At 45.0% G+C, this 71,578-nt stretch overlaps 2 protein-coding genes across 2 annotated transcripts in view; one reads left to right on the top strand and one right to left on the bottom strand.

The window, feature by feature from the left end:
* The window catches only part of GLRX3 (glutaredoxin 3), a 23,430-nt gene extending 2,202 nt beyond the window's left edge, over window positions 1-21,228 (bottom strand). The window contains exons 1-9 of the mRNA XM_074907976.1: window positions 21,107-21,228; window positions 15,627-15,735; window positions 12,645-12,719; window positions 11,813-12,014; window positions 5,960-6,132; window positions 5,805-5,866; window positions 3,137-3,194; window positions 1,204-1,256; window positions 31-70 (exon numbers count right to left, since the gene is read on the bottom strand). Coding sequence (XP_074764077.1) covers window positions 31-70; window positions 1,204-1,256; window positions 3,137-3,194; window positions 5,805-5,866; window positions 5,960-6,132; window positions 11,813-12,014; window positions 12,645-12,719; window positions 15,627-15,735; window positions 21,107-21,180 — 846 coding nt within the window. The 5' untranslated portion in view covers window positions 21,181-21,228. The remainder of the gene's footprint in view (window positions 1-30; window positions 71-1,203; window positions 1,257-3,136; window positions 3,195-5,804; window positions 5,867-5,959; window positions 6,133-11,812; window positions 12,015-12,644; window positions 12,720-15,626; window positions 15,736-21,106) is intronic.
* Window positions 21,229-30,268: 9,040 nt separating this feature from the next.
* C5H10orf143 (chromosome 5 C10orf143 homolog) lies at window positions 30,269-42,772 on the top strand. The gene is made up of 4 exons (XM_074907975.1): window positions 30,269-30,398; window positions 35,038-35,178; window positions 35,329-35,394; window positions 37,890-42,772. Exons 1-4 carry the CDS (start codon window positions 30,318-30,320, stop codon window positions 37,917-37,919), a joined length of 318 nt encoding a protein of 105 aa, XP_074764076.1. The 5' UTR covers window positions 30,269-30,317; the 3' UTR covers window positions 37,920-42,772.
* The last annotated feature ends 28,806 nt before the right edge of the window (window positions 42,773-71,578 follow it).

Raw genomic sequence — 71,578 nt, 5'->3', positions numbered from 1 at the left:
AAATCCTCAGTGATGGAGAAGCTCAATTACCTCTTCATCTTCCAGTATGTCAAACGTCTCATAATCAACACTAGGAAAGAAAAAAAAAAAAGAAATAAAATCATTTACTGTGGAGTTTTGCAATGTAAGACCCTCAAAAATTCAAAATGGGTATATTTACAAGCTAGCTTCCAAATCACTCAGAATTAACAGGAGGGAAAATGTCAGAGCTTTATGCATCAAGAACTGTAATGTAAAAAATGTCTAGTTTCATGGGAAACTATAAGGCACAGATGACAGCATAAGGCACTAAAACATTTAGCTGTGTAGCTTAGGCTCTAATTGGCCAAAATGTGTTCAAAAGTAATTCCATTCACTGTTAGCTTAAAAAAAAAAAAAAAAAGAAACCACACACACATCTTTGGAGGTTTTTATTAAGGAATCAGCCGCAGCTATTCCACCATCTTCATAGACCGCTTGCATAAAAACACAAAAAGAAAATGTCTGTATAAATTTGATTTCTGGTTGGTTCATAGATTGAATTCTGGTTCGCAATTCCGAGTATTTAAGAACTGGCACTCCCCAACAACCAGCAAGTGTGCAGGCTCCTGCGAGCGGACTAGGGCCAGTGACAAGGAACAGTGATTTGAGTAACTGCTACTTATTTCCGAGATGTGTATTGCTATCTAGTTATCTATTATCTAAATTCTAACCTCTAGTAATGAAGCCAACTGCTTAACCTCTAAACAGCAGCCCAACTGAAATGGGAGTTTGTTCAAAAGGAAGATGATACTAATCTCACTGCAGAACGAACTGCTTTGAAGAGGAAAACTGAGGCTAGATAACATGAGAGGCTCCGAGATTAAGGAAACAGATCAAGAGGGACCTCTCTGAGAGGAGTTGCTTACCAGAGTGGAAGCATTTCTTTCATGTCAACAATCACAGCAAAAAAAAGAAAAAAAATTCACTGTTGTAATAAACTCCTCAACCCGAGCAAGACAATCACTACGTAGCAGTGCCAGAGCCACGTAATATCTGACACACCACACGTGACTTGGTACCAAAATGTGTGTAGCAGTGATTTACACTACGGGCTTTCACATAAAGATGCTTCAAAATACTCTTGAAGAAGTCTCCCACTAATATTTGCCACTACTTATAAAACAAAGTTTTTAAAACAGAACAAGGTTCCCAAATTCAATTAAAAAACCCCCACCTACATACCCAGTATTATTTATGATTTCTATAATTTGCTTGCTGAATCCACATTTTGCAACCTAGAATGCAAACCACACATATGTTAAAACATATACCTGCTATATTTAATCCACACAATTCCTCAAGCTACACTAAAGCTATTAACCGATCCATTGCTAGCGATGACCTTGCTGGATAAGCAATACTGCTAATCCTTTTTTCATTCTTCTGTCTCCTCTTTGAGCTTTAAACAGAACTAAATGTCTCTTTCTTCCTAAACTCTGCTGAAATCAATTAAAATGTTGATAATATTAAACCACTTTCCTCAGCTGTGGTATGAAATGACACAAGGTGAATACGTTTTCCAGGTCTGGCAACACTGTCTCGAAAACTCGTTAGGCTTGATTACTTTCTGAACGTTCAAAAAGCCAAAGCTATAGATAGGTCTGATGGGCATAAATGCCTTACACACCCTTGTAAACCAGATGCGTTTTATTTTGAGACATACACTGCCCTTTACTTACCATTCAGGAGAGAGTAGCAACCGATGGTCAACTGATAAATAGGCTGCATGTACAGCGACTCCCCACTGAAATTAATAATTGGAAGTATCTACTGCAAACTCTTCGTGTTGACAGTGTGAGGACACAGAACGCCCAGCATTTTTTAAGACACTGAATATTTAATCCAGACTATCCCTTCTCACTGGTGATTTCACTTCATCAGTAGCTCAAGCAAAATCCAAACGTGTTAAGCAGTCTCCTGCTTTCTGTAGGCAAGACACAGGTTTTAAGGGAGACAAAAGTGCGTCTTGTTTTAAGACCTAAGCCCAGCTAGCTCATCACCACTGCTTCTGCGAGTCAGCACAACCCAGGGGGTTCCAGGGGCTATGAAACAGCTTAGTACAACAGCCTGTAACACTCGAAGAGTATCTGTGGTTAATACACAGAGAAGGTCAGGGAACACGTGAGGAACGGAAATGGAAAGACAAGTCACCTGAACGAGCTCACGCCCCTACCTCTGTAACCCTTCCAAAAAATACCACGTAAACAGCTCATAACATGCAGTCACTAACTCCAGTTAGACTTTTTGTTGGAGTGGTGTGCCCTGAAGTGTGAGTTAGGTGTTGTTCACATAATTCTGACAGGGAGAACTGCAGTGCCTTGCTGTTCAAAGGGGAGCCATTGCTCCCCTGGTTACTCTGGGTACGTAACACAAAGCAATACACTGACCTTTTGGTTTACAGTCAGTAGTTATTACTTTAATCCTAACTGTTAGCAGTTATCCATCTGCAGTCACCACCTTTATTTCAGTGAGCAAGATAATTAAGTGCAGCTTAAAGACACCAGGCATAGACCATTCCATGCCCATGAAAAGAAAAAGTGGATCATTTATAGTATGTGACATTATACTTCAGCCTTAGAAACATCTAGCAGCTTTTTTTAGATGCAGTTGTGAAAGCATAATAAAGTCAGAGAAATTAAAAAGGATAGGAGACCCAATCCAATTAGGTGCACGGAGAGAAATTTCAAGAAATGTGCATCCTGAGATAAAGTTTGGGGCAATACTCAGTGTGTAGCCCTTGCCTAGGACAGCCATCGGGGCAAGCACTCAGAACATCAGAAAAAATAACCCATTATTTGCAAAGGCAATCAATAACAGACCAAAAGAACACACACAGTTCTTCCACTCATTCCAGAATTGTAGAGCAATTGCCAGATATCACCGCAGGGCATCAAATTCCCTGATTTTACTGTAACACAGCTATCAGTATTTTAGCAATAAGATCCATCAGGTAAAACAGGGACTGCTCTTCTATGGCTTATAGAAGCACCAAATAAAAAGACAAATAACTAACTTCCCAGCACTATTAATTTTCATTAAGCAAGGGAAAAAAAAAAGTCATTGTCACTGTTTAAAAAACTGTGTAAAATATATTCAGCATTATACTCTATCTTACCTGTTTGCTTCCCTTCATAAAAAGCATCACAGGAGCTTTGTTTATCAAGGTTTTAAGCCTACAGAAGGCACAAAAAAAAGACATAGAATAGGTCAGTTGTTATCCCAAGCTTTGTTCTGACAGGAAAAGAGCAACTTGCAGCTTTACTAAATGCATTTAAAGCATTATTATAAGGAACTCTATTCATTTAAATTGCTTACAGTAACTCTAGTGAATGAATTTGCACCATCCTGTTACTTTTAGAGCACCGACTTACTTTTCTAGATTGACTGCTGAGTATCAAGCAGCAGTAAGTTTAAGGAGACACATCATTTTAGGATATTTTAAACACAATGTCTATATGATATATAGAGAATAATTATGGAATATAACACTTAAGATTTCTCGTTCTCCATGGGAGTGTCTCTTGCAAAGTAAGAGCCATTCCTGCTGTCCATCCACTGGCAGCTCTTACGGACTAACCGCTACTGAAATTCAGGAGTGGGTCTGGTCTGCCCCACTGTGCTACCCCCACAACCCTCAGACATTCCCCTGCTTTCTGTGACAATCAACAGAAAAAAGTTAGCAAAGACTCCCGTCCAACCGTTTCCTTCTACGGGCAAACCACCCTCTAATACATTGCATCAACATTTTCTGTAACAGGTTGCTTCGTGTGACTGGCAAAATGATTCCAGACTGGAGAATCCAGGACCTTTGCCAAATAAAAACTAAACCAAGTTTTGTTGGTGACCCACATACAGGCTTTGCACGTGTAAAGCTCAAAACAATTTTTCCAACCAAGTTGTCTCTAGGTTAAAAAGCAACAGCAAAACTCACAGCTACAGCAAGGGTGAGCGCCAGTAACCTGAGCTGGGACCCCAGCTGCCAGATCAGGCTCGTGAAACCAAACTGACAGCCAGAGCCCCTGTCAAGGGTATTTTCAAGTGAGGAAGACGCAGTTAATCGATGAGAAGAGATCAAACATTGGGTAAAGGAACGTAATCCAGCATTAAATAGATTTTACTACTGATACTCCTTCATTTGATGAAGTCTTAACATGTTTGAATAACCACCTCAGAGGGCTTTTCTTAGGAGGGACCGTGAGAATATAGTTTGAAAGAGATGTCAGTGGCTCAAGAAGTTAAGTATGAGGTTAGCTACGACTCGAAACTAATCTGTGTGATGGAAAAAGAACTTCCCAGTTGTCACCAGAAAACAAGACCTCTGCTAAATGTCACATGTAAACCCACAAAACAAACACCTACTAGAAGATGAAGGACAAACTAAGCAACAAGCAGCTACCTGGGACTTGAATTTTTCGCCGGTTTTCCTTCAGGCCACTTTTACATCAAAATTTGATAGAGACTGATAGAAACTTCACACACCTGTTCAAAAGATGTTGCTGCTACTCCTTTAGGAAGCCATTTAGCTACACCAACAATTTTAATCTATTAAAACACATCAGGTAAGCAGAAGACATTTCCCATTACCTTCTTTCCCCAAAAAAGATTAAGCAAAGGAAAAAAAAAATATGTATAAATTCAGTAAAGTTGCAGCTTACACAAGTTTGCAAGAAGGAAGAGACTAAAGGAAGCTTTCTGAAATAAGTTTTTAAAAGGCCACGGTGAGCCAAGCTCATCTTTACCTATAATTTAGTCTCGAACTGCAGAAGGCAGCCACTGTTTTTCATGGTTTTGGTGAAACAACTTACAAGTTACCCTACTAGAGAAACAAAAGGTAAACCTCAGACGTAAAATAAATTAAAAAGGAATTAAGTACTAAGCTGTAAAAGCAAGTATACTTTATCACCATATCAAAATGGCTTGCATTAAATTATATCTCCACTGTGCTGAGAAGGCAAAAAAAGGCAGCATCAGTCACATCTAGAGCACTGTGAAACTTGCTCTTACCTTCCTCAGATAGCAAGAGGGAATCTGCACTAACACATTTGCCTTCAAGGTACAGGCCACCCTCTTGGTAAACCAGCCCCCCCTTGCATGTCTTAATGGCACTGTTCACATAAAAACTAGGAGGAAAAAAAAAAAAAAGCCACGTCTACTAGCAACTTCTCAAACAGAATGAATTGTCAGATATCTGGAGTCTGACTGCCTGGGGCACGTCAGAATTTCAAACAAGAGCGAATCTTCAAACGGGGAAGGTTAAAGGAGGACAAATTGGTTTCTAGATATTACATCTGATTTGGGAAGCAACACACTTCCTACGGCTGCAGCATATATTCATGTTGCCAAGGTGAAAGAAAACAGGAACTGAAGGACGAGAGTAATCCAAAAAAAAAAAAAAAAAAAAAAAGAGACAAGCCTAGAGAGTTTCTCCAGTGGCACCACAGTCATGAAGTCTATGCCCAAAAGCTGCTAATGTTTAAAAGATCTTCCCAGTCATCATTAAAGAATAAATTCTTAAAAGAGAGAAAAGGAGGAATCTTTATATTCCTGCTGTAATTAAAACTTGACAAAGTACAAGTCTATTGGAACAGTATAGCTTAATACATATCCAACAGTACAGCTTTTCTTAAGTGATGCTTACTGCATCAAAAATGGAACATACTAAACAACTGCAGGAGTTCTGAAATTAAAGAAACTCTTAACACATTTCTGACAAAGTGTGTCTTTACACACTTAAGTTCCCTCTATATAAATGAACATGCCCTTAAACTAACGACATAATATACCTGTCCTCCAATTTCTGTGCCTTCGGACAGACCGTGTCCAGTTCTCCAGATGCCTCAAGTTCCTAGAGAGATTGGGGAGAAGAAAAATCAGATGTTCAAAGCAAGAAAAACATGCACCTGACAACTAACAAGGTAAGAATTTCTCAGTTTCTAACCTTGACAATATCAACTCCACCGATAAGCTCTCCAGCTACGTACAACTGCGGGTAAGTTGGCCAATTAGAATATGTTTTCAGCCCCTGACGAACTTCTTCATCAGAAAAAATATCAAAACTGCTAAATGAAATACCGTGTTTGTTCAGTATCTCCACCATTTGTTTGCTGAAACCTGCAGACACAAAAAGAGGAATTACATCTAGTTTTAAACAGAGCATTCCCATGTCTCTATTAAACCTTATTCATTTAAAAAAAGCAATTCTTCTAGATAGCGACTTCAGAACAGCTCTAGTGTGTTGTTCTTTGAACTCTAGCAATAGCCTCAAATATCATGACGGGGCAAACCCCATATTTATTACTGGGATTACAAAACCAAAGCATATGGACAGCTTAGTAAGTCTGGTGTTTCTCTAAATAGAGACCTACACAGGAAGTAACCTTCAGTAAGCTCGCTGTTGTTCCAGCACACAATTAAAGCGAAGTTAAATGCATTCCCTTCTGCCTTTCCCAGTTCTTGGCTGAGCATTCACAAAGAATAAAAGCTTCTCAAGGACCGTAACAGCATCTTCAGGAGCCTCCTTTTCATTCCTCTAATTGCACATCACCTCCTCTGCCCCTCATTTCTTCCTCCGGCTACTACTGAACTCCACCAAATGGGGATGAAGTCGACACACAAAATGGGAAGCAGGATTTAAACCCACAACTGTGTCACTAGTTTAACTTAAAAGCTTGGCTTTTAGCATGTTTTCTACTGTTTCTTTAAGAGCATGTCCCTTCCTACTTCACAGTAAAAGGCAGATTCCTTTTTATTTTTTTTAAACTGTTTACAGAAGCACTTAATATTGTTTTACTACCCTTGTGACACTTTCATACCATGTTTTCTTTTCCTTTATGACACATCTTCATTATGTCCTACTCTGACAACGCTCTCTCAGCAGGACATTAAGCACTGAATATTACGATGTAAACATCCAGCTTCTAGAAGTTTATTATGTGGCCAATCTAAGAAAAGTTTCTCCCTTCTGTAACTAAGCATCTTTTTCTTAAGAAAATTGTCATGTTATTTCTAAAAAGTTGTATGCATGAAAGTTTTAATACCATCAAATTTACAGGCTGTAATCACCTTAATCTTCTTACGCTAGAGAGAAACCCCCACAAAATTTCACTTTCAAACAATTCTTCTACTCTATTTTAAATTCACCATTCTCATTAAAGCGAAACATGAAAATGATTTCTTTCAAAAGAAGATAAATCGTTTTTTCAATCATTAGTCTCTACAGAAACTCTTCAAAATCAACTTTAAAAACCAAACCACACACAACCACCCACAGCAAGGCTGTGCCCTTGATGTCAACAAGTCTGTTCTTCATGGGGTAACCTGAGAGGAACTGAAGTTCAAAGTCACGTTGGGCCACCAGACCCCTCGACCAGACACAACCGGTGCTCCAGAGCAGGCACCAGCCCACTGGATGTTTCGGTGCATTGCAGATATCTACTCTGACCAAAACCAGAGAAGGGAGGGGTCTCCTGTACTTCACAACACGAGGAAGCCAACAACTTCATCTTTAGGACTGATGATCAAATCTTGATTCACAGCTCCGCAGTTCCTCCACAACCTACCTGCTCCGCCGTGAAAACGATGCTGATCGTGAAAAAACACTAAGTACGCCGCAACGTGTGGAAAGATTTTGGAACTTTGCTTCTTTTCTAAAATGTGGTCTTTATCCTGAAGTATTTCAACACCTGCCCCTGTCGTTGGCATGCACATCCTTTCTAAGGAAGGGGAACCCTCCGAGACAACACAACCATATGGTTTGCAAAAAGGATTCATGAGAATTTGCCCATAAATCAATGTGATAATAATGCATGGTTTATATCTTTGCCAACTCATTGGTTTGGATACAAATGCCCTTGCAATCCTACCAATTCCCTGAAAGAATTCCAGAAAATGCTGTGCAGACAAATGAAAGCCTCTATACAAATATTAAAAAAAAAAAAAAAGAGAAACAACGCTTAAAGGCTTTAATAAAGGAATAAAAAAATAAAGAAGCTTTAAATGGGAAAAAGAATCAAAGTGCCATAGAAGAATAACCTTTGATTTCAGCTTGCAAGACCGCCTATTAGTTTTTGAAATATGGATTTTTACTACAGCTTTCTACAGTTTTCATGATCTGCAATTTATTGAGATATGAAGTAGCAGTATTTATGTGTACGGCATCGAAGTTGCTTTTCTTTCTACAACTGAAGTGTTAAGTTCATGTACAGCCCGAAGTAAAACACAGATTCTGAAATTTTTCATACATCTGGGAGTTCATTAGTAAACAGCTAAAGGCTGATTGCTGATGGTTATTCCATCGCCAATATATTAACTCATTTCTACTGTAAGGAACTGGGGGGGGAAAAAAAAAAAGCTTTATTTTAGCTGTAGGCAATTACATGCAAACTAGAGAGATTGATTGGTTGTATTTCATTTTGAAGGGTTATGGTAGCAGTCTGGAAGTGTTACGCTTAGGGATAAAGTGCCAGAACAGCTTTACTTTCATAACAAAAGATTTAGGTTGAATTTCTGAAGAAATGCCATACATGCATTAATGGAATAATTAAACTGCTAACAGAATGTTTTAAGCAATTATCTAGACGATCACAAACGCCATTCCCGATTTTACATCAATAAAAAAAAAAACCTAAATAAATGACAGTATTGATGAAGCAAACATATACTGCCATGGTCCAAATGAATCCACTGAAATACAACAATGTACGGAGCAACCACAGACAACAGCCAGGAAACAGAGCCGAGGGGACAAACCTTGCTTTACACTGTGCTTAGCTGGCTTTTCCAACCAAGAAATTATGAACTACAAGATCCCAAAATACACTGCTGGATAGGGTTCCCTCTACTCGCCAGCTGCACCACGGACTCGAGTCTAAGTCTATTATTTGTATCAAAGCAGAAACAATTCAAAAATATCTTCACCTTTGGCTCCTTTTATTTAATTCTATTTTTACTACTCCTGCTACTGTTATAACAGATCCATATCATCTTTTAACAAAATGTTAAATTACCTTCACCTTGAAAAATACACCCTCTGTTCTAGGAAGTTAAAAGGATCCAACTTACTAACATCTCCCAACTACTGCCAGGAACTATCAGAGCAGTCCAAAGCAGGCACGGTATTTACCTGCAAAATGAAGAGCTGTAAGTTCAGGTGATTTTAACACTTCCTATTTTAATACCTACATCTATTCAGGTAAGTATCTCCTCTGCACTTTTCATGGGGTATCAGGGATCAAATGTAAGGACTGAAAGCTCGAAGAAATATCTACTTTATCATGTTAAGACATGCAGAGGAATGTGGGTTACATTCTTAGGTCACTTCCCACGTTTTTATGATGAGGTACCTAACCACCCTTAATGGTGCCTCAAGGGCTTTTTTCGTTTGTGCTTTTTGTGATGGGTTTGGTTGTTTTTTTTTTTATTTTAACAGCCTGACAATTCTCTTCCATCAAAAAGTTACAGAATCCCAGAATCATCTTGGTTGGAAAAGCCCTTGAAGATCATCCAGTCCAACCATGAACCTCACACTGACCCTTCTCAAACACATGAGAACCAGTAAAGGGTCTTTTCTCTGCATTACTTCCCAATCTGCCCAGAATTCTGCTCAATGCCCTTCAGAAAGCCAGCTCTCTGCGGAGCACCCCCAGAAATCCGAAGGGGAAGTGGTGTGCCTCCGATGCCAGGAGAAACGTCAGTTGATGACGGAGAACCTGGGCACAGGAGCAGTGTGGAGGAGGCACCACTGCCTGCACACCACCTCCCAGCTCAGCCCCGACACAGCAGCACCCACGCTCTGCTCTGACTGCTGTGCATGCACCACGGGCCAAAAAAAACAAACCCAACGGGTTGACATAGCACTGAGGGATCTGGTGGAGTTGAGAACTCTCAGCCACTACTTCTCTTTCAAATATTGTTTCATGACTGACACAGAAGCCTTCCTCCTCATGGAAAGGCAGCACACGCTACACTGAACTCCCCCCAGCACTGGACAGACAGATCCTCCCCCTTTCCTGCCCACTATACACACTATCAGCCCAAAGCTTCTCCCTGTAATCCCCACCCAGCAGCTCCACCATCGTTACCTTGCTGCTCAGCTCCCTCCTTCATGAAGCAACGGTCCTGACCCAAAACTACTTGAAATTAATGAAAAGATTCTTATTTACGGACCCAGTCCTCAACTGCAGTAACTAGAACTACGCCGGACACCACGAACAGCTCTCCTGCAACAGAGCACCTTCACACAGCACATAACAGCCAAGGCTGCCGGGCAAGTCGTGCACCACAAATCCTCATTATTTTCACTTCACCAAATCAACGTGTTCCATATTGTTTTCCTTCCCTCTCCCCCCCTTTTAACAGTACATGGCGACAGGACAATTTGAATCCTTCCAGATTAAGGGACAGAATATGTAAAATCAGTTTGGTTTAGGTCCTTTTACACTATTTCATCCATTTTTCCTTCACACAGTTCTCCACTCAGTTTCTTTAGGAAGCTTCCTGGATGACTCCAGTAGGAAGCACAAGCAGCAGCTACACGGGGATGTCTGCACTTGAAATTCCTAACTGAATTTAATACCTAAAACCCAGGGTGGGATCTTCCACGGCTGGAAGATCAGCAGCGCATGCGCCCCACGAGGATATCTGGCGATTACGTGAAGACAGCATCAAGAAATCACCACGCCAACAGCTCAAACCAAGCACTCGTGGCCTCCTGACCAGACACAAGCAGCACTGCTCTACCCTGAGGCTGCACTCGCTTAGCCCTTACCAGAAGGATATTAAAAAGAATAGTTCCACAAGTCCTCATTTCCCTCCTCAAAGTGTTTTAAGCACATTTCGTTCACATTATCTCTGCCACGCTATGGAAACATTTATGAGATATCTTCCAAGCCTGCGCATGCTACTGTAATTCATGCACAGATGGACAAAACAAGTATTTCCATTGGTTTTAGACACAAATAACTGATGTTTTGTAGGACAATTCAACTTTTTGAGCAGTTATCTCTATTGGTTCCATAGATATATGCCACAGGCCTGCAGGAGCTTGGCTGTAAGGAGCTAGCTATTGCTAATTCTTTTCTTTTTCTTCTGTTACATTCCACAGCTCCTCCAGCTCTTTGGCCCACCAATGCAGTCGATATGATTTGCCCCACAGGATACACGTTTGCTTAGTAAAGGAATCAGGGCTACTTCTTGAGACTCTGTAAGCAGAAGGATGGCGGCTTCAAAAGACTTAAAAATTTTGTCTTTTAACAATTGTTCACGTGCTTTCCATATAGATCAACACTTCACCTTCGTTAGGAACCAAGTAAACAAGAGAACAGATTTAAGAAAAGGCATTTCCACTGTAGCAGATACACACACTACTGGTCTTTTGACTTTACCAGCTGGGATAGTTTTTTCTCTTTTTCCAAATAGCAAGAGTGATCCCTGATGTTACTCAACTCTTCTTATTCCTTGAACCAAAACATTCTCTTCAGACCATTTTACATTTTCAGCATGCGTAACCTGATGCAGAAAATGTGAATAAGCCCTGAGCTACCTCAGGAAGAGCGTCCTAGTCCAACTATACCCTTGTTCTTCAGAAAGCCCCTAAACTGTGATTTAATTTCCAAAATTTAACTAAAAGAAGAGCAATTATCTACCTGCATATGAGCAATACGAAAATAACTTCATCAACGTTTCTAGGTGTGCAAGACACTGTTGGGATGCATCTCCCCAAACCTGAATAAATCTGACAACTACCCCAAAGCAAGTGCTGTCAGGCTGAACATGAACTTCGGAAAACCCTTACCACAGCGAGGTTCTTTTGGAGAGCCTTTCATAAACAGCATGCAAGGGGCTGCATTGATGAGTTTCTTCAGGCGCACGTTAAGATCTTCTTTTGCACTGTCGTTGGTGCCAGCGGCAAGGGAACTGCTGGACGCGTGGCGCTGCACTTTTTTGGTCAGCTCTGGGGCATGTGCACCATCTAATCTGTCAACTTTCTGAGCATTCTACGGAAACCAAAACACAGGCTTGCGTTAAAGGATTAAATTCGGAATTTGTACCGTAATAAAAAAAAAAGAACAGTAAAACCACCATATAAAGTATAGATTTTCAGATGCCGGGTGGATTAGTGTATTGATCTTTTAGCCAGCCTTTAGTTCCAAGACTCACACATTCCGTTGGCCGGCTACTGTTAGTGCTAGCAAATTTACTATTAGAAGAATTTATTTTAAAAACTAGTTTGAATTATATGATTGCAGGCAAACACGACCCAAACAGACCTGTCATTTCTACCAAAAGATTATTTACTTGTTTTTTTTACCAGGTTGTAGAACTACAGCTAGACAAGGAAACATTACTGAAAATATTCTGACCCAATAGAGGGTATGACAATTAAAATAAAAACCCTGTAAGAATCCCAAAGCGACTAAGGAAGCTCTGAAATATTACATATAAAGTATAAGACCTCTTTCTATCTACTTTTTTAGGTTCCACTGGATAGACTTAAATCAGATACATAAGTGTTTCTTCACTAAGAAATTTCTTAAGGTTCTGGTCTTCTGGTAGTAGTATTACAGAAGTATACATATTAAAAGTCCACACGGAATCCATTTTCTCTTAAATCCATTTTCTCTCACCTTAAAGAATAAGAACGTTGGAACAGAACTAATTCCATATTTTTCAGATACTTCAGGCACAGCTTCAGCTTCCAGCTAAAAAAAAACCCCAAAAACAAAAAACAAGAGAAAAAGATTATTTTCATAATCTTCTTTAAAGTTTGACTGTGGATGTCAATCCTGTCTAGAATGTTCTTCTAGGCATTTTATACATTTAAAAAGGATTTGATGCAGAAGTTTGTGACACATTTGCATTTAAATGAGACTCACTGGGTTGGCGTGTCATCCACTGAGCCTACACAGTGTCAAAACAGGTTCAGAGGTTTTTATTTTGTTGCACATTTCAAAAGATGCCCGGAGGCTGCGAATAAAATTTTTGGTGCACTAGTGACCTAGTAAATTTTCAATCATATGCAGCTACTACTATATTGAAATCCATAAATCATTGACCCCAGTTATGTCATGATTACAGTGCTTATTTTCTGCCCACAGCAATTCTTGCTGTTTGCTCTATTGACTAATTTCAAGGGGCAGTACATCATGACTGACATTTGCAGCCTTCTGCAAATTATGAAGAAAAAAAAAGGAGTGTTTCTTCAATAAGCTATTGATGTCTACTAAGTTTTATTTTTAACTCCTGCAAGGCTACTGAGTACCAAGCAGCAAGCTTGGTGAGACTACTGGTTCCAACTTTATTCAGTGTTTGATGCATATCTTGAAATTATAAATGTAGTAATTTGCCAACAAAATAGATCTTTTAATTAACTCAATTTTGTGACTTCTGTGTGCATGGGCGAATAGCTTGAGTGACTGGATCTAGTATAAGGTTAAGACACTAGTTCTGTCGTAACTGCAGAGTTAATGGTTAAAAAAGTGGTAACAGAGCTAAATGTTTCAAACAGAAACCTGCAATTCAGCAGACAGAAGGAAAAGCCTTTCAAATTCTTATTCCACAAGCCATACAGTGACATTTCATGAACAAGAATCGAGAGAACTGTTTAGCAATTTGCTCCTGCTCGCCCCTGTCCATCCTTATGCATTTTGGAAAATACTGTGACTGTTCTCGTTACGAGCTGAAATGTAGTGAACCTCTGAAGATCTCAGTATTACAGCACGTTTGATTTGCTCCAGCCACACAGGCTCTTAATGAATTCACAGAATACAGAAACAAAGGAAAAGAAGTCAAAAGTCCAAGCTTCCCCTCTATTTCTGTAAATCAGTCCAACAGGATCAACTGAGAAACTAAAGCTGTAAACAGATTATCATTATCTATTCTCTTTCAAGTGGCAAATGATTAAACGACTTCTAACTATAACATTAATTTTATTTTCTAGCACAATGTCCTACCCGCTTGGATACTTATGTTCCACTCTGGTGAGGTTCACACATACAGAACAGATTTAATTTCATATTTCAGTAACTTGCTCTTAGGGGTACAACTTTCCAAAACATTGTTTCTGGATACAGACACACTTTCATTTTATAACCAAGCCAAGGATCTCAGAGTTAGGCTATGCAACAACTACAACGAGAAATTACATTCAGAAAGCCTTCAAGATTTATTGACAGTTTTGAAGTTCAGTTCATTATTACTTAGCTCTATTCTAGAATATAACTGTTAATGATTTGCAAGGCGGTAACCATCTGGTGAGTTAACAGACTCTTACCAATTAAAAGGCAGACTGGCTATTCTGTGGGATTTTGGTCCATATGCTAAAGAATTTCCAAAAGCAAACACATTCCCCACAAAGAGCCTCTCGCCCCTCAGAATACATCAACAAATTCACCCAAGTCTTTCAGTAACTTATTTTCTCTAAACAAGTACACCAGTACTTGGGAGGAGGGGGGTGGGGGGAAGGAGGTGCCATTAGCTTAATTTTGCAACACTTGATCACTTTGGAACCTTGTTATTAAAAAATAAATTACAGCTGAGTAATAAAGATTATAAATAAATAATGTATGAATATGAATAATAAAGGAGCAACTGAGTGTTTTCAAACTTTTGTGGGCCTACTAAAAGCTACAGCAACTCTATCTAAATTTAAGTATCTCATATTTTCAAAATGTTGAAAATTAGTCTTTTGAAGCTCTAAATACTACCATTAAAATAGTTCTGTCCTGTTTCAGAGAGAAATACCAACCAAGAGAGGAATCATTAGGAAAAAACACCACAAAACCTAAAGGCTGTAAGAAATCAAATTAAAATACTCACACACAGCTGGCTGCTCCATTACTCCCTGCCCTCATAATCACAGAAGTGTCTCATTAACAAGAGAAAGTTGTTTTAAAACCAACAGCACATTGATGAAGTGCGTTCATTTTTCCCTCCACGCTGGTTCTCTTACTAGCATGTGCAGACAATATCACAAAAAAATATAGAGTCTCATTTGTGTTTATACCATCCAGCACTACATAACCCTCATCTCAGAGTGACAATGTTGCACAGGCTTAAATTTACCTTCTTCTAAACTTGGGAGATTGCTGCTCATCTTCAGCGTCAGACAGAAAACCCCTATTTCTGAGATCTATTTAATAACATCATGAGAACAAATGAAACCTGCAGCACACTTGAAAAGAGCAGTGCTGCCAAATTAATCTCAAATCCGGGGATAAAGATGCTGCTTTAAAAATACGGCAATTTACAGAACTGAAGGGCTGAGACATTGCAGGCACAGAGAAATGTAAAAGTCTATTTGTGAGGTGGAGCAGCTAGTGAAAAAAAATCCTTCACTGTATCTTAACAGACTGATTTTATTTTTTTTTCCTTTCTTTTTTCTTCCCCCTCTTTAAATAGCACAATAAAATGAAGGTCTTATTTAAGCTTGCAATACAAGTCAGGAAAGGTGAACCTAGAACTTCCATCCCATAGATTTTTAACGCATCTCTTGCATACGTTCAACTCACATATTTCAAAGTGAAGACATAAAGGAACTTCAAAAATGACTTTACCTATACTTTGCAATAATGGCTCTCCTCTGTTGAAAGCTCAGCTGCCTGACTCACCTTCACAAACGCAACCTGCATGTGTTCCTTTGCCAGTGCTGCCATAACCTCATTCATCTGAGCACACTGAGGAGCCCACGGCGCCCAAAAGTGGACAACTACAAGGGACCTATTAAAAACAAACAAAAAAAAAAAGAGTTACAGCATTTATTTTAGAAAAAAAAAAAAAATCATGCAATATAGAAGTTTGATATGTCACGGAAGGAAAAAAAAAAAAAAACCAAACCACGAACAAAACCACCCTCCACACCCCCTTCCTGAGAAAAAAGAAAATGAAACCAGTGACACCAGGAAGGTTTTGTACGACTCGCACATTAATGCTTCTTCAGGAAACATTCCAAAACCCAACCAGCACTATTAAGGATACTAAGAAAAAACTCATCCTGTGTTTTGACAGCAGCAGATGATTCCATATGAACGTCAGACAGGGAGGGGAGCAAGCAGAAGCACTGTCGACGCAGTCCCAGGCAGGTTTTGAAGTGCCTGAAGGCCAGGCACTCGGAAGGGCTCCCAGGCAGCCAGCATCTCCTCCCAGACAAGCTGCTTCTGTCCCCAGCAGCTTCACACCAGAGGCTGCACCGTTGCTTTTCTCCTCTCAGTGCCACTGTTGTCCCTTTACTACTTATCCAGGGAATAAGTAGATTTTTCAAGTCTACTCTGAAAACACAATACTCCTATGCTGAAATATTATTTTTCTGCTTTTAGTAACTTCAGTTTCTTATCCCTCTTCCAGCTTCAGTAAGGTTTCCTTCGGTGTTTGGTACTGATTATACAGAGCATTTAAAGATGAGACTTCACACCCCAAACCGGGTACCACAAGGTAGTTCTTGTGAGCTTAAACACACACACTTGGATGACAACAGTGACAAGATTATTTGCATCTGATTTTCAATTCCACTTCCCAGGTTTGCTGAAGTCAAGCCCACTAGATGATAGGGGATAAAGAATAAAAGAGGTATAATGTACTACTTTTAATCTACTTAGAGATACAGAAATTAAGTCAACCATACCACAGAAGCCATTTAGTGTCTTTTATTACTAAATAATGATAGTTCATTATGAATTTTAATAGGTATGTGGGCAGCCCAACATTCATACTGGAGCAGTTAACAGCTGTGTTATCTGAACATCTACTCTGGAGACAGCACTAAATTCACAGAACTTTAAAACTCATAAACTTGATTTTCCAAAGCAATTCTAAAAAGTTCTGGTAGAAATATAATAGGATGATATAATTTTGGTAGAAACATAATAGCCCGCCTCTGTTTTTTTTTCCAGCATGCCATCAGTCAGAGCTTACAGGCTAGGAGCAACTTAAATTAGGGAATGATAAGGCAGTTCTATTCCTCTGCAAGTGCCAGCCTTGCAAATTTAGACCTGAGCTCAGGAACAGCTCAAGACATGCTCTCCAGGGCTGCCATCTGCAGATTCTCCCAACAGTCCTGTACAGGAGTCATCCACAGCAACAACCCCAAAGGCAAACTGTCTCTAATGACAACAACAAAATACCTGTAAGGCTTCACTGCTCACAACTGCAGCATTTAAACCCCGGGAGAGGCTCATCCAAGGGATTTACTCTTTACTTATAAACAGGATTTGACGTGGACTCCTTGAGAAACCCACGAGCACGTCTCACTGCTCAGAGTAAAACCTTAACTGCAAAACTGTTTCTGCACATCAACTTTGTCAATTTTCCCAGCAACGCTCTCCGTGGAGCCCAGCAGAGGAAGAGGCAGGGCGAGCGCAGGTACCTGGCGCAGGAGCTTCCTCCTCCCTCAGAGCACACAGGTCTTCCAACCTTACCACAGCTGTCAGCTCGTACAGACACATTTTAATTAAGACTTTTGAGCCAACTGGGACATGCACTTCACATCATGCTGCAACCAACGGGGGGTTTTTTGCCACAGAGTAATGAGGTGAAAATAATTAGGTAGGTTGGGAGACGGGGAAGTCATTTATATGTATGAGAATACCCAGTCGCAACAGACAGAAAATTTTAAAATTAAAAAAGCAGCAGCAGTTTGATATTTCAGAAGAGAAGCTCCAATGCAGCGGATTTTCAAAGAGTTTTGCTCCAGGATTGCTTTTCCTGTACTTGTTCACCACATCCTTTGTTTGAAATACCAATTTTGAGATCTCCTCCAATATCATTCTTAACTGTTTCTGGCACCAGTAAGAGCTCAGAGTAGTTGTGAAAAATACATCAAGGATGAACCAAAATACTTTTTTTTTAATTTGAGTTTTATGACAGAACAGTCCAATCACTTAGACCTACTACAGCTTTTGCAATCACAGAGAATGAAGTTGTCAAGCTGTCACTGCAGCTGCACAAGGCCTGTACATTTAAAAAAATAATATTGACATCTTTCAGACTACAAGCAGGACAAAAGAATTACTTCCAGTGGCTAAAAACAAGTAGTGGGGGAAAGAAGAGAGAACACAGGAGCAGAGTGGCTATGCGTGAGGCTGAAGCACTATTAATTAACTGGCCCTTCCCTTCCACAAACTGAAGACAGGAGTCCATACTCTTCCTCTGCTACCAAGGAGTATTTCACAAATGCTCAATTTAATTTAGCACGCACAGCAGGACACGTCTGATCACGTGAACGTCAGCTCATGACAAGTAGAAGAGGAATAACCACACCATTATTTATTTAATCCTCGTCCCATTCCTTCCTTACCAACGTATGGCTGCAATGCTCTTCATTTTGATCTTCGTGAAGAACACACTTTAATTTGCACCAAGGGTTTGGGGAGTTGGGTTTTTTTTTGACAAAGTGATTCACAGAACAAGTCTAATTCTGCAATTAGCCTGCCCTCTTGGTATCCGAACACTTTAAACTTGAAAAACAGCAAGAATCATTCAAAACATTAAGAAAGGAAGAAAACAGAGTTAGCAAAATGAAGCACGTAAATGATTCTAAACCGAGTATTTCTTACAGTCAAAGATATTTCTAAAAACTCTACTATTATCTATAAAAGAAAATTGTAACAAAAAGCTTATGACAAGTTCCAGTTTCTCTTCCTATTTCATTTTATATTTTACATTTTGGAGGAAAAGCTGTGGGCCCAAAAATAACTTTAATATAACTTTTTTAAAACTTTAGCAGCAGAAGAAAAATCCAAAGGACATATCACACCTTTTCTGTGGAGAAACATAAAGCCCAAAGTCTTGTTTCTATAGTGTATTAAAAAAAAACAACACTGGTTGAGAGAGTCACAAAATATACCTTTAAAACAAAGAGTCTATTGGCTGTAGAACCAAAATAGCAAGACATTCTCTGACAGGGATATCCAGAAAATAATTACTCCAAAGGTCCACCCTCCTTTTGGGCCAAGACACAAGTATTTTGTAAATAACTTCTAATCTCTCTGACAGGCAGGCCAAGTTACTTGGTTCTATAAGCCAATTCTTCTAAAACATAGTCTAAGTAGAATAATCGATTAGATAGCAATAATCGAAGCTGTCAATAATTTTGAAGCCATGGGCTCAGTTTATCTTTTGCAACTGTAAAATCTAGATACCTGTTGAAAAAAATTGAACCTTCAAATTTACACATATTCCGTAACACCGAGGTGATAACTTGGTATCTGAAAGACTAATTTGCTGAAACAAGAACTCCTATCAAATTAAGTAGCAACATAAAACACTGGCAGTTGCAGCTCATTAATGGCAATTCTATTCGTCTGGAAAAATCAGGAAGTTAATTTGAAAAAAAAAAAAATCAGCAGTAAAACTGCATTAGGCCTAGCCTTAAAAATTCAGAACATTTTCTGTCTTAAGCTTTATCTTTCAAGAAAAAAATACTTCTTTGAAGAAACTTTCTCCTCTGCCCCTTTGAGTGTTTAAAACTACTTTTTTTTACATCATTAATTTTCAAATTCACTTGATAATCTAGATTAGGTATATCTCAGTATGGAAGTTAGCTTAAGTCAGTCAATGTATATTTTTAAAGCGCACCCACCATTCAGAAACAGGGAATCATTACAAAAAATCATCGTTACAAAAAAAAAAATCTATGATTTGAGGCATTTGTTGTGCTCTGTGAGTGCAGGTTTGTTTGGTTTCTTAGCAGTAACAAAAAACAAACCCAAATATTTTGAAATTAAGCAGAGGAAAAGAGTTATCAGTACTATCAATTCATCTTAGGACCAAAAAAAAATGCATAAAATAATCAAGAGCTTTAAAACAAAAACTGAATCATGTTTTGTGGACAAAGGGAATGAGATAATTACTCAGAGTTTTCCTGAAAATAACTTCCAAAACATTGTATTTGTTCCTGAAGCCATTTTATTTCACTCTCAGTGAGTGTCAGAGTGTGAATTCCCTCCGGGGTGTCCCCACACAACAATTCTGTTGAAAAACAACTTCAGAAAATAAAACAGTCATGCAGCAAATTTCAGTGCAGCAACTTTTCCATGTTTCCTAATGCTGTCTTGAAGACCGTGATACTGGTAATTTCATCATCCTTTTTAAACCAGTCCTTCAGTCTTCTCTCCTTATTCATTTAAAGGCCACTTGCTAACAGAGCAGTTAATTTACGGGGAAGGGTTTTTGACACAGCACCTTATTTCAATGTGCCTTACAACACCTAGTGAAATACATACTCAGCTAGTGGTTTAAAAATATATAAGAGTAGTTACTACACCTTTAATTCAACAAGACAAACAAGCACATCTCATAACCAAACCTGTCTTTCTTAAGTAAGGCCCTCAAGTACCTGTTGATCTTTAATTACAGTAGTAGTTATTGCTACTACCGTCATTAAATCCTGACGGTGAGACAATGTGCAGGGTTTTCCCTGAAATGATCCCCCAAGACTTCCCACCCCAGACCAAGGGCCACGCCCAGGGGGTGCAGAGGATCCGTGGTCCATGCCACGAGCTGCCAACGGAACCGAGCCCCGTTACTCGGTATGAGAGCGTAAAACCAGATTAATGAGAAACCAGCTGTGCTGCATGACATGAACAACTTCGGTTCGCATTGCTGCTCGATAAACAAGCTAACGCTGCTGTTTTCATTGATAATTACTAATTGTTTTGCTGACACCTTAACAACTCGGGAGGAAAAAAAAAAATAATCTTGGGCTACACAGAAGTTCTGTTTTGCAGAATTTTCCGGTCAATCTGCCTATTCCGGCTTCCCATCCCCTGCAGAAGGTTCTGCAGCCGCAGCATTCCTCTTCGCCCGAGCTCTCCTAGACTCATACGCTGTGCTTGTGGAAACGGCGCTTAAAAACCAAGCAGCAAACCCGAAGCCCTCCAATCTAGGGGTTCTGGGGAGGGGTTATTCGGCTCCGAGGCCGCACCGCGCCTGCTTCCCCCAGCAGACACCGGCCTTTCCCGAAGCTCGGGCCAAATCCACCTTTCCCCACAGGGCCTGAGGCCCCGGCACCCGCCGCGGAGCGGCGCAGCGGAAAGGCCGGGCCGCCCCCGGCGCGGGGCCCCCGCGGCGACGGGCCCCGCTGCCCCCGCCTCACCTGTCCTTCTGCTGCAGCAGCTGCTGGAACTGCTCGGCGGAACCCGCCGCCGCCACCTCGCCCGCCGCCGCCATGGCCGGGCCGCCGCAGGAAGCGGGAAGAGGCGCCGGGTCACGTGGGACGATCACGTGGAGCGGCCCCGCGCATGCGCCCCCGCCCCGCGCAGCCGCAATGGCGGCCCCGGCCCAGGCCCCCGCGCGCTGTTTAAGTACAGTGGAGAAAAGCCGAGTCAGCGCTTTGTCCGAACACGGCGAGAACTCCCCAGGCCGTAAGAGGGCCCTGCTCATGATGGGCCTACGAGGCTCAGGCCGCTTTAAATCTGCGTTAAAGTACCCGTAAAGGGCTTATAATGTCACGTAGGAAATCCGAACGTTGAGTAATTTTAGTGTTCTCGAATCTACCAATTCAAACACCACCTCAGGTTTGCCTCCACCATTCAAAAATTATTACTAGTTAACTCTTCCATTACCAAAATAATGCACCTTTGGTTTCTAATGGAGAAAAGATTTAAATATTATAATCCACTGTGATTTACATAAAGCCACCAGGTTTTAGCATGTAAGACTTCGAGCACACAAAGATGGGGAAAAGACGAATGTGGCTGTAGGGGGGGTGAAAGGCTTGCACCCACGGTGAGCGGGAGGCGGGCAGCGAGCTCCGGCCCTGCGATGGAATATTTTGCTTCTTCAAGACCATCGCAACAATAATTTTTTCCAACGAGCTTGACACAGGAATTCTCCCACTGTAAATAATAGCAGATCACTTCAACGATACTCTGAAAATGAAACAAGAGGTGAGGTAGGACAGGTTGGTTGTAGTTCTTTCCGTTCCTAACAGGTCGCTGCTCAGGACCGACATATCAACATTTTCCTTCACATTTGCCAAGACAGTCTATTGAAAAGAATCAGATATTATGTCAACCTGAAATTAGATTTTCGTTCCTCAAGCTCACTGCCCATAAATATGCAGCTGTTAAAACTCATGCCACTGGAACCAGGATTACTGCTGGTGACGGGGAATCACACTGTGAACGATTGGAACAGCATAAGAAGAGTGAATATTTTATTCTGGTTTGTCTAATATTGCTTACGTCCTTTTGATGTGGAAAGAAAAAAAAAAAAATCCAAAATACTGTCTTGTCTCTGTTCTGTTAAAAAGATGGCCCTAAAGCATCCTGAAGAATATTTACTGTTCTTATAAATCTAATGTAAAATTTTGACACATTAATCAACAATGTTTTATCTGAAAGCTCCAAATAAATAAATACTAGTATCTCCCATTATTTTCTCAAAGAATATTTCTAAGAAAACAAAAGCATGTAAATCATAAATAAAATACTAGTATCTCCCATTATTTTCTCAAAGAATCTTTCTAAGAAAACAAAAGCATGTAAATACTTTTAAAGAAAAGAAATAAAAAGTAAGCTGTAAAACGTCATGCTTTGTATAAACAAATTCTAGTTGACATAAAGTACATTGTTACCACGTTGCACAAAGAGCCACCAGCGGAACAGACCTGAAGTCAGTGCGTGACACCACAGCAGAGTAACGGGGCAACTAAAAAGAAATTCAACTATTTGAATCCATAAATTTTAATTCTTCAACAATACAGTTGTTTTTCAATTACTTTAGAAAAGCGGCAAGTGGAGGATGTATCTGAATATTTTGATAAAGTTTTCTTCACTGTTTATCTGTTCAATGCTTATTAACTGATTACCTTACCAGAGAGAGAAAAAAAAAAAAAAAAAAGTTTAGAAACAAACGTTTGGAAGAAATTAGAAGTATTTTAACAAAATTCTAAACAAAGTGTATGAATCATGAAGCAAGATCACCACAGTTTGTTCATCTTAACAGCTACAGATTTGTCTTAATGGGTGTTGTGATAAAAGCAGCAATTCGGCACGAGAAGAAGTATGAGGACCTCAGCTCTGTTTACTGATTGCTGCATCTCTCAGATGATTTGGGATGAGCAGAGGGAGGAAAGTCTAATTCTATATATTTTTGCTGACATTTTAACCTGACAGAAAACTGGTGGCCTAACCGGAAATTTGTAAGAGCAGAAAATCTTTAGGGAAAGTGTATTTGGGATTTTATAACACATTTGGCTGAGTTTAATGGCTTTTAACAATTACTGGTCCTTTCAGTCGCAAAACAAGGAAAACCGGTTATTTTTCACCATATTTGTTTCAAAGAAAATCATTTTGCTTAAATTCTGAATTCTTGCGCTAGGTAAGTCCCACAGGTTGCCCAGTTTTATATTAGATTTCAGATCATAAAAATAAACCCATATGAAATAACCTAGATCAAGCAAATAGCAAATACCCTCCTCCTGCAGCTCTTTCAAGCCTAATGAAAAGCATCAGACTGCGCAGAGTGGCGTCGCACACAGCGCCGTGCCATTAGTAAGGCTAAAATACGTAATTGCACCAACAAATCTGTTTTCTGACGGTAAATTCTTTCGCCTTTTCAGTTCCCTGGTACCACACAAAACGTGCATTCCGTCTGATCATTTCTGCTGTATTAAAGGCAGGCTTATATTGTTGGGAAAAACTGTCATTTTTGCAAGCAGAAAACATACTGTTATAGTCTGAATAACTCTTGGTTTATTATTTATTGTCCATATTATTGGTCCCACTTGTTGGCCCTTTTTCAGCAAACGGAGCTGCTTTTTTGCTGCGAAGGAATTCAGCAGACGCTACCCTGGCCTGTACGCTGTCACGGTCGGTGAAATTCAGGACGGAGGGGTAAAGCACTCTCGACTCCGCGGGCCAAAGCTCAGTGACACGATCACACTTTAGGACTGACTTGTCCGACTTCAGCTGGAGGACAGACCTAACTTCTGGAAATAAATGTCTTCCTCTGTAGCCTGTGTCAACCACAGCTACGCCACATAATTTAAAACCTCATTGTTTAATAAGGTTCACAAGACCTTTTCAAGGTTCATTTGGAAGGTAAAAACAAGGATTGCTGTTAAAAATGTATAGGCCCATTGAGACGCAGGGGAACTAAATCTCCCTAACATTAGGCTATATTTCTGGGCATCCCATATGGAGTATTTGGCAGCACGGTCCCAGGGAAACCCGGGGCTTCAATGACTCCAGATTGAACAACAGGCAGCGGGCCAAATTAATCTGGCAAGCCTCCCACAGTGCCCACTTGATGTACTGCTCACCTCAGGTTGCAAAGAACTCGACTGCAGAGGCGACAGCCAAAGTGGGCTGACAGCAAACCTGAAGACACAGCCCGGCGCAGCCCGCTCACTCCCCAGTGCCGCTCCCGTTGTCCAGCCCTGCCCGAATACCTCAGTCTGCAAAAGAATTGTGTCTTACATTTGCTAATTACCCTGTTGTATGCCCTGCTGGGGTACTGAAACGTGTATTCCTTACAGACACAGGTTTTATCCTGTTATATTCAAGCTGGGAATGCCCTGTAAAATATAGATGTGTGTTACCATCGTTCTTGTTCTAGCCAGTCCCTGAACTCACAGCTTTATGTGTGGCAAAAAAGTTATTGGTGTTTAATATTATTTTCCCGAGCTGTGCTCAGACAAAGACGTAACAGTAGAGAGACTGAAGAAATTAAAGTAGCTGGAAGTTGCTAAGTATTCAGGGTATAGAGAAGCTATAGTGTGATACAGAAATATATTTATTACAGTGTAAAATGAAAACGAATACCTTTAGAATATGCCTAAGCAACACCTTTTCTTATCTGGTTACATCCTTCCTTTATTCTGATATATCATCAGCTATACTTTGGGGAATTTAGTCTGTCCTTTGCTACAAAAGATTTCTTCTTATGCAGTAATTTGGCATCTTATTTAAATGCAGTGATTAAGAACAGCATGGTTTTGCTGATTCTTGCAAAAACAGCTTCTTGGGTGTCTGAACTGGTGAGATTTACTAGGCTGTACAAACTAAGATCAATCCTAGAAAAAAAAAAAAATTAAAGGAAATGGTTGCATTCAAAGAAAAATTAAAAATTATATTAAAACAGATTACTTGTATTGATAAAATTCTTTTGAGTATTGTGTTGTTTTTTTTCCCTAGGGGCCTTGACTGTGACTGCTGATTATATGATGAACACTCTTCAAAAAAATCATTGTAAATCATGGCAGAATTGTTTGCAGTGTAGCAAGAGCTATCCAGGGGTGACAACCTGCTTTCCCTGCAGCAAAGATGAGATTCAGTACATGTGTGCAACCACACGCTCACACCACTCTTGCTGGTCCATAGAAAGACTCTGTATTGTCCCCTTTTATTTTAGGGGGTTCGGAGAGCCTTGAACATGCAAAGGAAAAAAGCCTGGATCTGAGAAGAATGTGTGATATGATTATAAAGGGTGCAAATGACAGATTCTGAAGATGAGCATAGAAAACCCACAATAAGTAGAGAATAGGAGCCAGGAAGAGGGCACTGGCAATGGTAAGAATGCATAATAGTTCTGAAAAAAACCCCTTTGTGGTAAGCAAACGTGGTCTGGCATAATATTTGGACTTTTGGATGCAAGACACAAGATAAAATGAAAACCACTTAGGTCTGGAAGAATGTATAGGAGTGAGAGGTGAAGAGATTGTGTAGTGTGAACACTGCAAAACAAAGAGCAAATGTTCTGAAAAAAGACGCGAACTCACTTTAAGGCATGTCAGGTCTTAGTATAATAGCAGTGGGAAAAGGCTATGAGAGGTCACTAGTTTTCTTGATTAAATGTCAGTAAGAGTTGTATACACAGAATAAAACAAAATGAGGGGGACTTTAACAGGGACTCAGATACAGCAAACATGGAAATACTGACATTTTCGTCTAGGAAAACAGTAAAATTAAGGTCCCGGTTGAAGACCTGAAGATATCAGTTAACTTTGGACCAAGGGTGTGACAAAGAACGAGCATGTCTGTAACTGCAGAGTTCCTACAGTCCTGAGTCTTTCTCTAACAGCACTCAACAAGCTGTGCGAAGAAACAGATTGGAAGGTCTGACAGGTTTGTGAGTGTGAAATCTATTTACCAAGGGTAAACATCAACACAAGAAAACGATTTTTCACTGTGAGGGTGGCCAAACTCTGGAGCAGGCTGGCCAGAGAGGCTGCGGGGCCTCCATCTGTAGAGATAAAACCCCACGGGACACAGTCCTGGGCGACCTGCTCTAGGCACCCTGCTTGAGCAGGGGCTTGGGCTGGGCCACCTCAAGAGGCCTCTTCCAAACCCAAATGACTCTGTGAAATTATTCTCCTTTTAAATTCCCTGCTATTCCACAAAATGATGGAGTTAACAGCAGAGAAGGCATGGAGAGATATTTAGCAAATGAGCTTAACGGAGGAAAGGAAAAAAACTGAGCAAATGGAGAGAAGAATGGAAAGATTTGTGAGCCCTCAGCTTCTCAGGATACAAGAACACCAAGTCTAAGAATGAGATTTTGGGGTGGCGCAAAATAATTTGCCTGCAAGAAAAAGGGAAAACTACTTCAGATAAAACTCAGAATTCTAAGTCTCAAGAGGCAAAAGTCTCTGAATTTAGCAAGTTACAAATCAAGTTGCTAGTCTGTGGATGGCAACAAACTACCTCTGACGACCAAAGAACCTTCTCCATCTTTTTGCTGGAGGGTTGGGTTTTTTCGGTCAGATCTCGCCTACAGAAGGTGCATCCCTAACTGAAAACGTAAAACATTTGAAGGTGTCTTCACGTAAAGAGCAGCGTGTCTTTTGTTTCTAGCCTCTTAGTTCCCAAGATGCCTTGGAAAGGTTGGTAAATTATATCTCCTCTACCTTTGTTAACCGAACTCTTAAAATCTGGTGATTGCAGCATTTGCATTTTTACTTCAGGCCACGCAGTCTTCAGAGCACAAGCAATTAATCACTCCCCAAGATCACCCTTTTGGATCTGCACCACTATTCTTCGCGACTTACTGAACTGAGCTTTCATACTCCTCATCGTAGTCTTTACCAAGCTCAGTTTTTTCTTCCTCAGAAAAATATCCATGGAGGGAGAGGACGGATTTTCGTTCTGCTCACACCGGTACCACTGAACGCAGTTTCTATGGCAGATGAGACTTTTCTAACGCACCTGCCATTTGCAAGGCTTGCACCTGCAGAAAAGGATCCCCTGCTGTATGCTGACACATTTAGATGGATGTGTCACAAAATATGTGGTTTTTATAGGGCATCCTATCGTTCTAAACATGTGAATATAAACGGGAGGCCGGTCCACAGTGCTAGCTGTACTGGCACGGCACATAAATAGGCTCTGGGGGTGGAACTGGAAGGTGGCTTTGAAATAATTAAATAAATCTGATTTGATGTGAATGGATTTGGGTTTGGTTCAAACTCTGAAATGGCTTATGCTTCAGATATTCTGCAAAGTGGATTACCCAGATTTAGGGTTATTTTCCTATCAGGCATGTCAAATGCTAAATTAAAAAAAAAAAAAATCTAAAATCTGTGGATTATTTTTTTGGTGATACGCCCTCAGGCTCAAAGAATGTGACAGAGCATATACTGTAAGTACAGCTGGATCCCCAGTGAAGAATAAGCTCCAGAAGGAATGAATGCCAGGGATAGCGTGACAACATGGGTTTTCTCCTGCAAAGCAGCTCGATTTAGCCGAGCAGAAAAGCCAAGCAGTGTCTCACACCCCCCTGGCTGAGGATACCGTCCCGCGCTGGCCTCACGACCCAGCAGAAGTGAAGTGAAGGACTCTGGGTTTGTCTGCGGCACACAGCGCCAGGAGCAGCGAGCACGGTGAATTCTGCTCAGTCCCACCTCCGCCCTTCCATTTTGTTTTCCCCCCTTTTGGCAGGAGATGGAGGGTGCAGAAGTCACCTTCGCTTCGTTAAAGAAGGGAGCCATCCTCTGGAAAAGAGTCTTCTGCTGATCATTTTCAGAATTAATCTGAAACGAGTATCTGGACGGCAGTGCAGTTTGTGCGGACGGCTCTCTGGTTTTGACCTTCTGCTGTCATGGGTCGGAATTTTCAGGTGATCCTTGGAAGCTTCCAAACGATTCTGTTTGACAACTGGGTATTTCTGTATTAAAACTCAGGTACTTTCCTGGGACTTAATCTGAAATAACGATGATCAGCTCCTGTACCAGGCAGAAACAGAGGAACACACTGCTGACATGACCCGGACTGGGAGCCCAGAGAATCTCAACGGTTCTGTGATCCCCTCGGGTTAAATTAAGGTGAAACGACACCAAATGACCTGGTAATATGTTCTACTTGCAGCAGAGAACAATTTAAACTTGGAAAAGGATAATAAGCAATGTGGTCTCTTATAAATCTATAAGAAAAGACAGGAAAGAAGAAGAAAGGAGAGAAAGAGTCAAATAAATCGGGATCAGCACCCCTGGACCCAGCGCTGTCTCAGGTCCGGTAACCCTGGGGGGTGGGTGCACACCCAGCAAAGCTTCTGTCCCCGTTTAAGTTCATGTTTTCAGCTGATTTGCACACTAGACGAGGAGGGGCCGGGGTTCCACAAACTCATTTCCATCAGAGACGAGGAAGAAGGTGGAGCGGGTTTCCAGGTGAGTCCCTGGTCCTCGCCCAGCTTTGGTTTATTCTCTGTTCCGAGATGTCATCAGTCACCCCAGACACCTCACCCAGGTTCTTGTTACCTCGTCAGTGGCCAAGGCCCGTCAGTCATTAGTGTCTGACCTGCACGACGGGGTTTCCCTCAGTCCATGTCTGTCCCTCTGAGGTTTGTCCAAGGAGTTTGTGATGCAGCTGCACGGGGGTGGGGGGTGCCGCCTTCCATCCCCTCCCGCTTCCCTGGGGCACATCCCTGAGACTGATCCCAGCCCACAGCTTGTCCCTGAGGTTCTCCGTGGCCATGGATGTTTGAGGCGTTCCTGCTTTTAGCTCCTTATATCCCTGGAAGGGTCAGTCCCTCACTTGGGGTTAGGTCCCCAAACCTAAAAGTCATAATCGTTATTCTCAGCCCTGCTCAAACACTCCCGAAAACAGCGATCTTCAGTGCACCATCACACGGCATTAAAACGTTTCTTTAGGAGAAGGACAACTGCTGCCACAAAAAAATGTAGGAGCCACATTAAAGTGTTCTCGTCAGTTCTGTGTTCAGCCCCGAGTGCGTCATATTTGGGGAGCAAACTCCTTATTCCCCGGCTTTCGTAGTGCACACAGTGCTGGGCACGGGTGGTTTCCTACTAGTAATTTCCACGTGGCCTCTGATCTTTCCTGGGCTTCTAAAGGAGGTTTAATTCTTTGGGAAAGATTTAATTACAAAATAAGCTCAAATCGCTGACGGCAACAGCCACGCTCGCGTCATTCCCTCAACGGATAAACCGTGACCGCTGTTAACAGAAAGGTTACCCACACACTTCAGACAAAAACCAGCTTAGGGGGTGGTTTTTCTGACCTTGCTGTAGGCAGCATGGAAACAGAGGAAGCTTTTTTTCTTTTCCCTAGGAACTATCGGTTTTGGGTTGGTTTGTTTGTTTTTTTTCCATCTGCTGTGCCAACTTTAAAGCTATTTCCAGCACACACACACGTGCAGCCTCAGTCGTACTTTCACGTGGGTTTGGTTCTTTGATGTTCTGGAGGGCCTGCAGCCTGCAGGCGCGGAAACGAGACCGTAAACTACACGAAGGCGCAGATGCGAAGGTCGCGGATAATATTTTGTTGTTGTCTCTAAATGCCACCAAGCCCCGAAGTGAAAATGAAAGCCCGTCCTGCGTCCAGCCCCGTTCCTGCTCAGCGCAGGGTTTGGAGTGAGGCGCCGGGGTATTCGAAGACCGCCTGAAATCGCTGCCCACCTTCTAAAACCTTTTCCTGGCGGTTTAAGGAAAACTCGGAACGTTCCACAAAACGCAAATTCGCAAAATCATCCCCGCGGGTGACGTCAGGTGGCGCCTCCCCGCCGCACCTCGGTCACGTCAGACGCGCGGAGCCCCACGGCGCAAACCCTCCGCGCGGAGCCCGCTGCCCCCCCCTACCCCCTCCTCATCGCCCGCGCAAATCAACGCGGAGCGGCCGCCGTCAGACTTGCGCGGCGCCGGCCCGCGAGGCCGCCATGTCCCCCCCGCCGGCCCCCCGCAGCGCGGCGGACGGGAGGCGGCCTCCGGGCCCGGCCCCGCCCCGCGCGGGGCTGGCAGGCGGCGGAGCGCGGCCGGGCCGCGGGCGCAGCGCGGAAGGAGGAGGAGGAGGAGGAGGGAGGAGGAGGAGGAGGGAGGAGGAGGAAGGGCGCGGGGGTGTCGCCCCGCCATCATGGCCGCGGTGCCGCTGCCCGCGCGGGGGCGGCGCGGGGCGCTGCGCGCGCACGAGCCGGAGCCGGGGGAGCCGGAGCGCGTGAGTTCCGCCCGCGCGCGGGAAGGCGGCGGGAAATGGCGGCTCTCGGCGGGGCCGCGGGCGCTGAGCGCGGCTCTGGGGCGGCTGGAGGGGCGGGGGGCGGCCGGTGCCCTCTGGCGGGGCCGCCGCGGTGGTGCCGGCGGGAGGCGGCGGGGCCGGTACCGCTGCCCGGAGCTGGTGCCCTGCGTGCCGTCGAGGCTTCGGGCCGCCTGGAGACAGGGCTCTGCGCGCACCCTCACGTCATGTTAAGTAGAATTTCACCAAACAAGCTTTTTTTTTTTTTCCTCTTTTTTCCCGGCTGATGCTCTCTTTACCCTCTCTGGAGCACATGGGGAGCGGCTGGGGGCACTGGGGGGGTTCAGCCTGGAGCAGAGGAGGCTGAGGGGAGACCTCCTGGCCCTCTGCAACTCCCTGCCAGGAGGGGGCAGAGAGGGGGGATGAGTCTCTGGAGCCAAGGCCCCAGCGCCAGGCCCCGAGGGAATGGCCTCAAGCTGCCCAGGGCAGGGTCAGGCTGGCTCTGAGGAAGGATTTCTGTGCAGAAGGGGCTGTTGGGCGTTGGAATGGGCTGCCCAGGGCAGGGGGGAGTCCCCGGGATCCCTGGAGGGGTTGAAGAGTCGGGCTGAGCCAGCGCTGAGGGACCTGGGGGAGTTGGGAACGGTCAGGGGGAGGGTCATGGTTGGGCTGGAGGAGCTGCGAGGGCTTTTCCAACCCGGATAGATGATTCTGTGATACCATGTGGCATTGTTAATGCTCTTTCCTGCTCTCCCGGCTCCAGGATGTGCCTCGCGGTGTGTTTAGCATTCATACACTGGGCTTCTGTAATACTTCTCCGTTCCAGCTAAGCTTGAGTGTGCGTACGTCTCCAACCAGATTCATCCCGACAAAGCGTCTCTCATCCACCACCTTGTACAGCCCGTTCGTCCTAAGAAATGCCCAGCTGTTAACTTCTCAAAACTGCAAAAAGTAAATGCAGTTAAACTCCATTTAACTGTGCAATAGTTAAAAAGTTAACGGGAGTTCCAGGAAAAACTTATCCTGCTTTTCACACTCTCACGCACTGTTACTTGATCATCCCTGTTGGTGTGTGACATGACTAAAAAGTGGTGTAGTCAGGGCTAACCTCATTTATCAGAGAAACACCATGTGTGGAGGAGAGAAGCATCTGTCCAGCGAGCTTTGTGACAGTGACTGACAAGGTTATATAGAAAAAAAGGAATTTCTTTCCCCTGTTTTTGAGGTTAGAGAGGCCAATAACAGCTTTCTTCTCGTCCATGAATTGCAGCTTGTCCACTAATGAAGGCATTAATGAGCCAGTTATCTGGAGACCAGATAAAATTCTGAAACTTCCTGTGACATAGAGCAACTCGGAGTTGCTGTCGCTGCCTCAGTGGACAGCAGAATACACAAGTCAAGCTCCGCAAGGTGGTTTCAAAAGAACTTTTCTCATTCCAGTTCAGAACATTTTCTGTGTAGAGTAGACAAGACATCAGAGGTTGCTTTTTTTCTATAACAGCCGTTACGGTCCAGATGACAACTGAGTCACCACGGCTTGATGCGTTTCAGCGGCCGGTGGAGCTGCTGCAGTGAGGTGCTGTCACGGCCTGAGGTGAAACACCCACACTTAACCTTCCCGAGTGCTGAGGGGATGGATGTGTGCTAATCCAGCTGCGCCCTCCAGCTTCTGGTACCTGCTCGCTGTGGTGCAGGGATTTCTCAGCTAAATCACTGACCGCTCTTTCGGATTTTAGCTAACAGCGTGAGCCCGAGGGGCACTGCAGGCGAGGTGCTTGGCTTTCTCACCCTACAGAGTTTCGCACGGTTTAGGTCTAACACCAGAACGTTTGTGGCTCTTCTCCCTGGGATTCTCTCCTGGTTTGGTTTGAAGCCGTTGTCGAGTCGTTAGGAACGCTGGGGCTGGCATCAGCTGCTCAGGGAGGGGACCCAGAACTTGGCCCTACTAACCAAAGCAAGCAGGGCCAGGCTGATCCCTGGGGCTGGGGAGAACAACTAGTTTGAAGTCTTAATCATCCCCTTATCTGGTGCTGCTGTCATGCAGCGTCCCGTGCTAGTGGCTGTTGTAACTGGGGAAGATTCCGTACGGGTTTCTGGGCTCTCCCTCAGCTCCTACTGCATGTTTATATATGAACATAGGATTTTCTTCTGCCTTTTGTGCCTTGGCGTGGTTATCTGTGTGTATTTCAGAAACTTGCTTTAGGATAGAGCTTACTGATTCCGTACTGGTTTTAAGGATTTAGAGGCCGGAAAAGTATAACAGATTTTTTCAAGGCTAGAGCTACTCACCTGGCATGTTCTGGTTTGGACTGGACTGCAAGCAGAGTTTCCCAGAACAGGGACCTGCATGGACCTCACCTTCCTTCTGCTCCCCCAGACTGAGCCACCTGCACCCCTGGCAGCAGGGAGCTGAGCCCTAATAGAACAGGGAGCATCTACACGCTGCCCTCCTCATAAAGCTGCCCAGGGGAGCTGAACGCAGCAAAGCTGGGCTGGAGGGAGACCTGCTTTATACCTGTAGGATGGCTGGTGATGAAACACAGACCAGAAGCGAGCCTGGCTTTAAAAATGTGGTAAACAAAACAGAAATTGCATGGGATGGATATATTAAATTTATAGGGCATCTTTCAGATCTTATGCCTAAATTATTAAAAAAAAAAGGTGGTAGTTTTTCTTGAAATATTTTCCATTGCATTTAGGTTTGTTATTGCGATGTGGGTAGTTTTTGCACCAGGTTAGTCCCTCTGTTTATGAAAATCAGCTTCTGTGAGGCCTTTATCCTTCCAGCATCAGTGAACATGGGTCTGTTTTTCCAGGACCTTCCAGGTGGAAAAGAAAGCTGCAAAGTACCTTTTCAGCAGAGAGACCTGTCTCCTACCTGTTGTAGTACGTGATTTGCTGTTGCTTGTCTTAAACTGCATTTCCAGGCTGGAGGTAGCACATTCATTCCCCAACAAAAAGGAGTCATTTTGGTGAAATCCTTCCTTGCCTTTTGAATAGCGAGCTCGTCGGTTTAATCACAGGCTCTCTGAATCCTGCACTAGGTCTGTTCTGCGCTCAGGCGGGATTGATGGATTGTTTCTTTGCTAAGAGAGGGAATTCCAGGGAGTGAAGGCTTCCCTGAAGCCAGCCTCTGCTAGAAACTTCCACTTGGCTTTGGTAGGATGTGTTTGCCTGCCATCTGCTCTGTACGCTGAATTCCTGTCCCTGATGCTACGTATCTTAACACCCCCCCCCCCCCCCCAAACAACAATACCTTGCATTTATTTTTAATAAGCCAGATTCCATTTGATGTATGGCAGTAAGTCATTTTTTCCCTTTTCTCCTTCATCTCGCACGTCTCACTAGTTACGCTGCAGTACCACTACGTGGTACCTTTTAACAAAGGACGAGTTCTTGAGCAACAAAGGGACAAGAATGTTTTCCCAGTGGAAGGCGTCTATCTTGAGAGGACCTTCTCAGACTTTTTGTTATTCTATTATTCACTTTCTTAGTACAATACATATTTCGCCTTTTGATTTACTTCCCATCCAAAATATCCTGTTTTCCTTGATAGTGTTCTCGTTTCAACTGTTCTCCGCTGAGGTTCCTGTTGTATTGATCCGTTTTATTTTTGCATAGCGTATTCAAATTTTAAATTTAGTTTCCGTGCTTCAATAGTCTGTTAGTTCTGTGGCAACACCTCTTCTGCCTGTGAAATGAGACGCTTGTGAAAGAGAACGAGTACCGTTATTCCTTAAACAAAGTTTGTGCAGAAAGACATCAGAAAAAAATTTCAAAAGCGTGTGTATCTCCTTGGGATTCAGAGTCAGACCCTAAAACGTCTGTGTCAGTTTTGAAATTTCCCGTTTTCCTGTTAATTTGCTGTCACAATTTCAAGGAGCCCCTGGGATTTAGGTAGTGCTCCCACTGCCTGGGATTGCAGTCACAGGCCAAGGATATTCTTCTTAAAATTTCCAGTCGGTGTCTTCCCCAGACTGGCACCTCACCCTTGGCAGTTCCTGAGGTGGCTCTCGCAGAGCAGTACAGCAGGGCTTCTGGGGGCTGCTGAGCTCTGCGAGAACCAGCCGGGGTTAGGCCAGCCCTGCCTCCGGAGGGGGAAGAACAAGCACCTGGAGAACAGCTCAGGTTAGAGCTGCAAGAGCCTGAAAGTGATTAGATAGCGATGGAAAGCTGTGAAAAGGTGACAGTGTTCTGAAAAGGATACAAATGTCTTTCCAAAATATGTCTTCGTAGCTGCCTGACTCGGCTTCGGGGTTTTTCTTCCGTTTCCTTGATTTAATTGGTCATTTCACACAACTTCCCATGATCTGCTCCTTTGATAAACTCCATCCTAAATTAAACATGAACAGAGGGTCTTTTCCCAGTGGCATTTTATCCCCAGTTTATGAGACTGAGGCACAGAGACAAGCAGCAGGTTTCCCTGCTCATGCAGCGTGAGGTGCGATGTTAAATACAACATTTGGGTGTGCTGGCCTGGGGCCTGGCGGTCCACATTTTACTAACTCACTGTTCTTCCACCTGGATGCGACATCCCTATCTGTCATAAACAATAAAATCCTGAAAACTTGTATTCGGTGGCCTATGCCTTGCTAAGACATCTAAATGTTGCTTTTCACTCTTCCAGAAGCGGGCGTGCAAGCCATCAGAAACCCTTCCAAATGAGGCTGACGTTCGCCTCCTTCATTGTGCCATGGAGCTGGATTCTAAACAGAAAATCTCCCCTGGTTGCGGTCCTTGGCCTCCAAAAACAAAGCAAAATTCCGTGGTATGTTTACACTGTCAACATCTCTTTTTTTAGAACGCATTTAGAATAAATTTTATAATAAAACTGCAAATAATTGCCCCCTTTGGTGTTTTGTTGTTGTTTTTTTTTTTTTTTTTTCCTGATGGCTTTGTGTATGGTTTTGTTCATTAGATTTTTGAAAACCACGGAAGCAGAGGTACTGCCCAGCCTTGCCCAAGATGTATTGCTGGAGAATCTGTAAGTATATTAACCTTCTTTCTGTGACATAAAAGATAGACTTGTTCTTAAGTATTAGATCCATAAAACATAAAGTTAATAAAAACTGCAATTACATTTCTCAGGAATAAAGCATGTAAATAAAAGAAGGCAGATTGATTTAGCATTTCAGAGGTACGCCAGCAGAGCACAAACTAATATGTTTCCAGCAGCAGCTGGAAAATATGGAGATGGCAAACACATTTTTCAAATTCACTCTAAAAAGCAGAGTTTAGGAAGTAACTGAAGCAAACAGTAACGTACAACTTCCTCTACCCCATTTTTACATCCTCCTTGATTTACTGGATTGCAATAAAATATTCAGGAATCTCATTCTATCTCCTATTTTTACCTCTAACTGGATGCTTCCTTTCCAACGACTAGGCATAGCCTAAAAATATGACACTGTAGACACACCAGAGCTGGTTTTAATCGAGCTAGCTAAAGAACCAGCAGCAATCCCAGCTTGGTACAGACAACCTGACTTTTCTGAAAAACCGTGCCAGCCTTTGGACAGCTGAACGGCGCCGACTTCTGAGCCGATGCAGATCGGCCCCTCTTGGTGCCCAAAGCAAGCTGTTTAAAACCTGTATTTTCTTTTTATTTATGTAGGCTGCAGTCAGAGCTCTGACTTGGCCCCGTCTCGTCTGTTGTAACGCTGCAGCAGTAGCGCTAGAATCTCCCGCTAACAGCTGACTGTGCCCTTAACCACTGTTTTTAGCCCTGGATAGAAAGCCAAAACCCCCAAGAGATAGTGGCTGGCAACAGTGAAAGAGGTTACAGCATTCCTACAGTTCTGTTTTTCATGCAGATTGTCTAACCACAGTTTAGGGAGTTTCTTAAATACCTGGAAGCTACTCTGGACTTTTGTTGGCATCCTCTGTCTCCTTCTGAGCCATCACAAGGATTCCTTACAGAGCCCAAAATGAGGAGGGGGGGTGGGGGAATGCCATGCATTTCTCCAGAAACACCAAATGATTGTTGCAAAGTCTGTGATTTGATGGAATTAATGGCCAAGTTTCCACTGAATGCTATGAGACAGGCTGCTGTCGCAAGTCGGGAGCTGTGACTGAAAAGACATTTACTGTCTTAACTTATTTCTGCTCATCTTTAAAAATAAAATAGCAACCAGATCCAGGGCTGACTTTAAAAACATTGAAACCCGTATGACCATGTATGTGTTTTACCAAATTTGAACCTTCCCCATGTGTTACTGTCTTTGGGGGCATGGACAACATCTCAGGGACCCAAAAAAAAAGAGAACATATTGGGATTAAAACCCAGATTGGCACGTTAGGAAGTCAGGTTTGTTGTATTCCAGAATTACAGTGACAACATTAGAGTCTGTAAAGTTCTTCTGTATCAGGAACCACTTAATTTGGGAAAATTATGACTGAGTACAAATATCATAATTCCGAATAACACCATTTCTGTTTTAAATCAGATTAATAATATTAAACTCCTATAAGAAGCTTTATTCTGCTGACGGTAGGGAAATGCAAATAAATTCAAACATCCAAACTGGAACAAGTCAAACACGAACATATTGGGCTGAGACAGTTGTTCATTGCTGTGGGTGGTCCTGCCAGGACCGTGTTTGACCCCAAGAAATCCTGATAGCTGTGGAGCTAATCAGGCATGTGAGGGCCTTGGCTAACACCGGCCTCCCTGAACACTTAATTCTGTGTCACTGCTGGAAGTGCTGGGAACTTCAACATGTATTCAGAGGCAGTGTCACTCTTAGGTTTGCTCTCTTAACTTTTAGACCTCTTTTTTATTTTTTTTTTATTTCCTCTACAATTCATGACTCCCACACGTTTCAGAAGGATTAATAGACACGTATTAAACCACAATTTGAGAAAAGATTATTGCTTCAGTTCCATTTTTTGTAAGCTTTCTTTGGACCAATGTGTTACTATTTAGGCAGGGACTTAAAAGAGGAAGAAGTGGTTAAGTAGAAAGAAACTTTGTAGGATTTTTAGGGTGGGAAGAACACCATCATCATCCTTGAGATGTTTCTGTGCTCCATGGTGACCAGGTGTAATGCTTTTTTGTGTTCTAAAGGTATGATTGTGGATACACTCTTTAAACAAATACAGTGTGGTAGAAACATGCAGACTTAAGTTTAAAAGTTGCCAACCGGGAAGTAAATTTCTGTTCTGTCCTCAAAATCTTTAAACGTGTAATAGTGGAATAGAATAAGCTATATGAGTATCATGCTAAAATTGCCTGTATTCTCTATATTTTAACTTCATTTTGATTCAGTTATGCTCCTCACACTGAGCAGACCCTTTACTGTCCAGATTTTTTAGTTGCCCACTAGTCCTTCAAGGAAAAAAAAAAAAGGGAACATTTGTGATGTGGTTAGTGGAGCTGTCAGTTTCTTTTAAAATAATGTTTGAAAACATATTCTGAGGAAAAAAACCTACCGGTTTTGATGAGATAATTTTTAGTGACATGAAATTTTGTCGTTTCAGGGACACTTCAGTCATATCCTGGGCTTCTAGAAGCAGAGAGACGGCAGCGCAGCAGCACTGAATTTAAATTCTAAAGATGCACCTTGTGCAGGTGGATGTCTGCACCCACGGCCCGGGTTTGTGGGGTCAGCAGTGCTCTAGGGGTTGCTCTTTTAGTGCACAAGTATGGATATCCTTGTTTTTACACTTGAAAAAATGCTTCTGCTTTTAAGGTAGCTCAGTATACGTTCAAAAAAAAAAAAAAAAAAAAAAAAAAGGTTGATTTAATGTTTTAGACTAGTTAAGTTGATTTGGCTTTTGGCCCAGCCTTTATCTGGGGCTGGGCCAAAGGTCGTGTTGATAGAAGAGATTTTCCTGTCTCTCTTGGGCACTTTCTCTGGTACTCTTGGAAAATTGTCGTCGCATTTTCCTGGGTATGGGGCCTGCAGGTGAGCTCAGCCCTGTACTTGCAGGCAGAAGCGGGGGGACAGAGCTGTCTCCATTTTTAGCTGGCTCTTCAGATGGCTCTTTTCCAACCTAGGTGATTCTGTGATTCAGCTTTGCAGCTGTGAAGGCCAGTAAAGATCCTTTTGAAACTTACATTTAAATCCAAGATACGCATCCAATTCAGGTATCTTACACGCTGTACTTCTAGTTTATTTATAAAAAGCAGAGTTTGTGAATGTGGCAGGTAAATATCTACTAGAAAAAGGAATATTATTTGAACAACCCTCTATAAAGTGAAGGTGAAGAGTAATTCCGCTCTGTGGAGTCCTCACAAAGTTGTTCTGACACCCCCTGTCTTTCCAGTTATTGTGGTATTAGAACAAATCTGGTTTTAAAAGTTTTGAACTTGTCGTCCTACATAATTTTATTGGCTTGTGTCACAAATAATTTCATCTACGTTTTGCCAGTGTATAGGACCATACAATCTTTAGACACATTCAGATTTTTAGACCCTGACAGCCGTGTTGTGCTCTTTGGCTGTGACGCTTCGGCGGCTGCTCTGGTTTAGGCAGAAGGGTCCTGAGCGCTCAGAGCGGCCTGGCAGCGTGTGTGCTACCCTTGGTCCTGGAGGGAAATTGCTGTGACCTGCCCAAGTTCACAAAGCGCGCCGTCCCCACCCTCGGGAGAACCGCTGAGCTATCGCCGTGCCCTGCTGCCTCTCCGCTTTCGGGCAGAATTCAACCCGAAACAGGTACGGCAGGCATGACAGCATCTGGCCTCTCCTGGTCTGAGAGCAGCCAGTGGCCACTTAAAATTAAAACAGTAGCTCCAAAGCTGCAGAAATCTAGTGACAGGCTTTGAAAGGTTAGTTTCCCAGCGGGGTCTATCACACCGCAAAATCCTTAGACAGAGGTTTGTCAGAGTCCTAGAATGCTTCCTGTACTGTGTGTGCAGTTGTGGCCAGCACTGAGCTGGCTGTTAGTAAGGAGATAATCTTCCTAAATAGATGAATATCATGTAAATACTGAATTTAATTCAGTAATAGGTGAGGAAATAAGTCTGTAAAGCAGACCTGCACTCAGTTGGCCTACAGACTGGTTGGTTAGGAAAGAATACATTTCCTCCAATCCAATATAAATTTTACTTGCATCGGGGGAAAAAAAAAAAATACTTTCACAGCAAAATTTTTCAGACACTTCAAACTTTTCTTCAATCACAAGAAGAGTACAATCCGTTAAAAGATCAGATCTTTGAGAAACACAGCGCTTTTAAAAATTGCCCCTGTTAACCTTGAAGATTTGAAACTCATCTTGAACCCTCCGACTCCCAGCACAGGTTGGTGCAAGCAGTAGTGTCTACCCAAGCTCAAAAGGAACATAGCCCCACTTGAAACGACAGTAGGATGAGCAAAGTCTTCTGTACTGGTAGCAGAGTTTATCAACTAGTGCAAAATAATAATACAAAATATTTTCCGAAGATTGAAATGACATCTTTGTTACCAGGATAACCAGATCGTATTTTGGGGGCAATTCATTTTCACCACATTTTCTGACCCTTGTTTTTTAAAAATCCTGGTAATAATTGAGGTCAATAATAATAATAATAATTAAAAAAGATGGCTAAGCCTGTTCCTGTGCTGTAAAACCTGAAATAGCTGCTTGAAGGTAAAAGGCAAAAGGTATCTGAAAGCTTAGTTACTGTGAAATGACTCAGCACCGGGGATGCTTCATCAAATAACAATGAGTAGAACAGTGTATGGCCAAAATTCAGGGTACGTAAAGAAGAGGATATGGAAAGGAGACTTGGACTCCACGGTGGGGAAGTTTTTAACTGGGATATATTAGAGAAAAGAAGTTTGCCATCATGTTTAAAACACGGGGGATACGTCTATGGATTATCAAACTAAAAGGCTGCTTTTCATTTAAATACCTCCAATTTTACCACGTTGAGAATTCAGAGATACCTGTGCATCTATTTATTCTCTCTGCTTTAAACTTAACTGTATTTTAATCTGGTGTGGAACATGGTAAAAAACGAGAACCAACTGGTTTTCCTTATGGTCCTCATAGCTTTGGTGCCACGTTCTTTTTAGTTCGTCTCCTTTTAGAGTAACCATTACTTCCTTTCTGTAAAATCTTACTGTACATAAATCACGGGACAGGTTGTAGTTTGTGGATGCATTACAGAGACCGATGAAGTCACACCACTGTTCGATTTTAATGTAATTTTTTCATATCAGTCTTCCCGTTGTTACTGTACACTGCGCAGGGCTTTTATTACACTGTCCACCCTGACTCTCGAGACTGTCCTTGGAGATTACTGCAGCTCTGCAGCTGCACAAAACAGAACTTTACCCTGGTTTTCCCTCTCCTACCTGCAGCGTGAACGTGGGCCTGGTGCAGTTCCTTTACACCGTTAAAAACGCCCTGCTGCAGCTTACTCCGAGTCGAACTGCTCAGCGGTTACGTTACTCACACGTGCATTTCGGCCTCCTAAACGCTGCGCTCTAGAAACCAGAGCCAAGTGCTCACAAGGAGGGGTCTGTTGGGTTGGTTGGTTTTAGCTACAGCCTTTTGCATTCTCCGGGAACCCCACAGAGGATATGTCAGACCAATTCGATAACAAATAAACCCCCCTCGCTTCCCCTCTTCATCTGGTTTGACAACGAGCTCCAAAAAGGGGCGTAGAAATAGCTTAGCTAGTGGAAAGTTAACTCCCCTCCCTTGCAGCCTGTCCCAGCTGCCACTTCCATGTAGTTATACCGCTGTCGATCAAATATATTAGAATAGAAAAGGAATGAAAACCCCTTGGCAATTATTTACCACGTCTGCTGCATCGTAACACAGTTTGTAATGAGAGTATTAAAAAAATTTGGTACAGAAACACGACGCAGCAGAGATTTCTGTGGAAGCCTGTCTGTATCTTTCTATTCCTTCAGAGCCGGTAAGTGTTTTAATTTTTGCATCCCTAACATTTCAGTGTCCAGGATGATCAACCCTAATTCTTGTAACTGCAAAAGCACCAGACTGGGTCAGAGTTCCCTACGTGGGATGCTGTAGGGACGAGGAGCAGGCCAGCACGCGGGAAGGGCCCAACAGACAGGACACGTGTTGGATGGAAAAACGACTTAAAATACAAACCCAGTATTTTCTATCAGGTTTGGCTGTGGGCACCAGTTCTGGCCTCACAGCTGAGCCCTGAACATCAGATAGCACAGAAATGATGAAAAAACATCTGTAGTTTCCAACAGTATCTTTTTTCTTTGCTAATTTTGTTGATATAAAAAATGTATTTGCTATCAGGAGAAGGTTAAACTTGACTTTGTTCTTTTTATTAAGCATTGGTACCTTTAATATTTCAGTAGGTCCTGTATGACTAGAATCCAAACGTGTGTGTGTGCACTCACACTTAATTTGCACAGTGTAAGGATACTCTTCCTAGTATTTGTCAAAAATAGCCGCTCCCTCCTTTCTGTTTTCCTTGAGCTGGCTTAAATAGAAAAAACCCCAAAGAAGGAACCTTTGGGAGTTGCAGTTCGAGGCAGAAGGGCAGCGGCGCTGTACCTTTTTATTAGAGTTCTACATTCCTCCTTGCTGCGGGAGGCCATAAGCCCTAACACATCCTTGAACAGATTTCCACGTTTCTGGGAACGCTGCTGCTGCTAAATAAAGCGTCCTGGATGCACGTTTCAGTTACACTCGGTGTAAAGTTTCCCAAAGCTGCTCCCTTTGTGAGCGGGAGGTTGGGCCCGAGCAGCCACGGCCTGGTGGGGCAGAGCTGCGCTGACTCCGCTCCCCTGGCAAGCAGCTGCTGGTCTTCCTCCTCCTCCTCCTCCTCCTCATAAAGTGTGTTCAGCTCCTCAGAAACAGCAGCCAGGCCCCTCATTTTTTCACAGGTGACAGTGCAGATGCTTCTAGATAAACTTTTAAGTCAAGCTCTGGGCTAGGAAGCGATTCCTTACTCCGTGCTTTCAAATGGGGCAAATTTGTAAATCAGCCAGCGTGAAAACAGATTGTGGTTTAAGAGTTTAATAAACTTGAAGGCTTGTAATAATGACATTTAAAAAAATAAATGTACTGTTTGTAATTTGTTTCAGGATTTGTCATAACGTTACTGTGATAAATGCCGTGCAGGTTGGGACAGGTGAATATTTCTTTAAAGCAGATTTGTGTCAAATCTACGCTAGAACCACAAAATTATTTTTGTAAGACTCTTCTTCACCTTGTATAACTATGAAATTTTGTTTTATTGATAAAAATTCTATTCTCTTTATATTTCCTAATCCTGTGGTTTGTATCAAAATAACCTGAGCGATACTTTATTCACATGTATATAGTAAAAGAGGCACGTGGTCTGTTTTTAATTCAGGTTAAAATGATATAATTAATATTTTTACCTTTGTATTTTGTAAATCGTTACTTCCAAAAGCAGAAGCATTAAACACCACTTTGGCTACAGCATGGAGTTGGCTGGTTCTGTTACTCCATTAATGATTGAATCGCATCCTGCAGACTCTGAGGTATGAAGGGAAATAAAGGGAGTGGGGAGGTTGGAGACTGTGAACCTTTGCAGAAGGGGCTGTTGGGCGTTGGAATGGGCTGCCCAGGGCAGGGGGGAGTCCCCGGGATCCCTGGAGGGGTTGAAGAGTCGGGCTGAGCCAGCGCTGAGGGATCTGGGGGAGTTGGGAACGGCCAGGGGGAGGGTCATGGTTGGGCTGGAGGAGCTGTGAGGGCTTTTCCAACCCGGATGGTTCTGGGATTCTGTATACAAAAACGTACGTGTTGCTCTGAGAAGCACTGAGAGATTCCATGGCTGGGGGACGGGTATAAAGTGACTTTTACTGAAAGGTAAAATCCATGAGTAGAGTGGGAAATGTCCCAAATCAAGGAGCATCAAGACTCATCCACTGATCCCATCTCTTTCCCAAATAAGGAGAACATTTGCCATCTTGTTTTCTTTTAAACACATGCAAAAAATTAAAAAAAAATTAAATAGGCATTCACTGACCTGAACCTCATCCCCTGCCAGATAATACATCCTCACCGACTTCAAACCCCGCCTTGCCATCCCGTGCCCAGGCCCGCACACGGGGCCATCCCGGGGGGCTGCTCCTTGCTCTGCCCCCACCCCGCCGCGGGGTGCTGCCCCGTCCCGCCGGCACACGCCTCCCAGACTCCTCTTGAGCACGGGGCAGGGATGGTTCTACCTCCCCAAGTCCCCGCTCCTCACCGCCCTCGCTGCGGAGCGGCGATATTTGTGTGTGATTAGAGTGTTGTTACTGAAACAATATAGAAATCACTGCGTGATATTTGCTTGCAACACAGGGTGTCATTCATGAGTTATACATAAATGGCAGCTTTACATATTTAAAAGGAACATGGACTGCTTCATATCTGAAGTATGTTTCCCAGGAGGTAACACCACCATTTGATCTATTTTTGATTAAAATGTAAAAATTAAAAATTAAATCAAATGGTAGTATAATTCCTTTGGGAAAACATACTTCAGTTATGAAGTATTCCCCGTAGTAACCTTGAGAATCTTACAGCTGTATTGTCTCATCTGTAGGTGGTCTTTTTATGTCTCACATAATTAAAATGAATTGCTCTTAGAGAACCCATACTACTGCATACAGATTTATGAACCTTGAGGCCCCTCCATTCACAGACAAACAGCGATATCAAAAGCTGACTGCGCCGACGCGCTGCGTCGAGGCAGGGACTGGGAACCCAGGTGTTAACTGGGGAGGGGAACCCACCTCTGCCTTGGAAGGGCAAACCAGGAGCGTAGTGCGAATCCATCCTGCCTCTCCAATCCAGAAGAGCAGCTAAAGAAAGGCAGCGTGGGCACGGCCCCGCCGCGTCCTGCTACGCGGCGGTGTAGAACATGGTAGTTAAAATATTCAAAGACCATTTTGTATAGTAAGGAATGGCTAATGTGTCACCAGAAAAAAAAGATTGTGAAATTGGATTTCCGAGGAAAATGTGTTCTACAGAATCTAATGCAACTTGTTTATAGCGAGCTGCTTTATCAGACTGACTCAGAATATGGGAATGTATATTTGATAAGATTAGAGAATAGTGGGGATCAGGAAGAAATAAGACTATAGAATTTGCATTCACATTTTCACATATCTGAAGGACAAAAATGTCATTTATTTTTTGTTTGGTTTTGATTCTCTTCGTCCTGCTGATGCTATCCATAACAATGACTTGTGACTACACATTCTGTTCAGGCTGTAATTAAAACTTCCATAACATACATCTCAAAAAAAAAAATCACAACCCCACCAGGTGGAAGTCAGATGCTGAGAATTAATGTTTAAATAAAGAAAAAAATTCTAACAATGAAAATACAGAGTCTAAGAGTTCCATACTGCCTTGTAGAAACATTTTGTAATAAGCAGCAGGAATGTTCAAATTTCAATGTAATACTTAAAAGGAAATGTCTCTGATCTTTGAATTTCTTTATAGAGGGGAGTTTTTAATGTATAATCAGACTAAAATCCTCCTGTAATTGCACAGTGAGAGGCCTGTGAAGTTTCAGGAAGGCTGCAGATGGAGTACAGACCTGCAGAAGCAAGAATATTTCGGCTGATCTATGGAGCCAGGGGTGTGAAATCAGCCTGTGGCTCCCTGCGTGCCTGTTCAGCGTGGGCTACCTCTCTGCCAGCTGGGTTGCCACCAAGCGATGGCCAATAACGGTTCCAAGCAGGCACGACAGTTAAATATTAAGAATAATTACAATGAACCGTCCATCTCTGACCGGTAAAACAGTAGCACGTGGCTCACGTACTTCCTTTCCAGCTGCCCTGAGGTGTGACACCCCGCTGCGCCTCCGAGCTGCCCCCGTGGCCAGGCACGAGGGGAGGGAAGGAGCAACGAAATAGCAGCGCTCAGAGCCCCTCTGCAGGACAGCAGCAAATAAAAGAGAAGAAATAAGGAAGCAAAGAGTTTGAGACAGAGCTCAAAGCAGGAGAATCAAAATTGCAGGACTGGCGTTCGGATTTTTCGTATAGACAAAGAATAAACCGCTGGCTGGGGGAGGAAGCAGGACCCTCTCAACTGAAACTGTTAAAAAAAGACCATCCAAAGCAGTAAGACCTCGATTCTGCAAGTTACTGCCCAAGCGTCAGATCCGGATCCACTGAGCTGCTGGGTTAAACACCCGCCGTTATGAACTAGGCCTTAAGTAACGGAGAGATGTCAGCAGCACCCCGCCCTTTCTCTTTAGTGTCTTAAGCCAGGCTTGTCCATGTCCTGGGAAAAAACACAACCCAGGTTTAGTGGCACGTGGACGTTCTGTTACATTTACAGCAGCGGCCTCTCCGCAAGGCAGAGCGCAGCCAAAACCCCGCCGTGTGCCACCCAGCTCGCCCCAAAAGGCTCCCTCCACCCGCAGGCACCTTCCCAGCACTGGCCTTCGCCCCCACCACCCTCATCTTCACACCCGCAAGGAGAGGAGTCAGGACTCCATCCCCAGTTCCTCAGCGCCTGCTGCACCCAGGGCTGCCTTCAGCACCCCGCTGCTTTGGTCAAGTCTTGGACAAAGGGATTTTTTTATCAGTAAGAAGCCTTTAAATAAAAGAAAGTTACCTGAACTCAACACCTCCATCTGGAAAATGCCCAGCGAGTGAAAGATATTTTGAGTTTGTGATTCAGTAGCTCACAAAGGAAAGAGTGTGTGAAGCTTTTAAAGAGTTAATTCTGAGCAAAAGCCAAGAAGGGAAAGAATTGAGAAGCACAATTTTAAAATGCATTTGTAAGAGAAGGGAAATAGCTATTCTGAGTTATTCAGCAGAGATGCTATTTCATCGAAGATTAGGTAATTTAGAACAGTTAGTAAATAACAGTCAGAATGTTCTGTCTGCTTTTAATTTCCGGGGTTACATCCCTTTGACACTTTCGCTGATGATCATGTTGCAGCCGTTCCAATTCTGTTCAAAGTTGAGTCACAAAATCCCGCTCTTTATAAACTGACACTTCCTCAGTCCTGACGTGCAGCAAATCGCTTTCCCAGCTCAGAGGCCGAGACAAGTCATTTTCAAAAAGGGGCTACAAGTTTTCCTCTCCCCTTTCTTGACAAAGACGTTGCTGTCTGTGCTGAAAAGCGGAGTGGGGTGATTTGGTTTTAGCGCCGTTCATTGTGATGAGGAATTTGGGATTTAATCGTTCCTGCTTTGGGCAGAGCTGCCCAGGACACGCGCCAGGACTGGCTTGGGGGTGAAAGACCCAGTTTACCCGGGTGGATCTCCTGGCCCCTTGCTGCCCACCGAGGGCCCTGCGTGCACAAGACACAAGTGGGATGAAATCACCTCCTTGGCGTCACAGGGTGGGAAAACTGCTGCACCCAGGGACGGGCACCCGGCTTTAAATCGAGCTCTGATGTGAGAGCGATGCTCATTCTGAGCTGAGCGCGAGAGCGAGCTCACACGACAGCAGCCGTTCAGGTACAGCCACAAGTACGTGACTAGAGTGGGGCAGAATCAATATTTTCCACGGTTTTATGCTGAAAATAGCACACGTCTGGTTTGGCCATCCCTGAGTCGGCAGTAATTCGGGTGTAGCACATGCCTGAACACGAGGGGAAAGCCGAGCAGCAGAAGTCCTGTAGAATCTGAGCATTAACAAAGTCCCAGGCAACTGATCTGCTTGGCGTTCACCTCCTGACGGGATTGGGGCCGACTCAGGCGCAGAGCTTAGTCTAACTTTCTCCTGGAATAGTGCAGGTAAAGCAAGCTCTGTGGCTTTGCAGGTTTTGAAGAGCAGATGATTCAACAGCAGTGTGAATAAATAATGAAAGAAACCGAGATTATAAATCATACTTCCTTATTTGAAAGGACTTGTCTCCTGATTCACCGTTATAAACGCGTTACAAACTTCGGGTCATTTACAAAATAATAGAACGCTTTAAGACTACCCTTAGCTTTATGTAAATGCAATTTTAATATTCTATCTTCATTAATTATCTAATCTTGGGAGCAAATAAACTCCTGACACAATTCTGTAGCTATTTTGCCAGCAGGATTTCCTTTGAAGTCGGTGGCAGTTGTAAGAGGAAGTGGATGACAGGACTGAGCCTCACCGTCACTTTTAGAAGAGAAATTTAAACAGTAGCTGGAAATCCAGACTTTGCACCAGCTCAGAGCTACTTCTGCGCTGCGAGATATTCATTAGTGCAAAAAAAAAAAAAAAAAAAAAAGTGGCATTTTATTCCCATCGCTCGGTCATTGTGCTCCTGTCCCAGGAGCTCAGGAGGGCTTTGCTCCCCCCTCCACAGCCCCGGCGGGCAGATCCGTGCCTGGGGTGTGTCTTTATCCATGTATATACCTCAGTTAATTTTGGAACTGGGTCTAGGTAAGACTAGCAAGACTGCAGCCCACAGATGCCACGGTGACTGCCGCGGCCACCCATGTCCCCTCACCTTCCCCTTCCTATGTTAACACAGTCAAACCAGCCCTGCGTGTTTCCTCCCTTATTTTGAATTTCACCCACCTATCCGCGTATAAATGCGTATATTAAACGGAATTCATTAATAACTCACACTTAGCTTCTTTAGCGCGAGAAGAGCAAAATCAATAGATGGGATGGGAAGAGTAGAGTTCAAAATTACCATCTCCAGCCCAATCAGCAGTAGGTCTGCTAATGCTCCCCTCAGAGCTCATCAGCTGAGACAACAGATTTCAAAGTATGAATTCTGGCACCGCACAACCCCAGGGCTATTCATTACATTATACAGTTTCCCGTCTGTCTTATGAAAGGTAGAGATGTGTATTACAGTAGTTTGCAGGCTATAATTTTCATTAATAATCTGATCCATGTCTTTAGATTATTTTAGTAATTACTCCACATAAAAAGACTACTGAGTATGATTACAAACATGTCTTTGTTTTGATTGTCTGCTTTTGTGGTGAATACCAGATGTCTGAATTTCTTGACTTTGTTTAACAATATAAATAATGTTCACTGAGGTTTCCAAATGCCTCGCTCTGACCCCAGGAGTATACAACTTAATAATACAACACTCTAATAAACTAATCTGCAAACTGTTCAAAGTTCAGAAATTAAACCTTATCTGCATACAAAAAAAACACATCAAAAGAACATTAAGGGCCAAATTCTGTTCTTTTGAAGATCCGCCTGCACAACTTGCAAATTACTGCCGCTTCCCCTGGGGTGAGGAGAGCGGGTGGGACTGGCCGGGGGCTCTGCCCCTCACATCCAGCGGCCGAGGGCTAGCAGGGCTGGGCAGGGGCTCGCCGGTGCTGCCCGTGGCCATGAGCCCTCACCAGTGGCCAGCCCATGGTCCCTGCGCCGCTTCCACACCCCAACACAAACTATTTGACTTCTGTCCCTGCTTGGGAAAACACCTGCGACCGCAGAACCACCCAGCGGTGTACCAGGAGGGGGTGAGGGCCCATGTAGCGGCCAAGAGCTTCTCCACCACACAACTGGTTGGCCCCTACCGTGCAACTCAACTGCTAGCCACCGTAGCCCAACAGAGCAGATGGCTACCAGCAGGTAGCCTCGCTCCTTGCCCACCGCAGAGCCAGGCAGTGCCGCAGGGCCGACGTTGTCCTCGTCACGGCCTGGCTGGAGAAGAGGAAGGGTTGATCACTGGGCAGATGGACAGACGGACGGACACGCAGAGATCTCCTCGGGAACAGCCGTCGGGCCGCGGGTGCACAACAAGTAACTCAGCGTTGCCACCACAGGAAGGAGCTCCAGCACTGCTCGTGGAGCATCGCGCTGCGCTCCTGGGCTCTCCTGGGCACAGACAGCTCTATTTTCTCCACTGTTTTAATTCTTCTCCATCTCTCTGCAGCCCAAACGCTGCCCACAGCGAAGGGTCATCGAGGGAGGCGGCGGGTCCCAGCTGAGCAACATCCTCGCCCCTCTCCAGCGAGGGGAAGCTCCGGGGCCGTGGCTCAGGGCTGCTGGGGAGGAACCTTGGTTTGTCAGAGTCCTGTGTCTCCTGAAAACCAGCCCTGCCTGACGCTGGCAAAGCTGCCTACAAGCATCTCGCTGTATCTCACTGCCAGGAGCGGGCAATTTGCAATTCTGGAACCAAAAGACGACGTTATGTTCTGTTTCAGGGAGGGGGAAAGCGTGAAGCGTAACCTTTGCTGGGCACCGTCAGCTGCACCAGAAGATGGGCTCAAATATCGATCAGCCCTTCGCAAAACGAGCGAGGGCTCCTGAGGTGAGATGCTGGGTGGCCAGGCTGTCAGCACCAGCCTTCTGGGGGGCGCAACCCACACCTCTGCTGGGGGAGAGGGGCAGAGGAGGGGGCACAGCGGCCCCAGTGTGGTCCGAATGACCAAAGAACCAATCTCAGCCACACATTTGCCAGTGAGAATAAATATCTGCCTCACCCAGCAACCCTGGGGCTCTGTACAAAGGGCTTCTCCCTTCCACCAGCCAGCCCAGGAGCCCCCACCGTGGGGGGACAGAGCTAAAGCCGGGTGCCATGTGAGCTGACACAAACTTTTTATCGTTGCCCAAAAACCCGTGATGCCCACCCAAACCCCTCTCCAGGGGAGTGCAGGGGCCTCGGTGGAAAAGCATACAGGAAACCCCTTGGGTGGATAAATTAATCTCTGGGTGCTACAAAGGGGTCCCCCTGTGCTTCTCCGCGCCCTGGTCGCTCACAGTTGCCCATTTTTCCCTCTTCTAGGGGCCTAAACCCTGCACAGAGAAGCAGGATGGTTTGTTATGGGGGTGCCCAGCAGAGGTGGGCACTGGCAGAGGGGCTCCGCTCCTCCCGGGCCGGGGAGCAGACACCAGGGCTGAGGCAGCATCTCCGCTCCTCCGCACCCCCAAAATCCAGAGTTATGAGCAGAAGGGAGTGTGCCAGAAGGAAAAGCAGCTCCGAGGAGCGATGTGCTCCCGGTCCCGTATCCCAGGGAGATCGCAGCTCCGCAGCCATCCTGGCTACCCTTACATTTTTAAGAGCTGATGTTTCTGAACACAATAAACCAGTGAGGAGGCAGCAAACGCACATAAATTTGATGTTGGCGCATCATTAGCAGGAACGAATAAATCCCAGGCCAGTGGCGCTTACACCCCTCCTGGATACGCAATTATGTGGGAGACAAGCACCTGAAGTAGAAAAACAACCAGAAAGTGGTCCGAGTTGATAATTTATGAATGGAGAGAGCATTTTGTAGGGAAGCTCTCCTGCTTCCCCAGCAGCATAACCTCTGGATTTTCTTTCCACCTGCGTTTCCTCAATTTGATGCTGGCTTCCTCAGCCAGGCAGCAGCAGGCTGCTGATTACGAGTGGGGAACGGCAGCGCGCATCTACCCTCGCCAGGAATTAAGCCCGTAGAGTTTCAACATTTTTTCCAACGAGCTGCATATAAATATTCAGAAGAACATGTGAGGGAATATAATCTGTAAGGTTCCCTTTCTGGTGGCAAAGGTGGAGCTGAGCATCGCTGTTCTCCCACCCAGTAGCAAAGGGGTTTCCAGCCTCTCACACTAACTCACAGCCAAGTCCTCTCACAATTTACCTAATATGTTTATATTCAGGTTGCATTCCTTCTCCAGAGCTGATAAGAAATAAATTTAGAAAATGTACATTTTGTATATCACAGGCTGGTCAGGATCACTTGAAAGTACAAATACCTGGGCTAAGGCTTAAAGTCACCAGAGCCTGCTAAACCTGTTAACCTGCACAAACCTCTCAGACCAAGAAATTAAAGTATTATGATGTACCAAGGACACTCGGGTGCTCAGAACTGAAGGGTGCAGAGCCAGGGGGCCATGCCCAGCACTGGCAGCCACATCAGCATCACTGTTTGTCCCAACAGTCTCTGCAGCTCGGTGCTCTTCCCGCTCCCAGCGGGATAAATACCAGTAGTTCCGCACGTTCAAATCTACATGCTTGTCCCCGCTGCGCTTCTACACTAATTACTTGGGATTTTGGACCACCTGGAAGTGCAAAAAGGTGTTCTCTAGCTTTACTAGTTCCCCCAAAATTGAGAAAATAATTGGAGTTTTAAAATGACGCTTCTTTGCTCAAAAAAAAAGTATATATGTGCGAGAGGATGATACCCACTAATTCTGCAAAGGGTGAGGGATCTGGTTGCTGCAGCAGCCTGTGGCTGCAGAGAAGCAGAGCAATTTTTATGTAAAAGTGAAATTTGAATAAAAGTATGTTGACAAAATACATAAACAGATACTATGTAGTCTGGCAAAAAAAAAAAAAAACAACAAACACCACCCAATTTGTTACAAAGGGGATTTTCGTTCCAGTGCATCACCAAAGCAGACAGCCCTTTATTTGGGAAACCAAAAAAGTAAAGTGCAAAGCAAATTTTAAAAATCAATTACTTAAACCAAGGTTTCTCACTTTTTAATTTAAATCACAAATAAATGCAGTTACTTGACTCACTGATTTAAATCAATCCGCACCATCTCTCTCAGATGATCTCAAGCAGTTAAATAAGAAAAGAGAATATCATCAATAACCCATCTGTGTCACAGATGAGAAAGCATCCCCGCGGGACTGCTTTTCCCCATTTTTCATGTGGTGATCCCTAGATTTGAGGAGTGGCACAAGCCCAGAGGAAGCCACAAAAATGCAAGAGTTTGTACCTGAAAGTCTGTTACTGGAGAAAGAAGTGGCTAGGGCTCACACAGCCAGGATGAATAAAAGTTTTATTTAGTTTTTCACTAAATAGTCTAAAGTGACACAGGCATAAATTATGTTTCACAAAAAAAATTTTTTTCTAATGATGCTGCCCTTGCTTTGTAAAAATTTGCCTGCGCATAAGAGATGGGGTGATGCTCCCCAGGCCAGAAACGCCCCATCAGAGCCCCTCTCCCCGCTCAAACACACCCCCCCATTCAGCCACAGTCCCCAGCCCAGCAAAGAGGGGCAGCACCCGGCGCTCAGCCGTGGCAAACGGGTTTCTTTAAGGGAACAATAAACAGGAGCAGGGAAAAAACTGCAGCAGAGAGAGAAGGAAAAGCAGAAAAACCAAGCGAGGGCGGTTGGCGAGCACCGGGGCTCCGTCGGTGCCGGAGCCACCGTCATGGGGCTCTTTGGTGCCTTTGGGCGTTTTCCCCTTGGGCTGCGGTTCCCAAGCTGGTTGTCCTGGATGTATCTCCTCTCCCCCAGGAGCGCCACCCAGACCCGGCAGCTCCAGATGTCTGAATATTATGCAGGAAGCCCATAAACAAATTCCTCCTGTTTTTCCTGCGAGCAATTAGAAACGTAGGGAGAACACATTGCTTAACAGGCGAGGAATCCGCCACAGATATTTCATATGCATTTATCACCGCTAACGGAAAGAGGTGATAAACACTAAATATTGCGTCTTTTAGATTACCCCTTGTTGCTACAAAATCAGGCTTCGTGAAAAAGCAAAGAGAAGGAAATAAAGCAAGAGTTGAAATAAGAGTGAAAGTTGTCACAAATTTGTGATCGCGACCGCTTCCAGAGTAACCATCACACGCTGAGGTAACAGAGCAGCTCTGCCACCTCCCCTCAAACAGCTGTTTCAAGTAGCTTCAACTTTTTAACCCAACTTTAGCTTCAGAGTAGGTCCCTGCCTAGTTCCCGCGCCTTCCCTCCCCATTAATTTCTTTGCATGCTTGAGCAATCCTACCCTAGCAGGAGGGACGGCTTAGGTGGCTTCAGGAGTCTTTTCCAGCATTAATTGTTATGATTTTAGAGCCCCACGGGGTGAAAAGGAGAATTTGTTCCAAAGGTTGGGAGGAAAATGAAAAAACCCAGCGCTGCGGCCGTGCACGGTGCCTGCACAGAGACAGTGCCAGGAAACCCACACGCGGGGCCTGCATCGGGGAAGAGAATTAAGTGGTTCCAGCTCACGGACCGCAGGTACGAGCTGCGTGTCCGCACGCTCCAAGTTTACAAGTCACAGAAGTTCAGGAGCAAATGAATAAATAACCAAAAATCCCACAGGTGATCTGCAGAAGAACCTCCCCTGGCTTGGGGTTTGCTATGAAAAAGAGCTTTATGTGGCCTGGCCGGGCTGTTCTAGAGTCATCAGTGCCACGGCACTTTCTGGGAGAATTACTCCTCTCTGTTTCAAACCAAGGACTGAGCCGAGCTTTCTCTTTGATGCTCTCAAAAAACACCCCCAAACTGTAGCGTTTTCATAAATAAGTAGCTATCCCAGCACTGATTTACAATCTTTTTAGGCTGGCTTTTGGTCTTATGACGGACATGAGAGATGGATTGCCCTGAAGTAGTGGGAAAGCCAAGAATAAGGCAGAGGCAGCTCCTCCGTTCCACCTTCAGGGCAGTTGGCACGTGGCACCTCAGCGGCCATCTGGTACCAGTGCACCTCTGAGCCTCCCCGCTCCACAGCCACCGGCTCTCAGGTCACTCTGCTCATTCCTTGTTGTCCCTCATCCCATCACGGTGCCTCACTGAGCACCGGGAACCCTCCTCTGCTCCAGCCCTGCTCCTGCTGTCAGGCACCGCACGCACACCCCCTCCCATGAGCACCCCAGCACCCCCGTTCTGCTCACTCCTCACCCCCACTGTCTCCCCGGTGCCCTGGTTGCTGGGTGACCCCTGTCCATCACCGCTGCCAGGCTCCGTGGAGGTGGTGGCCGCCACCATCGCCGCTCCGGCCCCACTCCTGGTCTGGCGATGTCGATCCCAAAGTGAATCTGACCTTCAGGGTAAGTTACGTTTTGTCTCCTGGTCACACACCCCTCCAAAATGTGGTAACCGAGTCACAGAATCCCAGGTTGGAAATGACCTCAAGGATCATCTGGTCCAACCTCACTTGGCAAAAGCACGGCCTAGACAAGCTGGCCCAGCCCCCCATCCAGCTGAATCTTAAAAGCATCCAGCGTTTGGGAACCCACCGCTTCCCTGGGGAGATTTTTCCAGAAATTCTCCTTTTTGGCATCGCCTTCAGCAGGGACACAGCACAGCCCTGCCCAAGCAACAAGCTGCCACCTCTGCTGCAGGCCACGTGCTACAACCAAGGCAAGCAGGAACTGATGCTACAGTTTCACACGTCAGCTCTTTCCATTACATCTTTACTGATCGATCTGTGACAGTTTATCAATCGTCTACAAGTGCAGCACCGTGGAAAGCCGAGGCTCTCAGCTGCACTCCTCTAACCGCAGTGCGAAGGCGAGCGCTGCGCTTTGCAAGGAGTTTTTCCCTCCATTTTTTTTTTAATTCCTAAACAAACACGTTGCTGAGAACCTCGGTTGCCCAGAGCGTTATTGACTGTCCGTGCCTCCCTTCGCCGGCCCTGCAAGCGGGATAAGCATTTGGTGCCACCGCTGCTTAGGGAAAGGGTGCTGGAAACCTGACACGAGATCCTCACATCTTTTTCAAGCCTTCTCAAATGAAGGCTTAAAATAGCAGCAGTGACATGACAGTTGAGTTGTTAGCGACCACAGCAGCTTAACTAGTTGTCTCAAACCAGGAGCTGACCGAGGGGAACATGAAGTTACTGTGCAGTGATGTCTCCATCGAGCAGCGTTTACAGGTGGGGCTCACAATCACCCGCATGGTGACCCGTAACCCCAGCTCTGCAAGGGATGTTTAAAGATCCTTTCCCAAATTCATTGTTCTTAAGCAGAAATAATCGGCGAACATGCAAAATAAGTGTGGCCATTTGCTATTTTCATCGCCTCTTTCAGCGTGCTTCAGCTGGCTCAGGTGTGTGCCGAGTATATACCTGTTGGAGGACTCAGATCATTCCTGCTTCTTACTGCGATGAAGGAATTAAATACAAAATCTTCTGTAGGAAGCAATTGTGAAGTGTGGAAGTTTCTAGTCAGGCAAATAAATTGGATTTAAGTATATTACAGTCATAATCTTTTTCTGCCTCTCTCCAGACAGCCTTTGTACATGGAGAAATGAGAATGTATTCTCAGACAAATCTTGACCTGAGGGAGAAGGCTGCGGGAATCTGGATTTTCAATAACATAAGACAATAAAGCTCAGACTTCTAACCTGCCGCAATATGGTAAAAGTATAAAGAGCTTAGCAACTAATAAAAGAAAAGGGTCTTCCAACTCATATTTGAAGATCTAGACCCCCAAAAGGACACTTCATAAAGATCATAATGGGTTAGTCAGTATCTAACAGATACCATGTACCTTGTTGACCAATTGTCTGACAGTTGTCTTCTGCAGGCCTGGATATTAATAAGCCTTGTGTTGATTTCCTTGGGGTATTTTGTCTTCGTAATTGTACATCTACTTGTTGTGACACTGCAGCTTGCTATATATTTATTTAATGCGATTCCTATAGCAAAAAAAAAATGTATGTATGCTATTGTTTCCCTTAGATGATATGCATACACTGCAAATTTCATCTCCCTCTAAGGTATAGTGAATCAAAGCCGTTACAGTGCGAGGGAGAGCACACGGTCTTGGGGCAAAGAGGAAATCCAGATGTGTTTTCCCCTTAGGTGTGAATATGTCTTACTCCTTGCATTACACAGGGAATATAAAGGGATTCAATTATCGCCGCATTTTTATTTCTAATAATAACAAAAACTTGTTCTAGAAGGTATTCCAGTTAAATAATATTTTGACAGATAATGCTAGTGTAAAGTAGCTGTCACTCACGCAGCGAGATCAAGGGGAAACAGATGCATAAGAAAGATCACGGAGTGGCTTATGTAGTGAAAATGAAGCCTGTTAAAAACTCCTCTTGCTAACAAAACAAAGACTGTCTGCGGGTTGATCCTGCTCTCCCCATTTTCTGTACAACTACAGAATAAAAGGCAAATATTTAGAGATTGCATGTTATATAGAAATGGCAGTTCTCCATACATTCTCAAATACAGGTGTATTTTAAAGTGCTCTATGTTTTGGCAGCTCCCTCAGTCGTACCCGCCTTGGCCTAACCAGCCATAAGACATCAGGACGGAGCGAGGCAGAGCAGCTTTAAGCCTTGGCTGGGCTCTGCAGCCCTTGGCCAGACGATCCTCGTCCCCATGCACCAGGCACAGCCCAGGTCACGGCCAGGACAGCTTCCCCGCCCGCCCAAGAGGCTGGTCCTTCTGCTGCAAGCCTGAAAATACCAGATTTGCCCACACGTCATTGTCTTCATCCGTCTACCGAAACAAAACTCAGCCCCCGTTTGTTATTTGGCTCATCCCTCTCGCTTGGAGCAGCCTGTGCCCTGATTTTCAGCTAAACACAAACTGCCTTCATCACACCCACCGCACGCATCCGCAGCCACGTTCACCTACAAGTTTATCCTGGGAGTAGGTCCCTCTCTTTTGCTCCAAACTGTGCACAAAACTCCGCACAAATGCTGTATCACAACCCTCTTTCTACCATTAACTCCCAGTCCCCAAGCCCTGACTGTGCTAATCCCAACTCCTGGCCTCCACAAACCCTCATGCAGCCTCAGAGCAGCCCTGGGGTCATTCCCTGCTGCTATTGCTCCTCTCCTTCAGCTTTTCATGGTTTGCCTCCGGTGCGGGATTCAGAGAGAAGTGGGACAACACAGAGAGGGAGCCTGTGCTGGAAGAGACATAGGAGAGTACCAAGGAGAATATTAAAACTACAGTGACATGTAGCGGCATCAGAAGTCACGGCAAAGTGTGATACAAACTGCTGCGTGATGCAGAGGGGTCTGCAGGTCACAGCCGGGCTCAGAGGTTGCTCCATACCCGACCCTGGCACATCACCAAGATAAATTGTGGTAAATGAGAGGAATAAGACATGTGTTTATATACGTCTGGTTAGGGGTTAAAATTACAGCTAATTACAATATATAAGAATAAGTCTCCAAACCTTCTATACAAGTTCCGAAAGAGCTCATTGAAAACTATTAACTCCAAAGAAACTCTATTTCAAAGCTAGTCAGCTTTTAAAAAAAAATTGATTTTTTTTTCTTTCAGAGATGAACTTCTGGCAACTGAGCACAAAGCTTAAATATGGGATTAAGAAAGAAAATAAACAGAAGCACACGTTCAGAAGAGTCACTGCTGTTCTCCCCGACAGCTCACGTGTCAGACACGGCAAATCCCTGCTCCTTCTCCCAACAGAGCCCCTCCACCCGTGGGGGCCCACAGGTGCTGTGCCTGGGTGCCACAGGAGGCACAGTGCCATCGCGGGCAGCCCAAGCCACAGGGACCTGTGTGACACCCAGGAGATGTTCTAGAGGAACACTTATCCTCAGCCAAAGAGTTTTAACCTAAAATTTGGAGTTTCTAGGTAAAATTTCTGTTGGGGAGGGGAAAAAACTGACAATAGCCCAAGTTTCTAGAAGGGAGAAATGAAGCAAGGAAGGTATCTGATCCACCACCTCCATATTCCTCTAGTACCTTCCCCACCAGCAAGCAATATGGGTAAAGATACAAATATTTATAGGAGAAAAACAGCCCAGGAGATTAAGGGATATATTATGGGGTGCTGTGCTTCTGGGCAAGTGCTGAAAATTACTGGATAAGGCAAAGGAATAATTTAGCTGGGTAGTCCCAGCAATAACTGCTTCAGGACTGCGCAGGAGTCTCAAGACAAATGGGAAATGTTTCTTTTTAAATGGATTATTAATATACAGTGGTCTAAAGCTCAACTCATTGTCAGTGCTTGAGGCAGGTTCAATAAAACTGCGTTTTTAAGATAGCTGATATTAGGAAACTTTTTTTTTCTCCTTTAAGCATTCAGTATCAGTGACAGAGGCAGAAGGATGCGCCGCCCCAGGAACCACAGCATCTACAGCATGTGGCATTGGTCACCTGTGAGCCAGTTATGCATTTGGGTTTTTTTAAACCCTCATACAGATTTACAACAAGGCAAGTGTAACTGGAGTTAACCAGCATCTCACTTTTATCCTTTGTTTGTCCTGGTAAACATTAACTTACAAAGTCATAGCTGAGAGTCACGGCTACACTTGGGAAGGCAATAACCGATCCTCACTTACTGCTGAGTATATACTGTATTTTAATAAATTTGCAGTGGTTTTATGAAACCGTCACTGAAAAGTTTGGTTTCATTCCCCCTCTTTACCTCGAGTTCTTTAAATAAATTCCCATAAATACATTTCTCTGAACAAGCAATAAATGGATTCAGTTGTCTCCACCCCAAACTCATTAAAATAGTCCAAAATCCATTTAGCAGTAATGCTGCGGCCATCTTTGCTCCATAGAAAGGTCTCACGTACTCAAGATAACTTCAAAACAGAAGATAACAGCCATGGTGGTGATATTTTTATAGGAATAAAAGTACATAATGCAAAGCACCCCTCCAGAATTTTTTTTTAACTTTTACTCCAGGCTTTCCTTTCCAGGAAGCAGCAGGAAATAATCTACATTTTGCACTGAAATTTGTGTTGTTTTCTTGCTTGCTTACGGGCACACTTTGCGTCTGAGAAGAAACTAGAAGAGCTGGAGAAGAAATTCCTCCCACCTAACATGGAAGTCACTGCACAGCACCCGAGCGCTGCCGGGATGAGCTCCCGGCCCTTGGGCAGATTGTGGATCCCATTTCAGAGCCATTTACGGTTCAGAAAAACACTGGGGCTGCAGATGTGCTCACTCTGTCCCTACAGTAGCAGCCTGCCCTCCGTCCTCGGCATGCAGCAGGGCTTGGGCATCCCACCGGGTCATGGGGACCCTCCTGCACACGCCCCACAAGACACGGCAGAGTCCTGGGGCTGGACCTGCTCCCGCCAGTCCTGTACACTGCAAGAAAACACCCCACCCCGAGGATCTATTTTAGTATCTGTTTTGCGATTATATGAACCTTGACATCGTAACCGCATTCCCTAACACGGGTCAATCCCCAGAAAACGGAGCTTGTGTTCCTTCCTGCCAAGGAGCTGCTGGGGGAGACGTGGGACAGCCCCCGAGCAGCAGGACTGTGTGTGCATGGGCCTGCCAGCGAAGCGATGACCGAACAGGAGTTGCGACACCACAGACGTGCAGAATATTGTTCAACCCCAACATAACAATTTCACCTGTGGAGCCCAGGGCGTGCTCAAACCTCCCGAGACTGAACCAGAGAGAATTTGTGGAAAACGCAAAGTCTTGGTCACCTCAAAGCCACCAGAAACTTCATCCAAGCGAGAACTGGTTGCATTCGGTGTGCCACGATACCCTGAGCACCCCAGGCTGAAGCACGGGCAGGCGTGTGCCAATGCCCTGAGGAATGCTGCATTGTGAGCAACACACTGCCGCGGGAGCGCTGGCTCCTGCACGCTGCTGCTGCTCCTCCTCGGCTCTTACGTCGCTTCATTGATCTACAACTTTGAGGTGTGTATTTTTCAAGCTGATATTTAACTTCGATGATCAAAACCACTGTTTGCTGGTGCCCTCTGATTATAAGAAACCAGACCAAGCTAGCGTGATGGAAAGGGGGTGGTTGTATCTCCTTTTCCTTCTGGGTTGAATCACTAGAAGTGCAGCCAGTAAATAAATGCAAAGATTTGTGGTCCAGCAGCTAATAATACCCGGGCACTTGCTAGATGAGACGGAGTAAAACGGCCTAATGTGATCTTGCCATGTGGTAATTTTCCAGATAAATGGACAGTTGCTTCAGCAGTTCCACTGTTGAAGGTCAATGATCCAGATAATACGGGCAATTACAGAAGTATTTCCATTGCAGACTCTGTGACAAATTTTTGGTGCAAGACAACAAAGTAAACTCTAGCAAAGGTACCAGGATGAGAGTACTCGACTTGCAAGCTGCACCCCAACTCCTGTCTGGTATTTGTTGGAGGAACCAACCCTCCCTCCCCCTGGCTCATCTGATCAAGTGTCCACGCTTATCGTACAGTCCCTATTTTGACATTTCTTAATCCTCTTTTAATACTGAGCCTAAATTACCAACTCACTTTCACACCGTCTGCTGTTTTCCTGCCTTCTAGTTCAAAGTTAAGCACTTGGCTATTTTATAAAGGTTCTCTACGGCTGAAGAAAAGAAAAAAAAATCAAATAAGGGAAACTCCTCAGCAATTTAAAAACTTGGACTCCCAACGGATAGACAAACATAACCATTTCTAATTGCATTTCAAAGAAAAGGCAGAAAGCATTCTTGGGGAGTATGTACTGCTGAAACACTGACAGACTCTACACACAGAGCTAGCTTAAATCATGGCTTACATGCTAACAGTTTATTCATTGGAAAGAAGGTTCTGAGCAGTACATGGATTGAAATAAATAATTGTTTTGTGTAATGAAGTGTGCATGAGGAAATAGCCACTTGTACCACGGCACAGATTGTTTTAGCGTTGCTTGCATCCTTAAGAAGTGCAGACACTTGCTGTGTGGTGCAACAACCTGCCACGAGAAATCAATACCAAAACCTCTGAAAATATTTAAGAGCATCCCAGAGTCGCTCCCCAGCAACACCAACGTTTCCAGCTCCGAGCTTGTAAAAGCAGAGAGGTTCTTGCAGTTTCAGCACCTGTTTATAAAACGCCTACATGCAACAACAAAATGTAAAATATACAGGTGCCCTCAGTCATCCAAGTGCCGTAGAAGTTTAACGATAAACACATAAGACCCTGAAAGACTTTTGTGATTTCTGATGGGAATACATTAAACCTGTAGTAGTGCTTCCCTTGTGAATTGTACTTCTGTTTCAGTTTCAGTTTACTGCTGCTTTTACCCATCATGTAAGAGACAGACTGCCATTTCATTCCGCCAAAATGAACGGGAAACATCAGTAAAGAGCAGCCTTAATGGTGGAGGAATTCACCGGGGACGGACTTTGGAGTTGTTCAAGAACCTATTTCAAAATTTAAGCAGATTTTGCTAAAAAAGAAAGAGAGAAGACAGACAGAGACTTGAAATGCTAGAATTTAACCTTCATGTAGGAAATGAAAAAAAAAAAATGCATTCAGTGCTACCCCAGGCAGAAGCCATCCCTCCCTCCCCTGCGAGCAGGAGCAACGTTTGCAGAAGCCAGGACTAAGAGACAAACTGCTCATGCAAATAAGTGGGGGTTTTGTGAGATTAATTAGTAGAGGGATGCTTGGGGTATCTTGTGTGGACAGTGGCTCATTTCTGAAATACGTCTCAATAACCTACAGCCACGTATGAGCCGGATGCGTCCAACCTCGGCGGATATTGCAGAATTAACAAAAACTTGCGCTTCTCAAGATGAGCAGGGATGGGGACAGGACAGCCCAGGGCTGAGCCCCGCACCAGTCCAGCCCTCAGGTCCCTCCTGCCCACCAGCACCAGATTTAAACATGCAGGAAGGAGCCGCCCATACTACAGCACCCCAGCTGAGAAATGAATTACCCATCTGCCTTCTGAGAGGCGTCGCCGCGTCGGGCTGTAGCGTACAGTTAAACATGTGATGTCTAATCCAGCAAAATAAGGAAGCTGGGTGTTTGGCAAAGCATTCACCTTATTTCTGTCCTTTTCAAGTGCTACACAGCTGAGATGGTCTGTTTTGACTAGAATTCATGCCAATGTTTAACTTCTTTTCAAAAAAAATTTACAGATTTCTTGTTGCCATGCAGAGCACCTCCCCGAGGAAGTCCCATGTGCTTGCTCCAAACTTTTCTGGAAGACACACCCCAGCTGATCACATGGGAAGGGTAAATAGATTCTTTAACCTAAGCTGAGGCTAACGGGAACTAAATACACTGCTTCTCCCTGTTCCAGGCAGCAGCTCATTGGACACAGCAACACTCCTTTTACATACACAAAACCAACTCCTTCTCTAAACCATCCCCCAACCCTGTTTTCCCTTGTAAAAATTATGTAATTGCATGCTATTTCAGAAAATTGCATAAAAGTTGACTCTATTATGATTAATTGTCCCCACGGCTTCTTGTAAAATTTTCAAAGTTCCAGCTGGTCACACAGGGTTTAGTTTACAAAAGTGTTGCACATTATTAGATTTTCTGATAAAGTGTGCTCTTTTGTGATTCAGAAAACCGCTTCTCCTCCAGACAACTGGCATCCTCTTTGTTATTCACCCCAGAGATGCGCCAGCCAAAATGGTGTGCACTCAGATGAAAAAAAAAGGTATTCCCAATCAGACATGCAGATTAAGCATTACTTATGCAGCGTAAACAAAACCTCACCAAAGTTTCCAGCGCGAGCTCTCCCCGCCACGCGTGCAGGCTGGAAGCGCACGTCAACACTTGGGTTGGGGTTTGCTGCCCTCGCTCCCACCCGGAGTGTGGAAGCTCAGTGCTGCAGCCACTCGCCCCGTGCAATCCCAGGGAAAGTCCTGGCTCCGAATCCTGCTCGTTTTGTCCCTTGTCATATTTAATTGGTGATAAATGCCGAATGAGGAAGGTGGGACAGAGAGGATGCGGCGCTACCCACACCACCACTACCCTTCTGCTCTCCTCCACACGCTCCAACCTTCACGCCACCACCTTCCACCCCTCCTCCAGCACACCTCCATACAACCCAATGCTGGGGAGGGCTGACAAGAAACCTAGAGACACTCTCCAAGAAAAAGCACGGCCAGAGACCTCTTCTACCTGTGCCACATCACAGTAGTAGCACGAAAAACTCAAGTACCACAGCAGCTAACGCCACATCCAAGAGAAGAAGCAGTAGTGAGGAAGATGGGACCAACCAGAGAGCTGTTCTCATCTCCCTTCTGCCAAAAATAGGGCCAGACTGAAAAATGTCTTTAAACACAGGGGGTAGAACAGAAAGTAACTTCACTGAGAACACTGAGGAAGCAAGCACCCAAAAACATGTTTGGGGAGCACAAGCTGGTTCTGCTGGTCTACCAGTATTGCAGTTGTTCCGACTTCATCACTGCCACGTGTCCGTGTCCCTCAACACTAACCCGGGACACAAACAAAATCCAAGCCCAGAAATGAAGGCATAAAGCAAGTACGTAATATTTTCTGGAGGAACGACTGCATGTGCAGACAGGGATGATCCAACTGCAGGAGCACTCTCTGGTCAGAAACATGCTCGGGAAGGTCCCAGAGCAGCAGCTGGATGGGAGCGAAGCTCAGCCAGTGGGAAGGGCAATTCCTACACAAGTCAGAAGAGCCACGGAAGGAGGGGATGGCAGATGCCAACGGAGTCCCAGGCAAGCCTGCCTATGCCAACCTACCAAGCTGTGAAGCTAAAACAGTTGTTTCACAACGTCAGAGAAAAACAGTAGTAAATGTTAAGTTACACACAAAGTGGGAAAGGCAGTCCTAGCTTTATAATATAACCATGGTTTCTGACCTATTAACATTTACCAAAAAAGGCCTGTAATTCTATGAAAAATTCAGCTCAGTGACAAATAGACTATTAAGGGTTATAAGGAAAGAAATCAAAATCAAACACAAGACATTGCAGTAGTGTAGATCCAGGGTGCGCCTGCCCATCCAGGACCCCCTGCAACACCAGCACCTTCCAAGTCTTAAAGTCAGTTTAAAAAGAGACAGAAAAAAAAATACAAAAGATGGTGAAAGCAAAAGAACTTTCACAGTTAAAGGAAGTCACTAAGTTCAGGGGATGTTTCTTTGTGATGGAGAGTGTGACAAGCGTGAACAAGGTCAGGGGAGAGTAATCCTTGTGGGGCAAGCGGCCTCAGAAACTGCCCAAGTTATTGCAGACACCTCGAGTCTCGCACAAGAACGGGGATACCCACCCACAGCAACAGAAGGGTTTAAGGGTGAGAACTGTCTGCCAGCCCCTTTTTCCATCTGCCAGGAGATACCCCTGTCAGAGGCACAAGCCTTTACCAGCGCCTAAACATACAGAACCACCGTTGTTCCCGGGGATGTTAATAAATAATCCAAGTCTCCTCATCTCCTGCTGCCCGTTTCCCCCCTCACTTTGTATTATGCAAAACAGAAAAATATTATCATCCTTATAGCATCCTTCTTGAAAGGCACGCATTTCAAATATCATAAAGAAGTATTGTCATAATGAGGTTAATGACAACAGGGTTTCCAATATCAAAGAGCCAACATGCAGCTGCTTTATAGTATGGAGTGATATAGCACAGAGCTCCATAATGAGAGTAGAGAGTTTTTGGGTTACGCATTTTAATGAGTTTGTAATAAGCAAACTACTACGGAAGCGGTAATTTGCATTTCACAGCACTGTTTAGATAGAATACTTTGTTAATACTCACTACATTGGAGCAGGAAAATGAGCCCAACTTCATAAGGATTTAGAGTCTGAACATGCACAGGCCATTGCGCAGAAGATTATATGCTTTTAGAGCCAAAAGAAAAGTACTTGGCAATACGTGTGGGGAGAGAAAACCGAGGCGAGGAACGCAATACCTGCTCCTTCTCTGACCTGTAGGATGAGCAGAAATAACCGCTGTGCGCTTCGTGTTGCGTACGGCTCATTCGATGCCTCAGCTTGCCCCTTGCAGCGGCGAAGCTTCCCCTGAAGGATCTCCAGTGTAGAGCACAAACGGATGCTGCGATAGCCGCGTATCCGCGAGCACAAATGCTCGTTTTCTGCCCCAAACCTGGCAGCCACCGCCGAGCCGCTCAGCTCCACCGCTCAGACACTTGACTCATTCCCCACCTCTTGCAGAATGAATCCAGAAGTTAAAAAACGTTGGAGGTGTGTGGTGTGCACGTAGCACCCCGTGCTCTGCGGAGCACTGCGCCGCGCTCGTTACAGCTCGTTCGATAAAGAGATGTACCTTAAGAACAACGCGTTCATCTATTAATGTTCCTTATGGGAGACATAATCAGCTTCATTAGAAGTCATTATTATGGTAAAGCCCTGGAAAAAAAACGCCATCATGTACAAGGAGGCAGCGTGATCAATTAAAAACCTAGAATATGTGACTAATATTGACAGATGTTTACAGGAGCTGCCGTGGGGGGTCAGGTGCTCCAGTGGGGTGGCAGCTCCACGGTACAGCCCACCCCACACCCACAGCCTTCCCAGGGGCTGGCCAGACCCTCTGCAGAGCCAGACTCAGCAAGAAGGGCACTTCTAGTCCCTAGAAACACGCAACACAAGACATGGGTGCAGCCACCGGGCTCCCCTGGTCCCGAGAGCACATCCACAGGCACCCCACAGCCACAGGAGATGCTCGCTGTGCCCCAGGGCAGCTCCCCTCTGTGTACCCCAGCTCCCGCTGCTCCAGGCTGCAGAGTTTTCACAGCAAACTGCGCAGAAAATTTTGTCTGAAGCCAAAAGAAATCTTGACTTTTGAAGTTGAAAGCTACTAAACTTTCGCAGCTGACAATCATTATTTTGTTGGGGGGTTTTTTGGCTTACTCTGCAACCAAACTAACCGACCGACAGTGCCTTCCGCTGTCCTGCCAGCCCCAATTTGCTGTGAAAGAGTACAGAACGGGCAGATTGGGGTAGATGCATCTTTCCCAGGTCACAAAACTTCTGCCAGGAAAGACTGCACCAGCTCTGCTCCCTGCCAGCAGAGACAGCCATGAGAGCATGAGCAGCGGTGGGGGAAAGCTCCCCTGCAAGGCCCCAGCACTGGGTATGGCTCACGTTGGCATCAAGAGCCCCTCACAGGGTGCAGGGTGCTTTTGGATTGGTGCCACGATGATTTAGAGCAGTTTGCAGGCAATGCTCCATGTCAAACACCAGGCCAAGCTCTGGTGGCACCATCGCCTTTCCCGAGGCTGAGCATCCTCGCCCCTAAGGCCTGGGAAATTACAGCTTGTGCTTGGTGAGATGTTATTTTTAAGCCTTAACAAACAAGGGCTTGATCTTCTTAAACATTTTGGATCTGCTCTGCTGTACACATTCACAGCTCAACAGCTGACTCGGTTTTGGGTACAAAAAAAGGCGCAATGAAACAAAAATTGGGCTCAGGCAAGAATTCAGCTTGTGGTAGCCACTAAAAGCCTTTCCCACTGCATATATCAGTGTGAAAGTTGAGAGCTGCTGTTCAGCAGGACTAATACATCAGTTGGTGTGAAGTCGATAGCATTGATTTCGGTAGGACCAGGGTTCCCCTCGGTGACAAATAGTGGGTCCAGTAAGAGCTGGGTAATGGGGAGCGCTCCAGGACTGCGGGAGCCGATGGCTCTGGGGGAGACTTTCCCATGAGGAACCCGGCAGTGCCAGGACTACAGGTACCAGGTACCAAGTTATTGCCCGTTCTTAAGCATACTCTATCTTTGACTTCTCTGGAATTTTCTCCACAAACTAATATCTAGGAAAAAAAGGCACAAGAGCCACAGAGACCTCTTCAGCACCCAGAATTTTAACACACACCTGCAGGGCTATTAAAGCATGTCCATTTGTAGCACTACCACTTGATAATTTATTACTTAAGCAGAAAGCAGCAAAACAAAGTACACCGCAATACGTAGTCTTCAGAAGGAAGAGTGAAAAGGAAGCAGCATCCACCCAGAGGCTCCACGGCCAAGAGGCAGCTGCAGGATTGGACCCTCCCCTCCCGCTGCACAGAGACCCAGCTCCTCTTCCTACCTGCAAATCTTAGTTTCTGTATAACGACCCTGCATGCACTCACAAGTGTACAACGTGAGCCCAGCACACCCTGCCTGGGTCCTGTTCAGCCCTGGGGCCGGCAACAGTGGCTGCTGCCCTGAGCAGCTCCTGGCCCCCTGCTCGGCAGCCGCGGTGTGGCAGAAGGCTCCAGTTGTCATTAAGCCGTCACAGAGCCCTTAGCTACATGATCAAATAAAGAGATACAGTAATTTACAGCAGCAAGCTATAATCTCTTCTAAATAAAGAATTATTGCTTCCTCCTTCAGCAAGGACTTTAGTGCGCTGGGCCGGCTCTTCCTTGAAGCACAGCGATATCTGGCCTGGGACTCAGCAGAAACACGTAAAATCAGAGGGTATGTTCAAGAAAACGCTCGAGGAGGGGATGGTTCACCTGGACACATCGTGCTGATGCTCACCACAGTGCGCAGCATGGTTTCCTCTACCTCAAAACTACTTTTCCTATAAATCACATCACAACCTGGCAGAATCTTTGCTCTTGCAAACTACCCCCTGAGTCCGGCCAGTCCTAGTGCGGCCGCACCAGTACAACAGCGTGGGGAAGACGGACATCCCCAATCTCTGCAAAAATAGTCATAAAAGGCAGAAAAGTGGGAATACCAGCCCCGCTGTGTGCTGAGAAGCTCCTGGTGGCACATGGGAAGCGTAACCTTTACAGCTTTGTCCCCAACTCGCCGCGTGTGGGTATTATCTGTCACTGCCGCGCTTTGTACGGGGGCCAGGCGGCCACGGCGGATCTGAGCGCGCCCTCGCTAAGCCCGCTGTCCGCACGGGTTTAAAAATAGTCCAAGAGAACAACTGTTCCCTGCACTGCCGAGGCGGGGGAGAGCCGTGCGAGGGCAAGGCTTCTCGCCTGGGCAGCTGGGAGAGTCCTGGCACTGGCGTGAGTGCGCTGGGCGTTCAGCCCTCCCGGCCGGGCAGCCCTTGGCAAGGGCAGAAATAAGGCAAAGGCTGGGTGGTGAGGGCCTGGATGCTGGAACAAACCCTGCCCAGCACGCACCCAGGCTCTAGCCACTGGTCCCGGCAGCATTTCCAGTCCTGGAACCAGTAGCTCAATTACAGAAGTTGAAAACATTTCTCTGAAGAGTTCTAGAGCTGAAAAACCACCTTACAAAAAAATAACCAGTAGATGGCAGGCCTGCAAAGCCTGATAAGATCATGCAAGTTCATTTTACTTCAGTAAGAAGAGACAGAATGATATTTTAAAGACAAATGTTTTTATACTTTAACTACCCTAACAGGATCTACTAGTACATCTGTAGAGATATTTTAAAGAGTTATGGCTACGGGATTACAATTAGTGCACCAAACAACCCAGATCAGGAAGATCCATTCAAGTCAAAGCCAGTTTACAAAACCAAATAAAGTAGAGCATCTAATAAAGGATAATGCAGATAATTTCTCTACAGCAACATCCAACTCATTTTAGGCATCAGCCAAGTCAATTTAGAACTATTGCCATCAACAATGTTTGTTTAAGACATATCAGAAGCACAAGCATGTACTAGCGCTGCCTTCCAGCCCCCGCCAAGAATAAATGTCCCGTTTCTTCCTTCCATTAAGTTTTTCCAGGATGATCAGTCCTGCATCTTGCCCAAATCACTCATGCACCACCTCCAGCCACGTGCAGTGCGGATCCCACCATAACACTCCCAGTGCAAAATGCCATTTTTAAGCATATCAGAAATTTAGAAAAACTGTTTACACAAGGAATAATCAGAGCTACTCACTCACGGTGGAGCAAACCCAGGGCTGAGCAGCACCGGGCGATGCTCTGGTGTGTAAGGGGGGGGCAGATGGCCTGAGGACACACATGGACACTTCTCCAGGTTCTCTTGAATGTCTCAGGACAGAACTTCCTTCCACAGACACCTTCGCTCAGTGTACTTCTACATTTGCCCGATTTTAGGAGCTTTAGGGAAAAATCTCACTTTGAATTTAATGGCATTTATAATGCTACTTTTAAAGTCAATGCAGTTGGTTTTTGTATCAACTCGTTTCAGCTTAGTGTGGTGATTTATTTTACTTTACTCTTGCTAACTTCTGAGCCAGAGCAGCTCCTTTCCTCTATTTCCCAGCACCCCCAGGGGATCCGCAGGAGGGTTTTGCTCATGAGAGCTCGGCCGGGGCTGGCAGCAGAGGCTGCAACACTGGCCGCGTCCCAGGCTGCTGTCGGTCAGAGGGGCTCGGGGTATCTGCGCTCCCCAGCGCTGCCAGAGAAGACCCATAATGGGTACTTTGGTTTTCTTACAATGCCCAGAAAAGATATTTCTTGACTTTGGCCTCATCACCATGAAATTATAGCCCTAAGATTACATCCCTGAGGCGTTCCAGCTGTAACGAGCAGATACCGATCTGCATCTGCGGACACAGACAGAACAAAACCGTTAAGAGCTCTGTCATTAGATGGTCAACGCCAAAGTGTTTGAGATGTTCTCCCCATAGCACAGCTCCAGGCATGGGCTCCTCCAAACAATCTTTGCTAAGAAACCATTTTCCCCCATCACTTTTTTTTTCTCTGCACCAAAAAGGAAAAAAGTAACAGCAATTTGCTTCCTGAGTTGCCTGTTCCACTTGCCTTTTTTGGGGAGCATTAGCCCACATTTAACCTCTGGATTTGAGCAATCTTTAAGTTTCTGCAACAGCTTGGGAGGTTTTACCCTGCTTTGGGAGGGCTGGCTGGGGTCAGCAGGTCTGCTCCAGCCAGAGCCACCACGCAGAAATCCTCACTTGGCTTTCCAGCAACCCCCTCCCACCTTCCCAGCAGCCTCAAAGTAGGAACGTGGAACAATTTAACCAAAACACGGTACATGCATGTACGCACATGGGCTAGCTCCCTCAGTAAGCAAGATCATCTTGCACATGATCTCACTGTCCAATATCAACACAGGACAAGAGACTTCTCACGCACTGATACTCCCAGGCACCCACATCAAGCTGCCCACCTCACCTGCTGCACAAACCCAGAGGTGCTCTGTGCAGTGCAGCACCCACTGCTCCCAAAAGGAGGGTGTCGTCCCCCCCGAGCACCCAGAGGTTCAGACTGACCCCTGTAACAGAACACCCAGGCTCCCACCACCTTCAGGAAGGGGACTTCACCACAAGACTGGTACATTAAAGCCATCCTGCCAAATTACCACCACTCCCTGCAAATAAATCCAAAAATCAGAGTCCCTGCAGACATGCAGCATCCCAAAGTTTAGAGATTATTGCACTTTTAAAACATCCAAAGGTGATGTGCCAATGCTTTCTCAGTTTACTTACCACAAGGCATGCACCAGACCCCCATTCAGCCTCCTAGAACGAGAAAACTCTTCTCGCTGCCAGAACCGGATCATGCAGAAACTTCTCTACCCACACACATCCTCTGGGGTGCAAGGGAGAAGCCACCACCAAGGACTGACACAACTCCAAAGGACCCCAGCAGGTGGAAGCCACCAAATAAATCCTCGCTGGGATTATTGCACCCACCTGAGCAAACCCTTCTCTTCCTGATGAAGTGACCAGCAGCACCTGGCACAGCCTCTCCTGGGAAGTGAAGGAAACCAAACCCCACTTGTTTCTTACCCAGTCTACCCCTCCATGCCAGAATGTGTGAATTTTGGGGGTGCTCTGTGAGTGTAGCACAGCTGGGGACACATCGCCTCTTCTTAGACTTGATGCTCCGCACCAGGGAGCTCCTCCAGACCCTGGTGTTCCCTGAACCTCCAGACCAAAATCCCGTCCAGTGACAAAAGAGGAATTATTCACCCAACTCGCTCCTAAAATCCCCAGATAAAGGGCCGTTCTGCAGACACAGAGCACCCGTGGAGCGCGGAGTGACCCTGGTGCTGCTGGAAACGCGCCGGCCCTGGCGTGGCTGCAGGGCTCGGGGTGCACACACACGGCCAAGCCTGCACAGACCCGGCACACCCCACCTTCACAGGCACGTTCACTTTTATCTGGGAAAGCCCAGAGAGAAATATGGAAGTGCAACATTGGATGGAACCGCAGGAGCCACCACGTCGTGTCGCCCACAATGCCAGCACAGCCCGTGATCGCTGTGTCATTTGAAAAGATTCGCAGGACATCTCTGCGGCTGTAAACCACAGACCCATCCCCAGGCTCCAGCCCATTTGAGGGTGACCCCAGAGCTGCGTCTTGCTGCGGGTGTTGGGGCTGAGCAGCATCAGCACCGTGTCCCCCCCAGGCCGGGGATGCGCGGGGGGATGCCCGGCTGGGCTGACCGCTCCTGGGATGGGGACATGGGAGGTGGAGGGTCCTGGGGTCCAGTCTCGCGGAAAGGATGCACGCGGAGTCATCTGAAACTAATTAACGTTACCACCTAGAGTAATTGAAACATCCAGATTGAACCATTCTGCCTTACAAGTTGGGACCTCACCCGTGCAATCTCAGCCCGGCGCCGCTGGAATTGGCAGCAAGGGGCGAGCAGGGCGGTTAATGCGCAGGGAGGCTCCGTGGGGCAGAGCTGTGGGCAGAGCAGGGCTCACACCCCAGATTTGGTCCATCCGTCAGCTGCTGCGACCGTCGGTCACAACCACTTCACTGCATCGGAGCTCCAGTCACAGAGGGACCTGGGGGGGTGATTGCCAGACAGCTGAACAGGAGCCAGCAGTTGGCCCAGGGGGCCAAGGAGGGCGATGGCATCCTGGCTTGTGTCAGCACTGGCGTGGCCAGCAGGGACAGGGAAGGGATCTGAGCCCTGGGCTCGGCACTGGGGAGGCCGCCCCTCGGGGAGTGGGTTCAGTTCTGGGCCCCTCACCCCAAAAAGGCCATTGAACGACTCGAGCGTGGCCAGAGAAGGGCAACGGAGCTGGGGCAGGGTCTGGAGCACAGGTCTGCTGGGGAGCGGCTGGGGGAACTGGGGGGGTTCAGTCTGGAGGAGGCTGAGGGGAGACCT

The sequence above is a fragment of the Athene noctua genome, chromosome 5 (genome assembly GCF_965140245.1).
Source record: "Athene noctua chromosome 5, bAthNoc1.hap1.1, whole genome shotgun sequence".
In the NCBI taxonomy this organism is placed as follows: Eukaryota; Metazoa; Chordata; class Aves; order Strigiformes; family Strigidae; genus Athene; species Athene noctua.
The sequence above is the reverse complement of the archived record's forward strand: the minus strand, read 5'-3'. Positions and strand labels throughout refer to the sequence as shown.

Bases quoted from the DNA above. Each gene is read 5' to 3' on its own strand.
- C5H10orf143 (XM_074907975.1), top strand. From the start codon at position 30,318: ATGGCCGCGGTGCCGCTGCCCGCGCGGGGGCGGCGCGGGGCGCTGCGC. The intron at 30,399-35,037 runs GTGAGTTCCGCC...TCACTCTTCCAG, and splicing joins AGCCGGGGGAGCCGGAGCGC to AAGCGGGCGTGCAAGCCATC. The intron at 35,179-35,328 runs GTATGTTTACAC...TTTGTTCATTAG, and splicing joins AAACAAAGCAAAATTCCGTG to ATTTTTGAAAACCACGGAAG.